This window comes from Lolium perenne, chromosome 3 (genome assembly GCF_019359855.2).
Source record: "Lolium perenne isolate Kyuss_39 chromosome 3, Kyuss_2.0, whole genome shotgun sequence".
NCBI lineage: Eukaryota > Viridiplantae > Streptophyta > Magnoliopsida > Poales > Poaceae > Lolium > Lolium perenne.
In genome coordinates, this window is record NC_067246.2 from 191300608 (window position 1) to 191372696 (window position 72089).

Below are 72089 nucleotides of genomic sequence, written 5' to 3' on the forward strand. Positions count from 1 at the left end.
ATTTGTGGCCTTTGGGATTGTGTGTCCCGCCCATAGATAACACCAGAGCCACATCTAGCTCCTTCTTAGACTTGACGACTCTTGGCTGCTCAGTGACATATACCTTGGTTGGGTATGCGATCAACGCATTTACAAGCTCATTTTGCTCCTCAGCGTCTTTGGCATGCTTTCCAGTGTCTACCTTGGTCGCGGACTAGGCCAGAGTTGCCTTTGGTAGTTGCACATCCACGTCCATGATGTAGTCTTTCTCCTTCTAGTCCTGTTCGTCGAACTTGAAAAATGGAAGGTGATTGGATGGCTAGGAATGTTGCCACACTCGTCTGGTGGGGTGTCATTGCGGCTCGAGCTCACCGGATGAGGGTCATTTGTCTCTAGAAAACATGGAAGTATGTGTGATGGTGAGGCAGATGGCACGACAGATGGAGCTGCCACGGCGTGAACGGGTGGGAGATGTCATCGCGAGGCATGCAAAGTGTAGATGAGAGTCTACGTCGTGGATGTACGCGGAAGTGGAAGATAAGCGCTATTATATATATGCGTGTGCAAGCGGGTAGATAGACGGTCGGGCCTGCACACGAGACACAAGCAATTTTTTTTGAATGACAAAGGGCATTGAATGAACGGGGGAGTGGGGAAAGTGAGTGTCATGGGCGCACAAGTGTTAGAGCCAACAACGTAGGTAACAAATTGGTACATGTGCTTCTAACTGGTACTTATAGTATGTTGCACTTGTAACCTTGTAAGCTGCCTACGGTCCGGTAAAAATGGTTGACTATCCTAAAATATAATAAAATGCAACCGAGGGTTTTAATGACAAATACGGATGTGAAAACATGATTTGTATTTAAGAAAAACCCAATCGATATTGAAGCAACCATTGCACATAAACCATATATACCAGAAAAATATCCATCAACCATGGGAGAAACCTTTACTTCAACTATCTTAACATTTCAATATCTCATTTTCGAAAAACAGAAAAAAAAAGAGTATCCAAACTTAACACTCAAACATATATAGCTGTATATAGTTTATTCTTTGACTGGGAGAGAACAGATAGGCTTAATTAACATGTAGTACTACTTCTGAATGATGTTGAAAGCATTTTGTCTGGGTTGGAGGCTTGAGCATTCCAAACTTGACATCACGAATCCCAGATTGGCCCAAACGCTGGGATGCCGGCCTTCTTGCACCCGCTCACGACGTCCCTGCTCCCCTCCGGGTTGCTGGTCACTATCACAGCCTCCGCGTTCCACCGTCGCGCTGCGCCGACGGCCAGCTCCGCGACGTTCGGCCGCCCCATGGTCGCCGTGTCGTGCACGATCACACGCCCTGCAAGCATCTTGCTGTTGGCCACTATCGCACTCATCTCGTCGCCGTAGTTGGCGTCGATCCCTTTGGCCACCCACACCACAGATACCTCTGCGGAGCTCGGTTGCATCACGAACGACAGAAACACGCATATGCCTGAGCCCGTCGCGACCATGGTCACTCTCTGGTACATGCTGATGAGGTAGGGCAGGCCGGCGAAGTGGACTCTGCGCACCCAGAGGTGGCTGGGCGGGTCGGAGACGAGGCTTCGGGTGAAGTCCCCGACCGCGCCGGCGAGCATGGAGTGCGTGTCCCCGTCGTCGGAGATGATGCCGAAGGCGTGCCACTCGGAGAGCGGGGAGCGGCTGATGCGGCCGAGCAGGCCGGCCTTGACGCCACCCTGGAAAGTTATGATGGACGCGTGGGTGGACGGGGCGGTGATCGTGACCGGCACGCGGCGCACGGAGAGCCACGGGAGGAAAGTGAAGAAGGTGATGGCGGCCGCGAGCCATAGCTCCTGGCGCTTAGCGAGGGTGGCGACGGTGAGCCGGGAGTAAGATCTGGTCGTCGAGTCGTAGCCGGCGGAGAGCACGACGAAGACCCAGAGCAGCGCGAGCGCGGTCCAGCCGGCGAAACGGTGCGTGCGCTCGAACACGTTGTGGTGGAGGTGGCGAACGAGCGGGAACGCGGCCAGGCACGAGAGCGCGAGGAGCGCGAGTATGGCGGACGCCACGCCCACGATCTCGCGGGGCGTCACCTGGTTATCCTCGAGCGCCCGCACGAGCGCGTACACCAGCCACGCCAGCGACGACACGCCGCAGCCGCTGTGGACCCCGCCGAGGGACTGGAGTATGGCCGTGACGCCCGTCTTGACGGCGACAGGCACCCATGGCCGGCCGAGGAGGGCGACCGCGAGCCAGAAGACTGCGCGCAGCACCGCCTCGGAGCGGCACAGCGTGAGCGCGAGGATGTTCCAGATGGCGAAGACGGCGGCGTGACGCTTGGCGTATGGGAATTGGCCTGTCCCGGCGGCAGCGATTCCCGCCGCGTTCAGCGCGACGCAGAGCACGAAGAGGCGCTTGTACACGGTGAATAGGCCCTGGTCCAGCAGTATGACGCCGAGCCGCGAGTGCCCTTTCGCCGCCGCCCTGACAGGCTTAGCCGACGATGCGAGAGACCTCCTGCTCCGGTTCCGCAAGTCGCCTGCCGCCGTTGCAAGAGCCATCTCCTCGTCGTCCTCGATCTCGTCGACCACGAAGGACTCATCGTCGTCACTGTCCTCAAGGTCGCAGAAGTGGTTGCTTGTTGCACTGCTGAGTGCAGAACGGAAGGTCGTGGTGGAGTTTCCGCGGTTGATCGGCGGAGGGAACCAGATCCATCGACCGCCGTTGGGGACGGCCGGGGGCTGCTCAGCAGCACCGGCGGCGTCAAAAGAGAAGGGGCTGACCTGAGAGGGCTTGATCTCGAACGCGACGCCGCGGCAGCTCAAGAACTTGACTGGGGTATGCTTTACTGCCGGACCTTGCTGATCCATGGGGACGATCGGGCAGTAACCTATGCTGCTCTACACGCTTGCAGAGTGTGGCAGTGTACTATTAGCAGTGTAGAACAGTGCTCACAGTTGCATGGGAGTTGGCTGTGTGGACGATGAGCTGCTACGCCTACGTACTTATAGGCACTGGTCTCTTAGCTATATGCATCGACCATGCAGCCATACGAATGACGATTCAGTCTCATCTGGAGTAGAAAATTGGACGCATATGCCGCGACGGCCGCGCAGTCGACGAACAACGCGAGGTCCGTTTGCGCGTGATCCAGCCCCTTGTCACTTGCCGCGTCGCCTTGGAGATGAAAACGAATGAGGCGCATGGAATCGACCAATATCATTCCCGTTTCTTTATTAGTCAGAAAATACTATTAGGTGCAACAAAAAAATTGGACATGGATTATGCATCGGCCTTGTTTGGACCCGGGAGTAATGTAAGCATTAGTTCAGGTTCCAACGGTTAGGACACCCCACGGGCACAACCAACTTTAATTCTGGATCAAACGGGACCTTTAGTTTCGGTTGGAGATACCAATTGGGACAAAAGTCTTTCAACCCTACCCACGATACCAAACGGGGCATTTAGTCCCGGTTGGAGATACCAACTGGGACTGAAGTCTTTCTTATATACATCATCGTCCCTACCCGAACCATTTCCATTTAAGCTTTCTCCTCTGTTCCTCCCCAAGAGTTCTATAAGGTTAGCAGCTTCATTATTTCATCTGTCATTGCTAGTTTAGCTCATTTCATGCTCTAGAAGTAGAGAGATTTGTGGGTTTTAGTGTGGGAGTAATTATGTGGAAGTTTATTTGATATATATGCAATTTGAGCTCAAATTAACTTCTTAGTTTGCATATGTGTAGATGTGGCTTATTTAGTAATTGATCAAAATGAGTATGAAGTAGCAAGTTTTTAAATCAGTGCATAGTTTTTATTTTTGCAGTAATAACATTTATAGCCATATAGTTGTTTTAGCATCATGATTGTGTTTCTATTGTATCTCTAGCTAGCTAGCTATTCGATCGAGACATATTAATTAATTTGGTCACTAGTCTACTTTGGTTTTAATGTGATGAACTTGTATAATTTGGTCACTTCTCTATGCATGTGTTGTGTAATGGTTTTTGGTAAAAATTATATAATGCAGATGAACTGGCAATGGATCTACGATGAACGACACTCTGTCGAGATCATTAATTGCCTACATTATTTTATTGGTGTGAATGAGGCAAACAAGCAGAATGGTTTTATATGTTCTCCATATGGTGATTGTAAGAATAAGAAGGATTACTCCTCAAAAATCCTTCACGCCCACCTGTTTCGGTCCGGTTTCATGTTGGGCTATAATTGTTGGACCAAGCATGAAGAAAGAGGGGTTATAATGGAAAACAATGAAGAAGAAGATGATGACAACAACTATCCTAGGTTCCCTGAATACGGTGATACTTCAATGGGGAAAGCTGAAGAAGAGGCATTAGATGATCCTGCTGATGATCTTCGTCGGACCATTTTTGATACACAGAGAGACTACGAAAGTGAAAAGGGGAAATTGAAGTTGAAGCGCATGTTAGAGGATCACAAAAAATTGTTGTACCCAAATTGCGAAGATGGCAACAAGAAGTTGGGTAGCACACTGAAATTGCTGCAATGGAAGGAAGAGAATGATATGTCTGACAAGGGATTTAGGAAGTTGCTGAAAATGATAAAGAAGATGCTTTCGAAGGATAACAAATTGCCCTCCGGCCAGTAAGTACAAATCAAAGAAGGTTGCCTGCCCTCTACGACTAGAGGTGCATAAGATATATGCATGCCCTGATAACTGAATCCTCTACCGTGGTGAGGAGCACGAGAATTTCAATGCATGCACGGTGTGCGGTGCATTGTGGTATAAGATCAACCGAGATGACCCTAGTGATGTTGAGGACGAGAGCCCCAGGAAGAGGGTTCCTCCCAAGGTGATGTGGTATGCTCCTATAATACCACGGTTAAAAATTTTGTTTAGAAACAAAGAGCATGCTAAGTTGTTGCGATGGCACAAAGAAGACCGTAAGAAAGACGCGATGTTGAGACACCCCGCTGATGGGTCGCGGTGGAGAAAAATTGAGGGAGACTTCCCGAACTTTGCAGATGACGCAAGGAAGTTAAGGTTTGGTCTAAGTACAGATGGCATGAATCTTTTTGGGGAGTAGAGGCACATTCTTAGCACCTGGCATGTGACTCTATGTATCCATAACCTTCCTCCTTGTTGTGCATGAAGCGGAAGTTCATTATGATAACGGTGCTCATCCAAGGTCCGAAGCAACCCGACAACAATATTGATGTGTACCTAAGGCCATTAGTTGAAGAACTTTTGCAGTTGTGGCACGAAAAAGGTCTACGTGTGTGGGATGAGCACAAACAGGAGAAATTTGACCTACGAGCGTTGTTGTTTGTAACCATCAATGATTGGTCTCCTCTTAGTAACCTTTCAGGACATACAAACATCGGATATAATGCATGCAGGCACTGTTTAGGTGAGACTGAAATTATATATTTGCGTAAATATAAGAAGTTTTTGTACCTGGAGTATCGTCGGTTCGTTCATATCAGGCATCCCGTAAGAAGGAAAGGCAAGCATTTCAAAGGTAGGGTAGATCACCGGAGTAAGCCAATCGACTGTATTGGTGATCATGTATTTGGAATCTTTGGAAAGGGTCATGGAAGACAATCTATTCCGAATGACGCTAACGGACACGCGCCCATGTGAAAAAAAATTCTATATTTTGGGAGCTACCCTGTTAAAAGTCCTAGAGGTCCGCTCTGCAGTCGACGTGATGCACTTGACGAAAAATCTTTGTGTGAACTTGCTAGGCTTCATGAGCGTGTATGGAAGACAAAATTCCACCTTAGTGGCTCCGTATATCAAGAAACACATGAATATTGTACGCTCCAAAAACCCATGGCAGTCTGACTCCTAGATTACACATGCGCACATGGCGACTTTCAGTGGTTGGTTGCAAACACATCTCATGAATAACACCAATGTTAGAGATCAGTTGTACTTGTTGGACATGTCACTGATACGTCTCCAACGTATCTATAATTTCTTATGTTCCATGCTAGTTTTATGACAATACCTACATGTTTTATTCATACTTTATATCGTTTTGATGCGTTTTCCGAAACTAACCTATTAACGAGATGCCGAAGTGCCAGTTCCTGTTTTCTGCTGTTTTTGGTTTCAGAAATCCTAGTAAGGAAATATTCTCGGAATTGGACGAAATCAACGCCCACGATCTTATATTTCAAGAAAGCTTCCAGAGCACCGAAGAGGGGCCAGAGGAGAGCCAGGGGGGCCTGATACGTCCAATTTGCATCACTATTTTATATCATAATTTGCTGCTATTCATTGATATATTTCATATTTGGAGATGATACTTATGTTATTTCATCTATTTTGCATATTTCATGATTATTTGGAGATCGCGCACCGGAGCCAGGATTCTGCTGGAAAAAGCACCGTCAGGATGCAATATTTCGGAAGATCAGCAGTTGATGGAAATTATATGAAAAATCCTATTTTTCCAGAAGACGAAGGGAGCCAGAAGGGGGAGCCGAGGGGACCCGAGGTGGGCCCACCTCATAGGCCGGCGCGGCCCAAGGCCTGGCCGCGCCGCCCTGTGAGGAGGGGGCCCACAGCCCCCTCTCGCCTCCTTTTCTTCGCGTACTCCTTCGTCCCGAAGACCTAAGCCACAGAGGATAGTCGCGAAGAGTCACAGCCGCCTCTGCGGGGCGGAGAACACCAGAGAGAAAAGAGCTCTCCGGCAGGCTGAGATCTGCCGGGGAAATTCCCTCCCGGAGGGGGAAATCGACGCCATCGTCACCGTCATCGAGCTGGACATCATCTCCATCATCATCACCATCATCATCATCATCATCACCGCCGTCTCCACCACTGCACACCGTTACCGCTGTAACAATTTGGGTTTGATCTTGATTGTTTGATAGGGTAAACTCTCCCGGTGTTGAATTCTACTTGTTATTGATGCTATTGAGTGAAACCGTTGAACCAAGGTTTATGTTCAGATTGTTATTCATTATCATATCACCTCTGATCATGTTCCATATGATGTCTCGTGAGTAGTTCGTTTAGTTCTTGAGGACATGGGTGAGGTCTAAATGTTAGTAGTGAATCATGGTTGAGTAGTATTCAATGTTATGATATTTAAGTTGTGGTGTTATTCTTCTAGTGGTGTCGTGTGAACGTCGACTACACGACACTTCACCTTTATGGGCCTAGGGGAATGCATCTTGTACTCGTTTGCCAATTGCGGGGTTGCCGGAGTGACAGAAACCTGAGCCCCCGTTGGTATATCGATGCAGGAGGGATCGCAGGATCTCAGAGTTTAAGGTTGTGGTTAGATTTATCTTAATTACTTTCTTGTATTTGCGGATGCTTGCAAGGGGTATAATCACAAGTATGTATTAGTCCTAGGAAGGGCAGTACATTAGCATAGGTTCACCCACACAACACTTCTCAAAACAATGAAGATTAATCGGCTGTATGAAGCGAAAGCACTAGACTAAAATCCCGTGTGTCCTCAAGAACGTTTGGTCACTATAAGTAAACAAACCGGCTTGTCCTTTGTGCTAAAAAGGATTGGGCCACTCGCTGCAATTATTACTCTCGCACTTTACTTACTCGTACTTTATTCATCTGTTACATCAAAACCCCCTGAATACTTGTCTGTGAGCATTTACAGTGAATCCTTCATCGAAACTGCTTGTCAACACCTTCTGCTCCTCGTTGGGATCGACATTCTTACTTATCGAAGATACCACGATACACCCCCTATACTTGTGGGTCATCAAGACTATTTTCTGGCGCCGTTGCCGGGGAGTGAAACGCTATTGGTAAGTGGAATTGGTAAGGAAAACCTTTACTGTTGTGCTGATTTTATTTCTGCCTGCTGCTATAAGTCATTATGGAGAGATCTTCTCTTCAATTTCTATTTGGGAAATCTACTACTACTGCAACGGTAGTGGATGAGGCGCCAGGTAAGGAAGTAATACCATATAAAATACCTATGAAAATTATTGAACGTGTTATGGATAACCGCTATGAAGGGGATGGAACTGTCCATCCTGGTGATCATTTACTGTTTTTACATGAATTATGTGGGTTATTCAAATGTGCAGGTATTGCTATGGATGAAGTTAGAAAGAAACTATTCTCTATATCGCTGTCTGGTAAAGCAGCGCACTGGTATAAATTGCTGAAGAATAGGGATTCTATTGATTGGGAGGACATTGTGCCTTTATTTTATTCCAAATTCTATCCTCCAAGTGAAATTCACAAAGATCGAAACCGCATATATAATTTCTGGCCTCATGATGGAGAAAGCATTGCCCAAGCATGGGGGAGATTGAAGTCTTTAATGCTCAAATGCCCCATTCATGAGCTTCCTGGTAATGTTATTATTGATAATTTCTATGCAAGACTTTCTTTTCAAGACAAGACCTTGCTGGATACTTCTTGTTCTGGATCATTTACACGCAACAAAGAAGAGTTTAAAAGGGACCTTCTTGATCGGATCCAGGAGAATACTGAAGGATGGGAGAACGACAAAGATAGAGAGTCAGGTATAAATTATGATTATAAATGCATTGAAGCTTTTATGGATACTGATAAATTTCGTAATATGAGTGCTACTTATGGTCTTGATTCTCAAGTCGTTGCAAATCTTTATAAAGCTTTTGCCTCTCATTATGAATTGCCTAAGAAGAATTTTGATAAGTATCATGAACCGTACAAAGATAAAATAGATTCATCTATAAACAAATGTGTTGTAATTGAAACTGTTGATCATGTTATTCCTGAAGCTTATATTGAAAAAACTCTTTTCCCTGCTAAAATGAAGGAGTACTCTGTTATAAATAGTGCGGTTCATAAAAGTGAAAAGAAACCTATAGAACCTGAAGAACAAATAAAAGTTGAACCTGCTGTTGCAATTGTTAAAGAACTTGTGACTTAAAATGTGGAGGATGGTCATATTATTTTCTGTGAAGATGCCTCTAATATTGTTTCACATCCTAATAAATCCAAGCAAGCTAGTGTTCCTATGCTATCTGTTAGAATTGGTGATCATTGTTATTATGGTTTATGTGATATTGGTGCAAGTATTAGTGCTATTCCTTATGAGCTTTACACAGAGATTATGCACGAAATTGGTTCTTGTGAACTTGAAGATATTGATGTGGTTATTCGGCTAGCTAATAGAGAAACTATCTCTCCAATTGGTATTGTTCGAGATGTGGAAGTTCTATGTGGTAAGATTAAATATCCTGCTGACTTTTTGGTACTTGGTTCTGCTGCTAGTAAATATTGTCCTATCATTTTTGGTAGACCTTTTCTAAATACTTGTGGAGCTATTATAGATTGTAAGAAAGAGAAAATTTTGACTAAATTTGCTGGTGAATCTTATGAGTTTAACTTCTCTAAATTTACCAAAACTCCTTATAAAGCTGATTTGCCTAATAATGATTTTAAAGTTGAACAATGTGCATCTATTACTCTTGCTCCTAGTAATCCTTTGCAGCAACATTTGGAGAATAGTGAGAGTCAAGTTTTTAGGGAAGAAAGAGATGAGCTTGATGAAATTTTCCTTCGTCAACCTATTCTTAAGCATGATTTACCGGTGGAAGATCTGGGTACAACACCACCACCAAAGGAAGATCCTGTCTTTGATTTAAAACCATTGCCTGATAATCTTAAATATGCTCATATTGATGATAAGAAAATATATCCTGTTATTATTAGTTCTAAGCTTTCAGAGTTTGAAGAAGAAAGGTTATTGGAAATACTGAAGAAACACCGAGGTGCTATTGGCTACACTCTTGATGACTTGAAGGGGATTTCTCCCTCTATTTGCCAACACGCCATTAACATGGAAGATGATGCGAAGCCTGTTGTTGAACCTCGGCGTCGTCTAATTCCTAAGATGAAGGATGTGGTAAGAAATGAGGTATTAAGACTTCTTGAAGCTGGTATTATATATCCTATTGCTGATAGTAGATGGGTTAGTCCTGTGCATTGTGTTCCTAAGAAAGGAGGAATGACTGTTGTACCTAATGATAATGATGAGCTCATCCCTCAAAGAGTAGTTGTAGGGTATAGAATGTGCATTGATTTTCGAAAAGTTAATAAAGTTACTAAGAAAGATCATTACCCTTTACCCTTTATTGATCAAATGCTAGAAAGGTTGTCTAAAAATACTCATTTTTGCTTTCTTGATGGTTATTCTGGGTTTTCACAAATTCTTTGTTAAAACTAAAGATCAAGAGAAAACCACTTTCACTTGTCCCTATGGAACTTATGCTTATAGGCGTATGCCTTTTGGTTTATGTAATGCTCCTGCTACTTTTCAAAGATGCATGTCTGCTATTTTTCATGGCTTTTGCGAGAGTATTGTAGAGGTATTCATGGATGATTTTTCTGTCTATGGGAATTCTTTTGATAATTGCTTGCGAAACCTCGATAAAGTTTCGCAGAGATGTGAAGAAACTAACCTTGTTCTTAATTGGGAGAAATGCCACTTTATGGTTAATGAAGGAATTGTATTGGGACATAAAATTTCCGAGAGAGGTATTGAAGTTGATAGAGCTAAAGTTGAAGCAATTGAGAAGATGCCCTATCCAAGGGATGTTAAAGGTATTCGTAGTGTTCTTGGTCATGCTGGGTTTTATAGGAGATTTATTAAAGATCTCTCCAAGATTTCAAAGCCTCTTACTAATCTTCTTCAAAAAGATGTACCTTTTGTTTTTGATGATGATTGTAAGGAAGCTTTTGAAACTCTAAAGAAAGCATTAACAACTGCTCCTGTAGTTGAACCTCCTGATTGGAATTTGCCTTTTGAAATTATGTGTGATGCTAGTGATTTTGCTGTAGGTGTTGTTCTTGGACAGCGAGTAGATAAAAAATTAAATGTTATTCATTATGCTAGCAAGACTCTTGATGCTGCTCAAAGAAATTATGCTACAACTGAAAAAGAATTGTTAGCTGTAGTCTTTGCTTGTGACAAGTTTAGATCCTATATTGTTGATTCAAAAGTTACAATTCATACTGATCATGCTGCAATTAGATACCTTATGACAAAGAAAGATGCTAAGCCAAGGCTTATTAGATGGGTACTTCTTTTGCAAGAATTTGATTTACATATTGTAGATAGGAAAGGTGCTGATAATCCTGTTGCTGATAATTTGTCTAGATTGGAAAATATTGCTTATGATCCTGTTCCTGTTAATGATAGTTTTCCAAATGAACAATTGGCTGTAATAAAGGTGAGTTCGCGAGACAGTCCTTGGTATGATGATTATGCTAACTTTATTGTTTCCAAGTACTTGCCTCCAACCTTTTCAGCTCAGCAAAGGAGGAAATTCTTTTATGACTTGAGGCATTATTTTTGGGATGACCCACACTTATATAAAGAAGGAGTGGATGGTATTCTGCGAAGATGTGTTCCTGAATATGAACAACAAGAGATATTGAGTAAATGTCATGGTAGTGCTTATGGAGGACATCACGCCGGAGATAGAACTGCACAAAAGGTTCTACAATCAGGTTTTTATTGGCCAACTCTCTTCAAAGATGCAAGGAAGTTTATTTTATCTTGTGATGAATGTCAAAGGGTTGGTAATTGATGGCGTGTATTTCACACGTTCGTTGGGCAACCCCAAGAGGAAGGTATGATGCGCACAGCAGCAAGTTTTCCCTCAGAAAGAAACCAAGGTTTATCGAACCAGGAGGAGCCAAGAAGCACGTTGAAGGTTGATGGCGGCGGGATGTAGTGCGGCGCAACACCAGGGATTCCGGCGCCAACGTGGAACCTGCACAACACAACCAAAGTACTTTGCCCCAACGAAACAGTGAGGTTGTCAATCTCACCGGCTTGCTGTAACAAAGGATTAACCGTATTGTGTGGAAGATGATTGTTTGCGAAAAACGAGTAAATGATGTGCAGTAGATGGGTGTATTTCAGTAAAGAGAATTGGACCGGGGTCCACAGTTCACTAGAGGTGTCTCTCCCATAAGACGAACAGCATGTTGGGTGAACAAATTACAGTTGGGCAATTGACAAATAAAGAGAGCATGACCATGCACATACATATCATGATGAGAATAGTGAGATTTAATTGGGCATTACGACAAAGTACATAGACCGCCATCCAACTGCATCTATGCCTAAAAAGTCCACCTTCAGGTTATCATCCGAACCCCCTCCAGTATTAAGTTGCTAACAACAGACAATTGCATTAAGTATGGTGCGTAATGTAACTAGTGACTACATCCTTGAACATAGCACTAATGTTTTATCCCTAGTGGCAACAGCACAACACAACCTTAGAACTTTCTGTCATTTGTCCCGGTGTCAATGCGAGCATGAACCCACTATCGAGCATAAATACTCCCTCTTGGAGTTACAAGCATCTACTTGGCCAGAGCATCTACTAGTAACGGAGAGCATGCAAGATCATAAACAACACATAGCATAACTTTGATAATCAACATAACAAGTATTCTCTATTCATCGGATCCCAACAAACGCAACATATAGAATTACTGAGATAGATGATCTTGATCATGTTAGGCAGCTCACAAGATCCGACAATGATAGCACAATGGGGAGAAGACAACCATCTAGCTACTGCTATGGACCCATAGTCCAGGGGTAGACTACTCACACATCACACCGGAGGCGACCATGGCGGCGTAGAGTCCTCCGGGAGATGATTCCCCTCTCCGGCAGGGTGCGGAGGCGATCTCTGGATCCCCGAGATGGGATCGGCGGCGGCGGCGGCGTCTGGAAGGTTTTCCGTATCGTGGTTCTCGATGCGGGGGTTTCGTCACGGAGGCTTTAAGTAGGCGGAAGGGTAGGTCAAGAGGCGGCACGGGGCCAGGACCATAGGCCGGCGCGGCCAGGGGTGGGGCCGCGCCGCCTAGGGTTTGGCCACCCCGTGGCCCCTCTTCGTTTCATCTTCGGACTTAAGCTTCGTGGAAAAATAGGCCCACAGGCTTTGATTTCGTCCAATTCCGAGAATATTTCCTTACTAGGATTTCTGAAACCAAAAACAGCAGAAAACAGCAACTGGCACTTCGGCATCTTGTTAATAGGTTAGTTCCAGAAAATGCACGAATATGACATAAAGTGTGCATAAAACATGTAGATGACATCAATAATGTGGCATGGAACATAAGAAATTATCGATACGTCGGAGACGTATCAGCATCCCCAAGCTTAGTTACGCTCGTCCCGAGCGGTAAAACGATAACACGAGATAATTTCTGGAGTGACATGCCATCATAATCTTGATCATACTATTTGTAAAGCATATGTAGTGAATGCAGCGATCAAAACAATGTATATGACATGAGTAAACAAGTGAATCATAAAGCAAAGACTTTTCATGAATAGCACTTCAAGACAAGCATCAATTAAGTCTTGCATAAGAGTTAACTCATAAAGCAATAATTCAAAGTAAAGGCATTGAAGCAACACAAAAGAAGATTAAGTTTCAGCGGTTGCTTTCAACTTGTAACATGTATATCTCATGGATATTGTCAACATAGAGTAATATAATAAATACAATAAGCAAGTATGTAGGAATCAATGCATAGTTCACACAAGTGTTTGCTTCTTGAGGTGGAGAGAAATAGGTGAACTGACTCAACATTGAAAGTAAAAGAATGGTCCTCCATAGAGGAAAAGCATCGATTGCTATATTTGTGCTAGAGCTTTGATTTTGAAAACATGAAACAATTTTGTCAACGGTAGTAATAAAGCATATGCATCATGTAAATTATATCTTATAAGTTGCAAGCCTCATGCATAGTGTACTAATAGTGCCCGCACCTTGTCCTAATTAGCTTGGACTACCGGATCATCACAATGCACTGTTTTAACCAAGTGTCACAAAGGGGTACCTCTATGCCGCCTGTACAAAGGTCTAATGCTGTGTTTGGATGCATAGAATTGAGAATGGAATTGAATTGGACTAGAAATTCCAAATCTAAGACGGAAATGAATTGGCTTCTAATTCAAATTCAGTTGTTTGGATGTGCTTGGAATTTCATGCTGGAATCAAATGGTGGTACCAATTCCAATTCATGTTTGGATGGTAGAAACTATGGAAAGGAATTAGTTCTGTTTTTTTGGTCAACCCAGTCGAGCTAAGGGGTCACCGGTGGAGTGCAGGAAGGGGAAGACTGGCTCGTGAGGGAGCTCGTGGCCGCCGGTGGAGTGCGGGAAGGGGCAGCGGTGGTCGGAGAAGGCTACCTCCCGCCGCCGTGACCCCTACCACCGCTGTTCCCCCTCTAGCCCGGTCGCATGTAGGGTTGGAGGCAGGCTAACAGAGGGAACGGCGACCGTCGGACTGCGAGCATGGGAGGAGGGCGGAGATGGGATAGGAGGCGGGGATGGGGGCTCGGTGAGGAAGACAGGGGAGGGGAAGTTCTTACCGGAGCCGTCGCTGTCGCGTACCACCACCGGGAGGGTTGGGGACGACCCGAGCGAGGCTTCGCTCGCTCTCTCTCGACGAAGCGGTACGCGGAAGCTTTCCACGCGTTTCCGAGCCTGCGACCTCGGAAACTTGCGGGCGGAACTTACACGCGCGGGAGGAGGCCTCGGAATTGGGCCAAGTTTCCAGGCTCTAATTCTTAGGCCAATCCAAACGGTGGAAATGGACTCCAAATTCCAGATTCTATGATTCCAAGGCCAATTCTATGCATCCAAACACAACATAAGGAGAAAGCTCGCATTGGATTTCTCGCTATTGATTATTCTTCAACTTAGACATCCATACCGGGACAACATAGACAACAGATAATGGACTCCTCTTTTATGCATAAGCATATAACAACAATTAATAATTTTCTCATTTGAGATTTGAGGATATATGTCCAAAACTGAAACTTCCACCATGGATCATGGCTTTAGTTAGCGGCCCAATGTTCTTCTCTAACATATGCATGCTTAACCATAGGGTGGTAGATCTCTCTTACTTCAGACAAGACGGACATGCATAGCAACTCACATGAAATTCAACAATGAATAGTTGATGGCGTCCCCAGTAAACATGGTTATCGCACAACAAGCAACTTAATAAGAGATAAAGTGCATAATTACATATTCAATACCACAATAGTTTTTAAGCTATTTGTCCCATGAGCTATATATTGCAAAGGTGAATGATGGAATTTTAAAGGTAGCACTCAAGCAATTTACTTTGGAATGGCGGAAAATACCATGTAGTAGGTAGGTATGGTGGACACAAATGGCATAGTGGTTGGCTCAAGTATTTTGGATGCATGAGAAGTATTCCCTCTCGATACAAGGTTTAGGCTAGCAAGGTTTATTTGAAACAAACACAAGGATGAACCGGTGCAGCAAAACTCACATAAAAGACATATTGAAAACATTATAAGACTCTACACCGTCTTCCTTGTTGTTCAAACTCAATACTAGAAATTATCTAGACCTTAGAGAAACCAAATATGCAAACCAAATTTTAGCATGCTCTATGTATTTCTTCATTAATGGGTGCAAAGCTTATGATGCAAGAGCTTAATCATGAACACAACAATTGCCAAGTATCACATTACCCAAGACATTAATAGCAATTACTACATGTATCATTTTCCAATTCCAACCATATAACAATTTAACGAAGGAGAAACTTCGCCATGAATACTATGAGTAGAAACCAAGGACATACTTGTCCATATGCTACAGCGGAGCGTGTCTCTCTCCCATAAAGTGAATGCTAGGATCCATTTTATTCAAACAAAACAAAAACAAAAACAAACCGACGCTCCAAGAAAAAGCACATAAGATGTGATGGAATAAAAATATAGTTTCAGGGGAGGAACCTGATAATGTTGTCGATGAAGAAGGGGATGCCTTGGGCATCCCCAAGCTTAGACGCTTGAGTCTTCTTGATATATGCAGGGGTGAACCACCGGGTGCATCCCCAAGCTTAGAGCTTTCACTCTCCTTGATCATGTTGCATCATACTCCTCTCTTGATCCTTGAAAACTTCCTCCACACCAAACTCGAAACAACTCATTAGAGGGTTAGTGCACATTATAAATTGACATATTCAGAGGTGACACAATCATTCTTAACACTTCTGGACATTGCATAATGCTACTGGACATTAGTGGATCAAAGAAATTCATCCAACATAGCGAAAGAGGCAATGCGAAATAAAAGGCAGAATCTGTCAAAACAGAACAGTTCGTATTGACGAATTTTAAAATGGCACCAGACTTGCTCAAATGAAAATGCTCAAATTGAATGAAAGTTGCGTACATATCTGAGGATCATGCATGTAAATTGTCTTAATTTTCTGAGTTACCTACAGGGAGGTGGACCCAGATTCGTGACAGCAAAGAAATCTGGAACTGTGCAGTAATCCAAATCTAGTACTTACTTTTCTATCAACGGCTTAACTTGGCACAACAAAACACAAAACTAAGATAAGGAGAGGTTGCTACAGTAGTAAACAACTTCCAAGACACAAAATAAAAACAAAGTACTGTAGGTAAAAACATGGGTTGTCTCCCATAAGCGCTTTTCTTTAACGCCTTTCAGCTAGGCGCAGAAAGTGTGTATCAAGTATTATCAAGAGATGGTACTTCTACAGCGGGGTGTGGGGTTTTCTCAACTAGGCATAGTATATTGGATACATAAGTTTCAGCATCTCCCTTTTGATTAGTCTTAGGCGTGCTATTCTCATCAAACAAATTTTCAGGAACTAGCCAAGCATAGTTATTTTCTAGTGCATCATTCATAGCCAGGAGCTTACATGGTATTGGTGCTTTGATCTCCCCTCTATCATCAATATTATTAGTGAATCTCATTCTATCCATATCCATCTTTTCAAGGAGACTAACAAAATTAGTAGGAGAACCAAGCATATTGAATTTAGCAAACACCTTTCTAGCTTCTCTTGCTAAACCACCAAATTCTCTAAGAAGGGTTTCTAATACAAAATCTTTCTTTTCCCCTTCTTCCATATCGCCAAGTGTGAAGAACATGTGTTGGATTATAGGATTAAGATTAACAAATTTAGTTTCCAACAAGCGAACTAAATGTGCAGCAGCAATTTCATAAGTAGGCGCAAGGTCTACCAAGTGTCTATCTTCAAAATTTTCAATAGTACTAACATGATTGAAAAATTCTTCTATATTATTTCTCCCAACTATAGACCCACGTCCTACCGGTATGTCTTTTGTGGTAAAATTAAAAGGAAACATGATGAAATAAGTAAAGTAAATGCAAGTAACTAATTTTTTTTGTGTTTTTGATATAGCAAACAAGATAGCAAGTAAAGTAAAACTAGCAACTAATTTTTTTGTATTTTGATTTAGTGCAGCAAACAAAGTAGTAAATAAAACTAAGCAAGACAAAAAACAAAGTAAAGAGATTGAGAAGTGGAGACTCCCCTTGCAGCGTGTCTTGATCTCCCCGGCAACGGCGCCAGAAAATATGCTTGATGGCGTGTATTTCACACGTTCGTTGGGCAACCCCAAGAGGAAGGTATGATACGCACAGCAGCAAGTTTTCCCTCAGAAAGAAACCAAGGTTTATCGAACCAGGAGGAGCCAAGAAGCACGTTGAAGGTTGATGGCGGCGGGATGTAGTGCGGCGCAACACCAGGGATTCCGGCGCCAACGTGGAACCTGCACAACACAACCAAAGTACTTTGCCCCAACGAAACAGTGAGGTTGTCAATCTCACCGGCTTGCTGTAACAAAGGATTAACCGTATTGTGTGGAAGATGATTGTTTGCAGAAAACAGTAGAACAGTATTGCAGTAGATTGTATTTCAGTAAAGAGAATTGGACCGGGGTCCACAGTTCACTAGAGGTGTCTCTCCCATAAGACGAACAGCATGTTGGGTGAACAAATTACAGTTGGGCAATTGACAAATAAAGAGAGCATGACCATGCACATACATATCATGATGAGAATAGTGAGATTTAATTGGGCATTACGACAAAGTACATAGACCGCCATCCAACTGCATCTATGCCTAAAAAGTCCACCTTCAGGTTATCATCCGAACCCCCTCCAGTATTAAGTTGCTAACAACAGACAATTGCATTAAGTATGGTGCGTAATGTAACTAGTGACTACATCCTTGAACATAGCACTAATGTTTTATCCCTAGTGGCAACAGCACAACACAACCTTAGAACTTTCTGTCCTTTGTCCCGGTGTCAATGCAGGCATGAACCCACTATCGAGCATAAATACTCCCTCTTGGAGTTACAAGCATCTACTTGGCCAGAGCATCTACTAGTAACGGAGAGCATGCAAGATCATAAACAACACATAGCATAACTTTGATAATCAACATAACAAGTATTCTCTATTCATCGGATCCCAACAAACGCAACATATAGAATTACAGATAGATGATCTTGATCATGTTAGGCAGCTCACAAGATCCGACAATGATAGCACAATGGGGAGAAGACAACCATCTAGCTACTGCTATGGACCCATAGTCCAGGGGTAGACTACTCACACATCACACCGGAGGCGACCATGGCGGCGTAGAGTCCTCCGGGAGATGATTCCCCTCTCCGGCGGGGTGCCGGAGGCGATCTCTGGATCCCCCGAGATGGGATCGGCGGCGGCGGCGTCTGCGGAAGGTTTTCCGTATCGTGGTTCTCGTGCGGGGGTTTCGTCACGGAGGCTTTAAGTAGGCGGAAGGGTAGGTCAAGAGGCGGCACGGGGGGCCCAGACCATAGGCCGGCGCGGCCAGGGGTGGGGCCGCGCCGCCCTAGGGTTTGGCCACCCCGTGGCCCCTCTTCGTTTCATCTTCGGACTTCTGGAAGCTTCGTGGAAAAATAGGCCCCTGGGCTTTGATTTCGTCCAATTCCGAGAATATTTCCTTACTAGGATTTCTGAAACCAAAAACAGCAGAAAACAGCAACTGGCACTTCGGCATCTTGTTAATAGGTTAGTTCCAGAAAATGCACGAATATGACATAAAGTGTGCATAAAACATGTAGATGACATCAATAATGTGGCATGGAACATAAGAAATTATCGATACGTCGGAGACGTATCAGTAATATCTCCAGACGCAATGAAATGCCTATGAATTATACTCTTGTTATTGAACCATTCGATTGTTGGGGATTCGACTTCATGGGTCCTTTCCCTTCTTCAGAAGGTAACACTCATATACTTGTCGCTGTTGATTATGTTACTAAATGGGTAGAAGCTATACCCACAAAAAGTGTTGATGGTGAGACTTCTTTAAAAATGCTTTTAGATATTATTTTTCCTAGATTTGGAGTACCTAGATATATTATGACTGATGGAGGTTCTCATTTTATTCATGGAGGTTTTAGAAAAACTCTTGCTAAGTATGGTATTAATCATAGAATTGCTTCCGCTTATCATCCTCAAACTAGTGGGAAAGTAGAACTATCAAATAGAGAGATTAAGTCTATCTTGCAAAAGACTGTTAATAAAACTAGTAAGAACTGGGCTATTAAATTGAAGGATGCACTATGGGCTTATAGAACTGCTTATAAAAACCCCATGGGAATGTCACCTTATAAAATGGTTTATGGAAAAGCTTGTCATTTACCTTTAGAATTAGAGCACAAAGCTTATTGGGCTGTTAGAGAACTAAACAAAGATCCTAAACTAGCCGGTGATAAGAGGTTGTTGCAATTAAGTTCTCTAGATGAATGGAGAAGTGAAGCTTATGAAAATGCTAAACTCTTTAAAGAGAAAGTTAAGAAATGGCATGATAGAAGAATTATCAAAAGAGAATTTAATGTTGGGGATAAAGTCCTATTGTATCGGTCTCGTCTCAGATTCTTTGCAGGGAAGTTGCTCTCAAAATGGGAAGGACCATATGTCATTGATGAGGTTTATCGATCAGGAGCAATTAAAATTAGCTCTATTCAAGGTAATGCCACACAGGTAGTGAATGGACAAAGACTCAAGCATTATATCGCTGGAGATTCTCATAATGAAGATGTTGATATTATCCAAGTGGTAACTCCGGAAGCTTTCATCAAAAGTCAAGTTGACAGTCCTGCAGAATCCGACTTTGAATAGGTAACAGTTCTGGTAAGAAAAAGTCCGCGATTCACTTTCCGAACAATGTTTTTGCTGTTTTTGGAAAATATGAAAAAATTGCGAGATCGAAACGGAGTGGAGGAGACGCACGAGGGCGTGCCCCCATAGGCCGGCGCGGGCCCCAGCCTGGCCGCGCCGCCCTGTGAGGAGGCCACCTCGTTGCCCCTCTCCGACTCTGGTTCGACCTGGTACTTTCCGTTTGTCATAAAAATTCCTGCTATATAATCCCCCGGACCCCTGAGGTCCGTATATCGTTTTTTTCGACGTGTTTTGTTTCGAGCTGTTTCTGTCAGGATCTATTTTCAATCTAGGAGCACCATGACCTCCGACAACAAGGGCAAAGGGCTTTCGAAGGAAGAAGTGAAAAGGGTGTCGTCAAAACAAGAGCAACAAGCTGTTGGGAGTAAGCAAATCTTGGTGGGATCTGTTGACACTCGACGTTCTTTCTCTCATAACTTGCAGGGACCCTTACCACCTGCTCTTGGCCTCGACTCTTTCCATGTGCTGGAAGAAGCTCTACGGACTACTGATGAGTTTTGTGGTCAATATCGGGCACTAAGAAGAGAAGTGGAGATACTCTAGGAGGAGAATTACCGACTCCGTAGAATACTGGAATATTACTCGATACCCATCACAAGGTCGCCACCGCCAACTTCAGATAACAATGAATCTCTTCGAGTCTTAGTGCAGAATTGCCAAGCTGAGAAGCTGAAGCTGAAGGAGATCTGTAAGAAGCGCGGGAGGAATTCATCACCACCATCGCCAAAGGAGTAATTCATCATCGGTATTGGCATCCCCTTGGTTTGTTCCAAGCTTGGGGGAGTGCCGCGGTATCACATCATCACTACCTTTTACTTTTTACTATCAAGTAGTGTCATATCATGAGTAGGGAAGTTATCATATAAGATGGGTTGCAGTGTGGAAGTATCTCTCCTTTAGTTTGTCTATGTATCCCTTGGGGTGAGTTATCGTTATGAAATATTAATGAGAAGTCTTATCATTTACATATTGCACACCTTATTTTAGTTTGCAATTTCTATTATATGATTGATCTTGATTTTAGTATTGGTACCACTTTGGGAGCATTGAGTAAATCTATTTGGTTTTGGCAAACTTAGCATTGGTCAATAGCAACAACACCTTGAGGTTTAAGTAGAAAAGAGAAATATATATATATTTGTTTCATTGTCTTCCTTTCTTGTTAGCTCATAGCTTATTATTCTGAAGTTAAAATTGTTTGTGCTTACAAGAAAGATGCATGATTGTTTCTATCACATGTATATTCGTTTGTTTCCCTCAACTCTTATGCTTGTTAATCAGCCTTGCTAGCCAAAGACCTGTACTGAGAGGGAATGCTTCTCGTGCATCCAAACTTTAACCCAAACCTAAGCCATTTGTGTCCACTATAACTACCTATTATGTGGTATTTCCTGCCACTCCAAGTAAATACTTCATGTGCTACCTTTAAACAATTCAAAACTTTATTACTCCTTATTTGTGTCAATGTTCTATAGCTCATGAGGAAGTATGTGGTGTTTATCTTTCAATCTTGTTGGGCAACTTTCACCAATGGACTAGTGGCTTCATCCACTTATCCAATAACTTTGCAAAAAGAGCTGGCAATGGGGTTCCCAGTCCCAAGTTAATTAGCTTTCGTAATTTTACAAATAGACACTCCTCAATGGTATGAGATTGATTGGACGGCACCCGAGGATTCGGTTAGCCATGGCTTGAGAAAGCAAAGGTGGGGAGGAGTGTCATCTAAATAAAACTAAAATAAAAAGACACTCCTTCATGGTATGAGATCGTTGGCAGGTACCCGAGGATTCGGTTAGCCATGGTTTGTGAAAGCAAAGGTTGGAAGGAGTGTCAACCAAAAAGAAAACTTTATGGGAGCCGCTCTTTGAGAGTTTGTCTGGCAAGGGGGTTAGAGTACCCGCTACCAGTCGTTGACAACAACAAACACCCCTCAAAACTTTATTTTATTGCTCTCTATATGATTTCAAAACTTGAAAAGCTCTAGCACATGATTTAATCCATGCTTCCCTCTGCGAAGGGCCTATCTTTTACTTTATGTTGAGTCAGTAAACCTATTTCCCTCCATCTCAAGCAAGCATTTGAGTTGTTGCGATCAAACTATTATATTGTGATTTATTTCATCATGTCTTTTACTCTTTCTTGTTTAGTACAAGTTTTATCTAAATGAATATAGCTTTGGAAGTTATCAATGATCATTATGATTGAGTATGCAAAATGAGCCATATAAACTTTAACATGAGAGCGCTGCTCAATAGATAAGTATAATCATTAGCTGTTCTCTGACCAAGAACAAAGTTTGCCATCACCAATTATGATTCCTTATGCACCTTTATTTGTGATTACCTTATACTTATTTCAAGTTGAATTATATGAGGAAGTTGTTCACTAGAATGCCTTGTGTGAATTAATATGATGCTTCTTGTCCGTATTTTATTTATCGACTCATAAACATGTGGTCTTGTATACTGAGCTCAGTTTCGCTTGGGGACAAGCGAAGTCTAAGCTTGGGGGGAGTTGATACGTCCAATTTGCATCACTATTTTATATCATAATTTGCTGCTATTCATTGATATATTTCATATTTGGAGATGATACTTATGTTATTTCATCTATTTTGCATATTTCATGATTATTTGGAGATCGCGCACCGGAGCCAGGATTCTGCTGGAAAAAGCACCGTCAGGATGCAATATTTCGGAAGATCAGCAGTTGATGGAAATTATATGAAAAATCCTATTTTTCCAGAAGACGAAGGGAGCCAGAAGGGGGAGCCGAGGGGACCCGAGGTGGGCCCACCTCATAGGCCGGCGCGGCCCAAGGCCTGGCCGCGCCGCCCTGTGAGGAGGGGGCCCACAGCCCCCTCTCGCCTCCTTTTCTTCGCGTACTCCTTCGTCCCGAAGACCTAAGCCACAGAGGATAGTCGCGAAGAGTCACAGCCGCCTCTGCGGGGCGGAGAACACCAGAGAGAAAAGAGCTCTCCGGCAGGCTGAGATCTGCCGGGGAAATTCCCTCCCGGAGGGGGAAATCGACGCGATCGTCACCGTCATCGAGCTGGACATCATCTCCATCATCATCACCATCATCATCATCATCATCACCGCCGTCTCCACCGCTGCACACCGTTACCGCTGTAACAATTTGGGTTTGATCTTGATTGTTTGATAGGGGAAACTCTCCCGGTGTTGATTTCTACTTGTTATTGATGCTATTGAATGAAACCGTTGAACCAAGGTTTATGTTCAGATTGTTATTCATTATCATATCACCTCTGATCATGTTCCATATGATGTCTCGTGAGTAGTTCGTTTAGTTCTTGAGGACATGGGTGAGGTCTAAATGTTAGTAGTGAATCGTGGTTGAGTAGTATTCAATGTTATGATATTTAAGTTGTGGTGTTATTCTTCTAATGGTGTCGTGTGAACGTCGACTACACGACACTTCACCTTTATGGGCCTAGGGGAATGCATCTTGTACTCGTTTGCCAATTGCGGGGTTGCCGGAGTGACAGAAACCTGAGCCCCCGTTGGTATATCGATGCAGGAGGGATCGCAGGATCTCAGAGTTTAAGGTTGTGGTTAGATTTATCTTAATTACTTTCTTGTATTTGCGGATGCTTGCAAGGGGTATAATCACAAGTATGTATTAGTCCTAGAAGGGCAGTACATTAGCATAGGTTCACCCACACAACACTTATCAAAACAATGAAGATTAATCAGCTGTATGAAGCGAAAGCACTAGACTAAAATCCCGTGTATCCTCAAGAACGTTTGGTCACTATAAGTAAACAAACCGGCTTGTCCTTTGTGCTAAAAAGGATTGGGCCACTCGCTGCAATTATTACTCTCGCACTTTACTTACTCGTACTTTATTCATCTGTTACATCAAAACCCCCTGAATACTTGTCTGTGAGCATTTACAGTGAATCCTTCATCGAAACTGCTTGTCAACACCTTCTGCTCCTCGTTGGGATCGACATTCTTACTTATCGAAGATACTACGATACACCCCCTATACTTGTGGGTCATCAGGGCCCCACCCCACATGGCGGCGCGGCCAAGGGGGGGCGCGCCCCCCTACTGTGAGGGGGCCCCGTGGCCCTTCCGACTCCGACTCTTCGCCTATATAAGCCTCCCTGACCTAAATCTTCGATACGAATAAGCCACGATACAGGAAAAGTTCCAGAGCCGCCGCCATCGCGAAGCCAAGATTCGGGGGACAGAAGTCTCTGTTCCAGCACGCCGCCGGGACGGGGAAGTGCCCCCGGAAGGCATCTCCATCGACACCACCGCCATCTCCATCGCCATCGCTGTCTCCTATGATGAGGAGGGAGTAGTTCTCTCCCGAGGCTAAGGGCTCTACCGGTAGCTATGTGGTTAATCTCTCTCTCATGTACCTCAATACAATGATCTCATGAACTGCCTTGCATGATTGAGATCCATATGATGAGCTTTGTATCACTATTGATCTATGTGCTACTCTAGTGATGTTATTAAAGTAGTATATTCCTCCTTCATGATGTAAAGGTGACATTGTGTGCATCATGTAGTACTTGGCGTAGGTTATGATTGTAAGCTCTTGTAGATTATGGAGTTAACTATTACTATGATAGTATTGATGTGATCTATTCCCCCTTTCATAGCTTAAAGGTGACAGTGTGTATGCTATGTTAGTACTCGGTCTAAATTGCAACGGTCTATTATGCTCTAGAGGTTACTTAAATATGAACACCGAATGTTGTGGCGCTTGTTAACTCCGGCTTGAGGGAGCTCTTGTAGCCCTACACAATGAATGGTGTTTGTTATCCAACAAGAGAGTGTATGTAGCACAAAGGAAGAGAAGTTATTTATTTATGTGATCATTGTTGAGAGTGTCCACTAGTGAAAGTAGGATCCCTAGGCCTTGTTTCCGAATAGAAAAGTTACACCACAGAGAATTGCCTCCCACGCCAGCAAGCTATTTTCTGGCACCGTTTCCAACAAGTTCTGCTACATGTTTACTTGCTGCCATATTTATTTCAGATTGCTATTACCACTCATATTCATCCATATTACTTGTATTTCACTATCTCTTCGCCGAACTAGTGCACCTATACATCTGACAAGTGTATTAGGTGTGTTGGGGACACAAGAGACTTCTTGTATCTTAATTGCAGGGTTGCTTGAGAGGGATATCTCTGACCTCTACCTCCCTGAGTTCGATAAACCTTGGGTGATTCACTTAAGGGAAACTTGCTAGTGTTCTACAAACCTCTGCTCTTGGAGGCCCAACACTGTCTAGAAGAATAGAAGCACACGTAGACATCAGTCACCATCTCCAACTATATTAACTTTCCAAGAGTACGAAATAAATGAGAATACACTTTACACGATCACTCAAGATTAAAAGTGCACCAACCAAAACTATAGTGTCCACATTGTTGCAACAAACAACAATGGGCAAAATGACACATATTATGGTTACATAGAGGAGATATGAGAACTTGACTATGAACCTTCTTTTAAGGTCCCTTTGTTTCGGTGCAAATGGGTCAAGCTGACAGGAGGAGGGGTAAAGGTATACCAGCAATACAAAATGACAACAGTGGGTCGCAATAATCTTGGGTATAGAGATGAACCATTCGTCCTAGCCAATGATGTGGCTCAGGTTTTCTGTGTGAAGGAGGATATGTCTACCAAACAAAAAAAAGCAAACAGATACATCATACAATGATCCAAATCACCACATAGTTCTTTCAGAAAAAAGAAATATCGTGGGAGTGGAGAAAAAGACAGACATGTGAGAAGATTATAATAAGTAAGATAAATTTTGCCCTTCACAGTGAACACCGACCCACGCATCCTGTTAAATAATTTAGATGCTCCATGGTTACAACGCAATCATAGGCAACGGACATATGCGAAGAATTTTTTTATACCCCAACACTAAATGGGGATGTTGGTGATGTGTAATAATGTATTGAACCTTTTATGTAACTGTGTTCTGAAAAATCTGAAGAAAACCTTTATAATGTTTTTTTTGGTTCTGGTTCTATAAGACAAAGGACTCTATTTGCAACCAAGTGAAACAAGAAGGATTATAAATCGTATTATTTATTTTATAAATTTACTAATTATTTAATCTTCTTGGAATTTTGGATAATAAAAGACTTAATTAAATAATTTTATTTTATTTTTAATTAAAAATTTCATATTATATTATTAATGGATCTAGATTATTTTCTGGACATTTTGATATATTATTTATATTTTTCTGATTTGAAATAAACTTTCTATGAATTTGTAAAGTTTGTCACATTTAGCAAACATCATTAAGATGCAAAATACAAGATCAATATCATTAGATACATGATGAAATGTACTTTCATATGGTATCTATATCATATTTGTCCATAAATTCTTCTAAAAGTTAGCCCATTTAGAAAACAAATAGAATTTAGAAAAAGAACAGAATTTAGAAAGAAATAAAAGATAATATATAATAAATTAAATTGTAAAAAGAAAAATGAGAAACAAATAGAATTTTAGTGAAATAAAATTGCTAGAGATAGAATTAGTATTCCCAAAGCCCATTTAGTCTCGGGTACCAATGCCAACCGGGACTAAAGGTGGGCCTCCCGCGCGCATTTTCATGGGCGACCGAAAAAATCTTTAGTCTCGGGCAGTACCACGAACCAGGACTAAAGCCAGACCTTTAGTCCCGGTTGCAACCACCAACCGGGACTAAATGAAATTTAGTTCCAGTTCATGGTACCGCCCGAGACTAAAGAGGTATCGATACATAAGCCACGACTCTTGGCCCCCTCCCCCGATCGACATCGCCGCCTCTCCCTCGCTCTCTGCCCGTGCCCGATGACCAAATCCTAACCGCCTCGCTCCACCACCCCAGGCCTCCCCTAGCTCCGACGCAAATCCTGGAAGCTCCGCCTCGCTGTCTCGAGCCTCCTCGATAACTCGCGCGTGTCAGGAAGGCCATGGTCGACGGAATCAAGCCGTTCTTCCCCCGTGACCGGCTAAGCTTCCATCGACTACCACGTCGTCGTCTGACTTCCCCCGTCCTCTCCGAGACGTCCTTCGCGTTGAGGGTTGATACGTCTCAAACGTATCTATAATTTCTTATGTTCCATGCTTGTTTTATGACAATACCTACATGTTTTGTTCACACTTTATATCGTTTTGATGCGTTTTCCGGAACTAACCTATTGACGAGATGCCGACGTGCCAGTTCCTGTTTTCTGCTGTTTTTGGTTTCAGAAATCCTAGTAAGGAAATATTCTCGGAATTGGGCGAAATCAACGCCCAGGGTCCTATTTTCACACGAAGCTTCCAGAAGACCGGAGGAGATACGAAGTGGGGCCACGAGGTGGCGCCACACTAAGGCGGCGCGGCCAGGCTAGGGCCCGCGCCGCCCTGTTGTGTGGGCCCCTCGTGACTCCACCGACCTTGCCCTTCCGCCTACTTAAAGCCTCCGTCGCGAAAACCCTATACAGAAAAACCACGGTACGAGAAACCTTCCAGAGCCGCCGCCATCGTGAAGCCAAGATCTGGGGGACAGGAGTCTCTGTTCCGGCACGCCGCCGGGACGGGGAAGTGCCCCCGGAAGGCTTCTCCATCAACACCACCGCCATCTTCATCAACGCTGCTGTCTCCCATGAGGAGGGAGTAGTTCTCCATCGAGGCTCGGGGCTGTACCGGTAGCTATGTGGTTCATCTCTCTCCTATGTACTTCAATACAATAATCTCATGAGCTGCCTTACATGATTGAGATTCGTATGATGATGCTTGTAATCTAGATGTCATTATGCTAGTCAAGTGGATTTTACTTATGTGATCTCCGGAGACTCCTTGTCCCACGTGTGTAAAGGTGACAGTGTGTGCACCGTGTGGGTCCCTTAGGCTATATTTCACAGAATACTTATTCACTGTTATGAATGGCATAGTGAAGTGCTTATTTATATACCTTTATGATTGCAATGTGTTTTGTACCACAATTTATCTGTGTGCTACTCTAGTGATGTTATTAAAGTAGTTTATTCCTCCTGCACGGTGTAATGGTGACAGTGTGTGCATCGTGTAGTACTTGGCGTAGGCTATGATTGTGATCTCTTGTAGATTATGAAGTTAACTATTGCTATGATAGTATTGATGTGATCTATTCCTCCTTTCGTAGTGTGAAGGTGACAGTGTGCATGCTACGTTAGTACTTGGTTTGGTTATGTTGATCTGTTATGCACTCTAAGGTTATTTAAATATGAACATTGAATATTGTGGAGCTTGTTAACTCCGGCATTGAGGGTTCGTGTAATCCTACACAGTTAGTGGTGTTCATCATCCAACAAGAGGGTGTAGAGTCTAGCATCTATCTATTTATTCTGTTATGTGATCAATGTTGAGAGTGTCCACTAGTGAAAGTATGATCCCTAGGCCTTGTTCCTAAATACTGCTATCGCTGCTTGTTTACTGTTTTACTGCATCTTTACTTCCTGCAATATTACTACCATCAACTGCACGCCAGCAAGCACTTTTCTGGCGCCGTTACTACTGCTCATATTCATTCATACCACTTGTATTTTACTATCTCTTCGCCGAACTAGTGCACCTATTAGGTGTGTTGGGGACACAAGAGACTTCTTGCTTTGTGGTTGCAGGGTTGCTTGAGAGGGATATCTTTGACCTCTTCCTCCCTGAGTTCGATAAACCTTGGGTGATCCACTTAAGGGAAACTTGCTACTGTTCTACAAACCTCTACTCTTGGAGGCCCAACACTGTCTACAAGAATAGAAGCACCCATAGACATCAAGGGTGAGCTCACCGTCCTTCCTCCCCTCTCAGCGCTCTCTCTCCCTCTCTCTGTAGCGCCGAGTCGACGAGTATCTGCTGCCGCCACTCGGCTTTGTCGCTGGCAATGTTCCAGCAACCACTAAAGAGTAGCACCGCCACCAATAGGTCGCCCGTGAAGCGGCGCGTCTGCGCTCTCCTGGGTCGAGGTCGTGGTTGACATGGCTGTGCTGAAGTCAGCATGACGTTGGCCTCCTTTTCTTTTTTTCTGGAAAATCATTTCAAATTAGTTAGTAAGGTCAATATAGTTATAATTATTTGTCAAGTTAGTTAGGTCAATTTAATTAGGTAAATTTAGTTAGATCAATATATATAGTTAGAATTATTTGTCATGTATATGGATGCCTTATTTAAAGTAGTATATGGATGCCCTATTTGTCATGTATATGGATGCCTTATTTAGTTAGATCAATTAGTTAGTTAGGTCAATTTACTTACGTCAATTTGGTTAGATCAATTTATGGATGCCTTATTTAAAATGGTGGCAGATTCATGTATATGGATGCTTGGGATGGTTATGATTGTTATGGTGATCGAACTGAGCAAAGATTCATGTATGTGCTTCTTTATATGCTTGGTGGCAGAAATTTTGTTTGAAGAAAGTGGTCATACATTTCTATTGTTGGCGTGATATTATTTTCATGTATCAAATGTGAGGAATGCATCATATTTTATCTTTCTTCTGGATTATAAATAGAAATTTGGTCATAAATATAAATAGAAATATGCAATCTTGATACTAAATTGGTTTATCTTTTTTTCTGGATTAGTTAAGCTATGGACCGTGGCAGAGACGATGAAGAAGAGGCACTGTTAAATATTATAGCCAGTGGAGAATATGACGGCTCAAAATTTATGAACGACTTCGGTGAGGGAATGGAGCTAGACCAAGAGACGAATGGGAAACAAACAATCATGACAAAGAAAATGTTGGACCCTTAACAAAGTCCGGCAAGGTATATTAATTAACCTCTAGTTACTAGATGCATTAATTGATTTGTATATATATATATTATTTAATCTTTCTTATTTTAGCTCTCTGGATTGAAGGAAACGAGGCCCGACCAAAAAGTTGGGCGATCATCAAAGGTTCAAGATCGACGAAGTCACTGAAGATGGCGAACCGATTTCTCCCAAAGAGAACGTACATTTATTTGTAAATCAATGCAGATTTATTGTTACAGAGAACATCCCGATCACCGCTCGAGAATGGAATAAGCCAAAGGTAGATGGAGTTAGTTATATATCGACCAAAGATCCAAAGATTTGTTTTGGGATATGCTTTTGTCACATTTCAACCTACCATCAGAGTGCAAAGAGGAAACAATACTTAGGTCAAAAATCAAGGAGTGGGATCTTAAGAAGGTGGCGACACAATTCCATACCTTCAGGAAAATATTATACAATGAATATATAAAGAAAGGAACTCCAGATTTCACTATACCAGTAGAGAAGATAAAAAAATCACTGGGACGCTTTTGTGGAGTACAATTCATCGTATGAATCTCTGCTAAGGTCAGAAAAAAGGAAAATTCTGCGAAAAAAATCACCATGTTATGGGGACATGTGTCTACAAGAGTGCCATGCCTAAGTGGAATCAAACTAAGGCCACCTTAATTTCTAAATGGGTCACTCCAGGAACAGTGGGTTGGCCAGAACGGTCAAATCACTGGTTTTACGGGCATGGAGGATCGTTGACCACACACAAGGCAGTGTATTATTGTAAATAAACAAATTGAAAAACCTATCGAAGACCTTGTTAATACAATAACCGAAGTTTGAGCGGGAACATTCCAGAGAGAGAGAGAGAGAGAGAGAGAGAGAGAGAGACGAACTGACACGCGCCCTCGGGAATCCTGGTCATTCTTATGATTACCATTTACATGAGTTGCATATCCTAAAACTTTATTTTATGCTCTCTTATATTATCAAAGTGCTAGCATGTATATTCCCTGCTTACTTTCTGTTACTCAAGTGTCCACATATACAAGAAGAAAAAAATAAAAAGAAAGAATCTTCTTTTGGACCAAATAGTATTACTTGCACTTACATGTTTAGATGTCCTTAGTACTTTCATTTGTCTTTATACAAAATGCCTTATTGTTGAGCATGGATGTAGTGCATAAGAAATATTAATTTATATCTCATATTCTTGTTCATATTCCATAAAGAATAAACCATTTAACTTTGTGTGGAAATGATCATTACTTGTTATACCCAACATAGCATCAAACTCCAAAGTTCATGTTCAGTTTTATCACCTTCATACTCGAGGACTGATGCATGTAAAATGCAGCCATGAACTTTGCAATTTATTGTGTTAAAATCATTATTATCTTGCAAATTTATTATATTTATTGATATTAACCTACTAATAGTTGCAAAAGTGCACAATTTTTTTGTTTTACACTGTTGTGTAGGAAACACACAAATATGAAAGGAAACTGCTCATTATGGTACAATTCGGAGTTTCCTGGAATTTGTCCCTACGGAACAGTTTTCAAAGATTGCCAAGAAGACCCCAGAAGACGGCGTCAAATAGAAAAAGTCAAAACATGAAAGTTGTTGATATTTTCTTCCAATCGGTTTAGACATAAAATTCGTCCCGAACGGACCTTGAAAGCCCAAACTAAACCCAATTACTGCGGAGTACAGGAGCGGGACTCCAAAAGTTGGTGACGTGATTGACTCAAAATCTTTCCATACTTGAGGGATTCGTTCAAGCCATGACTTGATGGGTTCATAAAGGACAGAGGTTAAGTCCTAGGAACATTCTAGAGGTGCTCAAGAGCCTTAGATCAAAGGGGCATCCATCACATGGCCTAGATTGCATCTCCGCCTCTATATATTGAGGGGAAACCCTACTTTTGGAGGTAGGCACCAATTGTCACGAAAATCAACCCCTCTTGGCAGCCGCCAAGAAGGGGCATGAGCTCCTCTGCACCAACACCATCTCCAAGGAAAAAAATAAGGGGCAAGGGGCCTCCTCCCCCTAGGGCAGCCACCGCCCTCCACGAAGGGGTGCTACTACCGGCGCCGCCTCCTCTCCTCGTGTGGCCACCTCTCCCCCTTGGGGAGGCACCTCTTCATCAAGACCTATACCAACATCCTCCATCTCCCTATTGTAATCTCTTGGAAAACATGATGTGTGATGCAATCTATTGTTTTCCCATAATGTATTGTGTCTCTATGTTTATCTTTGAGTAGTGATTTTTTATGGAAATTGTGAAATAGTTTGTTGATGATTGCATACAAGTACATGTTCTCTTCTATGATGATGTTACGGACTAATATATGAGCGTACACATAACTGTGCCCCAAATATTAAATATGCATGCTATATTAAGCTATGATTAATTAACGGGGAATGTAATTATGGGGACCTTGAAACTTACAGAGGTGGTTGGACTTTATGTCTTAATAACTCTCTTGTTTGCTCGGAAATAGTCTTGAGATCAATCATTAGGGGTGTATTTGGACATTTATGTGGTTGCACCTATTTATAGCTCCTCTCTAGAAGAAACAATAAAAATAATATCCATGTGCTTCACTAATTTTGACAACCAAATAAATGAAATAACGATTTCCTAAACAGTTGCTCCGTTTATTTACTTCCTTTTACTTTATTTGTTTTTATCTTCATAGTCTTTACTTTACTTGCAACAGTTTACTTCCTTTATTTACTTTTGGCACTTTACCGTTATCTAGTTAATAGTAACAAGTACATTACACATTCTACTTCACTGCTTTGCATAAAGGGCCATATAAGTGGGTTATAGGGGCTTTAGAGAATATATAGTTTACTTTCAACTCCTCGAGGGTTCAACACTCAAATACTTATCGAATTGTACTATGTAGATTCCTTGCAGTTGGGGATTATCACCACCTCATAAGCTATGGCTTTGAGCTAAAGTAGGCCACCCCGGTCATGCCTTCCTTTCGGGTTTGGTTCAAGTGGGTGCAGAAGTTGCACCATACCTGCTTTGCACTGCAATGATAACAACTCTGGCATGACCTAGCTTCCTCTGGTGGCAACCACGCCATTAAGGCCGACCACCTGAGTCAACACCTCTCGCATCATATTAGTTAGAAGATAACTCGGAACAAATTGCTCCTAAGAAATCCACCGACCATGCGTCGGATTCAGAATCTTCACGTCCTTCCCATCCTTGTCCTTTTTGTTGAGTTCTTCTGGTGGTGTCGCAACCAATCCTTTGAGGAAGCCAAGCAGTTGAGCTCTCTTCACTGTCGGCAACACATGAGCTTGTGAGATCAAGAAAATGTTTCAAGTCAGCTTCTCCGAGACTGAGAGCCAAGGCCATGTACAAGGAATATGATGCGCGGAAAGAACCTATGAAGATCGACCATGCCATGTAGGTTTTTTAGATACGATCTTGGAAGAAGTGTCACCATGATACCATATGGGATGTGTTAACACTAATCAGGAAGACATACAATGTGCTACATGTTCGGTATACTATAACAGAGCGGAATACAAGTAGGAGTAGTATATGTATACAGATATGAAAAGATATAACCATTAATTTTATGGACTAATAAATAAGTGTAAGGAATCTTTCGAGGATATCTGTGTTTTAATAAAAGCAATCTGTATCACTAAGAGATGCATAATTTATTTCAAGATTAGTTGGGGGTCGCAATCTGATTTGGCAATTTTGCATTTCAGACAATGCAATCATACAAACCAGGGTTTAAGGATGATGACGATTGACAAATATATATAGCATCAACTAATGTCCACTAATGCAAACCCCTAAAGTGTCATAATGGAATGGTGCGCTTTTGTACATTATATTCTTGATGATGCAAAAGTCATCCTAATCACAGTCAACGTTATCCTTGAGATATATACTTTTAGGGAAAAGACTGACCCTTGGAATCTAGACTTAGGAGGTGAAAGACTTGCCTCCATATCGTTACCACCACAACCTCAAACGATATGGGAATCTCATCAATGCAGTAATAATATTTAAGGGACTGGACTTCGGAGGAAAAAAGACTTGACCTTGAAATCTAGACTCAGGAGGCGAAAGACTAACCCCATTTTATGGAGAGAATACACAAGTAGTCAAAGCTCTTGTTCAAAAAAAAAGTCAAAGCACAACAACAACCTCAAACATGATGGCCATTTCATAAGTGGAGTAAGAAGATTAATGGGACTTCGTGTGTTTACATAATCATGGTACATCTTAAGGTAGCACTAGCACCGCTTGCTGGGTGCGCCATGTACTAGGCCATATTGCACAACTAGTATTGGCTTACAATAATCCCATTTAACTGAGAAAAAATATAATTTTCTCCCTCGCAAAAATGGGGATGAGGTTATGAAATCTAAACAAATTCAAGGGCAGAGAGATCTCACCTCTATATATTAGAGTGTTACGCCATGAGTAATATTACTCCCTCCGGTCCTAAATATTTGTGGCAGATTCAAAGAATTGAGACACATTTTTTTCGATAAGGGAAATATATTAATATCATAAAGATATCAATTACACCTAGTCTCTGCAACAACGCACTGCCCTAATGGCAACACGTATGCACACAGCTAAAAAAGAAAGAAGAATTACGAAAAGGAAAAGTCCTGCTATAGTGATCTATTCCTTGTAGCAGCTGACCAAACACCACCAAGATAACACCAGAAATCTATCTTCTCCAAAAGCGACGCCTTAAAGAAAGGAACGGTGCACAAATGCCGTCGTCGCACTGATCATAGATCATAGGTTTTCACCCTGGAGATGGTCCGCTCTTTCAAAAACAATGCCTTCAACAAGATCATTGCGAGGTACAACCAATTAAGGTCAGACTTAGGGTTTTCACCCTAAAGATTAGACACTGAATTTATTCCGTGTTGTCGCCCCCACTTGCCGATGCCACTAATCCAAGTCACAAATCACCAAGTCAATCCCTCATCTCCACCAGGACTCGAACCATCATTACTTGTCTACAGATCTCGGCTTCTATGCCATTCTCCACTACTGACATCACCATGGTACTAAAGACATGTTCCACAATGGCAACAGACTGCAGAGCTTCGCATCGCTCCCTCTGAAACCAAACGGTCGGAAAAACATGGTTGCCCGCGACCGAATCCCATCCGATCCGGCAATCTCCAGGCATGAGTCGCCCAGTGGAGTTCGCCGGCGGAGCCTTCCAGAACACGACACCTTATCCAGATCAATGAAGACATGCATCAAACAGATCTTCTTCTTGGCTTGAAAGAGACCCTAGGATCGCCTCCTTTATTGAAAACCGAGCCAGTAGCCCACACGCCACCAGCCGGTAACCTTCAGGATCCGCCGCTCCCAAGGGAAATAACAGAACAAGCAAAGACGATGCCTTCAACAAGGTAACGACTCCAAACGACGCCGTCATCGTCCGCCAAGACCGAAATCGAGGCGCGGTTTCACCGGCTGCCACGTCACCCCAAGTTCTTCGGCGAACCACCTCCGATGGAGAAGGGTGTCACCACCACCATGCCGCGCACAGTTTCCCTTGGCGTCCTCGTATCGCGAGCATAGCCTGGGAGACCTGTGCGAGCGGCCAGCAAGGGACACGAAACAACAGCATTCCTGCAGCCCGACTATGCCCATTGGGCCAAGATCCGGGCCTGGAGCCGCCGCCCGCTGCCATCCACCGCCGGCCGTCGAGCTCCTCCGGCCGCCGCCAGCCACGACACCGCCATCGACATCGGCCAGGTGCAGGCGCCGCCGCCAGCATGAGATCGTGCCCCCGCGCCGGGTCGCCGTTGAGGTAACCGCCGCCTCCGCCACGCCACCAAAGCTTTGTCCGGCGACGCCCAGGGCGGCAGCGGCGGCAGGGGAGGTCGAGGAGGGGGTCGAGGAAGGGGAGGATGGCGGCCGCCCGGCGCGGCGCTACCGCGCGGGTGCGGGAGGTTGCAGGTTGCGGGTGCGGGAGTTAGGTTGCAGCATTGAGACACATTATAGCCTACGTTTTGCCTAACTCTGATAAATGTTTAGGGCTGTAAGGAGTAATATTGTCCATGGCGTAATACGTTAAACTGAAGTGTCACAACTAGAGATGCATGGTGGTCATCATTAGGGTATCCTCTACCCAAAAGAAACCCAACTTTGACAACAACATATCATTTTTTTTTAGAATGAACTAAAGAGGTAGAGGAAACCCTAATAGTGAGGCACTTGCATCTCTAGTTACAACTCACACGACACACCTTGTATGTGATTGTCATTTCACATTCAAAAGTAGTGCGAGCCAAAAGATTTACACAAGCCTTCATGTTAGTACTGAATTTAGGATTTATCTATCGATCATAATTTGTCAGCTAAAGGATTGAGGCACCAATGCACCATCCATTATTATTTGTCAGCCACAATATATACGGATTCAGAACAATAAGATGCAAGTTGAACGCATCGATCCGTTGCAGAACGGGAAAAAATCTAAACGCCGCAAGGATCCAGATCCAGCACACCTCCTTCGACCGCCTCCACGCGTTTTTACCAGGACCAGCTCCGTCAACTCGATGCAGCTGCTGCAACTGGATGCAGAGAGTCAAGCTAGAATCAGGCCTGCTAGTTGGGAGCCACAAAGAGCGAACCCCAGCCATAGCTGCAGCATAAACAGACAAGTGCATGATTCTCCCTGGTCAGTGCAAGTTGGATTGAATTCGTCCCTCTCGACGGCTGGACCTAGCTCTCAGCGGATCACACGACACGAACGATGCTATAGGACAAACAAAACAAGAATGCTACACGACACAAAGAACGCTACAAAACAAACGAAAGAATGCTACTGGACGATGTAGTTTCCTTTTTTTGAATTTACTGGACAATGTAGTAGTCGTGATTTTATCTCGCACTCCTTCGAAAATGAACAGATCATCCCACCGACGACAACCTCGCAGCTAATTATCTCACCGCTACAGAAATTGAGGAGTACGTAGAAGATGTAGAAATAATAAGCCGAGTACAAAATGTTATGTGATACATGATGCAAATTATCAGTAGTTCAGTAACTCCTGTGAAATAAGGGCATCTCCAGACGTCGAAATGTCCGTTTGCGTCGCGCGGCGGACGCGAGACAGACCGTTTTTGTCCGCGCGTCCGTTTGCACCTAGGGGTGGCTCCAGCGGGCCGACGCATTTCCGCGTTTGCATTAATTTATGAAGTTTCCAAACAACAAAATAAGGAAATCAACGAAGTCATAGTTATTACATTTAAATTTTTAAAAGTCTGATTCATATTAATTGACTTCAATATGGATGTATCTAGACACATTTTAGTTCTAGATACATCCATATTAGAGTCAAACCGGAGGGAGTAGTATTTCTCTAGGCATGATCTTCATGGCCAACCAATGTCCACTGATGCTTAATCAGATCCGTTTGCAGCTGTTTAGAGACGTTCTCGTTAGTGACTTCTACATTCCTATGTAGATAGTCCTGCCAAGATGAAACTCCAGGAAGTGACGCAACCAGCTCACCTTGGAATTCCCAGTGGTTCTCATTGCGGCCATCAGGACGCTCGTTCTCAACGATCATGTTGTGCATGATCACGCAGCATGTTATCACCTCATGCATGGTCTTCAGTGACCATGTTCTTGCCGGGTGACGGACAATTGCCCACCGAGCTTGGAGCACACCAAATCCGCGCTCCACATCTTTCCTGCAAGCCTCTTGCATCTTGGCAAACCTCCTCGTCTTCTCGGAGTTTGGATTACGGACAGTCTTCACCAATGTGGCCCAGTTAGGGTAGATGCCATCAGCAAGATAATATGGTTTGTCATATGCATTTTCATTGATCTCATAGCTCACCCGGGGAGCTTTGTCTTGCATGAGCCGGTTGAAAACCGGTGATCGGTGCAACACATTGATGTAATTGTTGGAACCCGCCATGCCAAAGAATGAATGCCAAAACCATAAATCTTGAGATATGAAATCTTCAAAAATGACAGTTTTTCCCTCCTCATGCCCGTTGTACGCACCCTGCCATCCAAATGGACAGTTTTTTCACTCCCACTGCAAGCAATCTATGCTGCCAATCATTCCTGGGAACCCTCTAGACTCGTTGATAGACAGGAGCTGCCTTGTATCCTCAACAGTTGGCTCCCTACAGTAATACTCTCCGAACACGGCAATCACGGCTCGGCAAAACCTGTACATGGCCTCAAGGCAGGTGCTCTCACCCATTCGAAGATACTCATCGAATATATCCGCAGCCATTCCATATGAGAGCATGCGAATAGCCGTGGAGCATTTTTGGTAGGAGGTGAAGCCTAGCGCACCTGTTGCATCTGGCCTGCATTGGAAGTAGGGTTCGTAGTTTCTGACGCCCCGTAGAATGACCAAGAACAGGTCCCTTGACATCCTGTACCGGCGCCGGAACAATTTTTCCGGGAACACCGGATTGGTGAGGTGGAAGTAGTCCTTGTGGAGGCGGGCCTGCCCTTCCACTCTGTTGCGCGGCAGGTTTTTAGAGTGCCCCTTCACAGAGCCCCGGTGCTCCGGCCCCGTGTTTGAGGTGAACTCGTGGATCATGGAGGCCGCAGTAGTTGCCAATGTCTGCGTCGACTGATCGGACTCCTCGTCGGAAGAGGAGTCGACGACCTCCGCGCGGAATTTGTCCAACATCTGCCACATGTCCATCTGCGTGGGTACAAACTGCGGATCAATGGCCGCGCACAATAGCGCCGAAAATACGAGTAAGAAACCTACCGACGCAATTGACCGAACAGGTCGTGGGCGGCGCGGAAGGGCGGCGCAACCGGGAGCGTTTGGCCGAAAACAGCCGGCAGGTACGCGGCGGAGCCAAGCCCGAGTACGATCCTGCTCTCCCGCGCGGCGAGAACGGAGCCGACGGCGACTACTGCGGCGTTGCGGCGGGACGGCGGCGGGTGGGGTTGGGGTGGTGGCGTCGCACTAGGGCAGCAAAGAAGGGGAAAAAGAAACAAATCGAAGCGGTCGATTTCGTTGTCCCTGACTTGCGGAACCGGGTAAGAAATGGAGGACGCTTCGCGCAACCGCCGAGCGTCCGCGAAGACGCAAACCTGGCGCATATTTGGGCCAGGTTTGCGTCTCCGCGGACGGCCCGGTCACTTTGCGTCGCCCCGCTGGAGCAGGCCCCAGACGCATTTCCGGTCACGGCGGACGAAAACGATTGCTCAGCGTCCGTTTGCGTCCCGCTAGAGATGCCCTAAAGCCTAGGAATCAGGCATCCTAGGACTGCCCTCTAATTTGGGTCGCTATTGTCGATGATGATGCAAGTTGAGTATAAAATATTATGTGATACATGATGCAAATTATCAGTAGTTCGGTAACTCTTCTGAATTAAAGCCTCGGAATCAGGCATCCTAGGACTGCCCTCTAATTGGGGGTCAGCTATTGTCGATGATGATGCACTTTCTTTTGTGGGTGATGACGATGCACCTGTAGCTAAGATCTTATGAGACTAGAAATTGACACGCTATTATTGTCAATCAGGACAATACTACAGCTTTGCCGATCCTCAGTTGGCTCCTAGAGTGTTACATTGCGTCGTGATTCATGTGTGCTATGAGTTGAAAAATGAGATGCAACTGAAATTATTCAAGTTACATATGAGTTGCAACTGAGATTTTACAACTTGCACATATATTGCAACTAAGAAATACCAGAAACCGTTGGATTGCTTTGTAATTCATGCTAGTCATGACTTACAACAAGGGCTGGGAAAATACCCCGAACCGTTGGATTGTTTCACGATTTGTGCTAGTCACAAGTTGTAATCTAGGTTGCAACTGAAATTCAATGTCATCACAAGTAGTAGTGGAACAAAAATTAGTCACTCCCTGTTGATAATTAGTCATTAACTCCATGTACTTGGACAAGCTAGTGGCAATTTACATATCACAGCACGGATCCAGATCTAGCACACCTTCTGCTTGGACCGCCTCCACGCGTTTTACCGCGACCAAGACCAGCTCTATCCACACTGTATTTGCTCAAATGGGTGCAACCGGATGCAGAGACTGAAGCTTGAATTTCTGAGGCCTGCTCCTTCCAGCACAATCACATAATTCGGTTAGCAGGCACAAAGACAAAGCCCAAGTCATAGCTGCAGCAGGAACAGACAAGTACATGATGCTCCCCGCTCAAGGCAAATTTGACTGAATGCGTCCTCGTACCTAGCTAGACAGGCGCAAGGACAACCTCTCAGCCAATCACACGACACCAAGAATCCTAAAGGAAAGGAGGATGCAGCCAACATTCTCCACTTGCCCACACCTTAGAGCATCCCCACTCGTTGGCGCTCCCCACGCCCAAATCCGGCGAAATTTTCGTCCGGATTGGATCAATTTTTGGCATGGGGGGCAGTATATTTCCAGTAGTGTGCTCCCCAAGCGGCGTTTCTCGGGGAAAAAGAGGATGGCCCGGGGAGTCCGGACGAAAGAGGAGACACGTGGGCGTGGGCGGTTGGTTTTGCTCCATCCGGAGTCCCCGAGCGCTCCCCGGGGGGCCGGGGATGGCGTGGGATCGCCGGATGAATTTAGGCCCAAATCCGGACGAAATCGAGGAACCGGGGGCGCGACTGGGCCGGATTTCGCCGTCCGGATGTAAAAAACGGCTCGTGGGGGGCTTCTCGGGGAGACGAGTGGAGATGCTCTTAGAGCACACAGTGAAAATGTACAGGCCAGTTCATGTGAATTATAACTATGATGCTAACAACAACATCGCCATCCATGGTAACTATGATGACAGTTACATGATTATTGCTTAGGAAAATCTCCCAGTCTTCTGTTCTAAGACATGATTCCTTAAACTGACATTAGTAACCGACGTAGACTGCGGCGTTGACAATATAGCAGTCGTCATTTTTATCTCCCATTGCTTCGATGCATGTTCCGCTCGAACAGATCATCCCACCTTCAACAACCTCGCAGCTAGTGATCTCGCCGCTACAAACAATGAGAAAAATGGTATAAGATTGGGGAGGATAAGATGTTATGTGATACACCAAGATGCAAATTATCAGTAAGTAACTCCAGTAAATTAAAGCCTAGGAATAAGACATCCTAGGAGAACCCTCTAACTTCCAGTCAGCTATTATCTGTGATGATGCACTATTTTTTTATGGGCGATGATGATGCATTTATTGCCAAGATTTGATGAGACAATCTTACAAGCTGTTGGCAATCAGGGTTATGATACCTAGTCATCAACCCCATGTATCTGCACGAGCTAGCAATTTACATATCACATAACGCTAACCGTTTTACAGAATTTGTTACATGTGAAATATATAGGGATTTTAAATACAGTACAAGAATTTTATCAAAGATACCATACTTTGAAACTGACTACCAATAGATGAATTTTGTTCCTTCTGTTTTGGACTAATGAAGTGTATTATCATTTTCAGCTGCTCTACTTACAATTTTCAGAAGCGATGCAATCCAATGACTTCGACCTTGTAAGCCGGTTGAGTGACAGGTGCTGAACTAATTTGCAAGGAGCACATGACAATAGATTAATGCAGCAAAATGCTTCATCTACTTCGGCAACTACGGCCAAAGAAGCAAAGTGGCATGGGGTTTAAGGACATGATGTTATTTAACCAGGCCCTACTTGCTTGTGAAGCCTGGCGCCTCATTCAGTTCCCGGACTCCCTCTGTGAGCATTTTGTACGGACGAAAATACTACCCATAGGTAACCTTATCGATGCAGTTTTTCCAGAAAATCTGTCATCGACTTGGCATGCGATAGAATATGGGCTAAGACTTCTAAAGACAGGAGTGTTATGGTGAATAGATAAATGGTGTGCATGTGCAGATATTGTATGATCCATGGATACCTCAGGATCGACTAATGAAGCATGTATCACCGGAGCGATGCTGCCATATACAGTGGGCATCAGAGCTGCTAAATTCAGATGGGTCACGAAACAAATAGCTTCTGCACCAGCACTTTCTGCTGATGGATATAGAGGCTAATATTGGAAACCCAACCCAGATTTCCATCGCACGGCAATATGGCATAATGCTCATGGGGACGAATGTACATGATCATGGCTATGAATTATACTCCAGCCAGCAGTCCAAGCTGCATGTACAAGTACCATGGGACCCTGGTGATATCAACCTTAGCACCTTGCATTCAAGATCCGTTCAGTCCATCAGAGAGAATCTGGGGAGGCCATGGGATCCGGGTATTGTCGCAGTCGGACATCCATGAGTGGTCTGTGTTGGACGATCTCAGTGTCGAAGTTGGAGCTACCATGTGTGACTTGACCAAGCCATTGCTTGGGGGCAAGCAATGTTTTTTGGGGGCGGCAATGTCATGACCCTACTGGGAACGTACCATGACCAGATTGGAGAATTGGCTGTTGGTGGACTTGGGCCATGGGCCAGCGAGAGTGGACCTTAGATTTGGCTTGGTAGCTATAAGGGAGCAGCAGCAACTACGAAGGATCATCGAACAGAAACAAACTGAATCTGTCTTGGCTTCTCCTTCCTCTGCACTTCTGCTGCTCTCCTCTGAATCTCCTTCTTCCTCAAGGTGTTGTTGCTCTCCACAAGCAGTTTGTATCTACCTCACGTCCCGGCAATCACCAGCGGCAACGGGGATCATTGCAAAATGAATGTGGGTGGAAGCTACTTTCAAGAACGGGAGGAGCGGGTGCGGGCATGGTCCTGCGTGACCATAACGATGATGTTACTGTTTAACTGCACCACAGCCCTGGTGGCGGAGCTGGCAGCGCGTGATGGAGGAATAAAGCTCGCACTGAACTGGCCATCCGAGCCTATTGACCTGGAAAACAGACTGCTCTGAGACGGCACAAATTGTTGGAGCTGCATCTCGCAACCCCATCTTCTTCTACCTCTGAACTCTCACTATCTCTCTTGTTTCTCTCAACACAACACACCCGTACACACACTAGCCAAGGAAGGAGACAAGGCTTTGCCAAAGATACTTCCCTGGTTTCCAACCGTGACTACATTTTCTCTTCTTTCTCATTTAACAAACATGCAGATTACAGTGTCCTATTTATAGACTGACACACGCACGGCCGGGTGCCACACCGGCCACTAACTCCACGATGCACGCACACGCACAACACTAACAGCTAGCCTAATCTTCTCCTAGAATCTCTCTAGGCTCCACTTGACCCGGCCACACACATGCACGTTTATGTTGCAGCTAACAAACTACTTGGATGACCACATCGATTCACTCAGCTAACACTTGTGCAGTGCGTTGTCTTCAGCTCTTGCTCCACACCTTTGGGTATCGGCATCTCGCCATACCGCTGCCTCACGCAACGCCATCTCGGCATCTCGCCTTGTACGCCTCCGGCTGAATACTCGCCTGCTCCGTACGTATCACACGTACGTCTTGCTGGCTCTAAGAACTGACTACGACGATCACACCTAACTATATGCATACGAAATAAACATGCTGATACATGAATCAAGATTAGTGCTAACACAAATGATTGAGACGAGCGAAGCTGACAGGTTAGCTCTAGTGTACAAAGTACTTCGTACGAATTATCAGACAGAATCTTGGAGAAAGAGATATCAGAGTAAGTAGGATTGATCGATCTCAGAACGAAGTTAACCATGCTTTGGCGAACCTGGACGTTCTGCAAAAAGAACTCAGTTCTGGATCAGGAGCTACCAGAAGGAGGTGCTCCAATTTGTTAAAAAAACGAATGTAATCCTGTTATCTCTTGTTTCCCCACAAAAAAAAGATTGCTTTGTCAGCTTTGTATCTAGCATTGGTAGACTTAACTGTAGTCTACTGGATAATTTGACACATTGTGTTACATTCAATGATAGATTTCAGGGGCCAACTAAAAAAATCATTGCACACATTTTATGTCCGAATAGATGTGGAACCCAATAAATTTAAATGGAATGCTCGCCCACTGATTACTTAATTGGAGAGCATTGCCAACTGTTTACTTTATCTGAGAGTATATGTTTATAATACCTAAGGCATGCATAATCTTGATACAAGACATATACCGCTTTCTACATATGCAATTGATATTGGACTTCTCTACTTTTCAATTGATTGGGAACTTGTATGAATTCTCTTCTATATGTGGAATGGCTACGCTACAGACAACTTTTATTTTCGAGATTGTTTTAATCATTTTTCCCTTAGCAGTTTTCCAGTATATATTACAATCAGTGGGTGATGAGAAAAGTATACATAGCACCTACCATGGTCATTATGTTTTTACATTTCTCTTACTAACAAAGGAATTTTGTTCGTCCTGTCAGAATTAATATACATGCATACTATTTCTTAGCTGTCTCCCGGTACACCAACACATCATTATCTATCCTAGTAGGCAACATGGCCAACAGTATCTTTCTATTCATTTTCATTTTTCTTTTTGACAGATGGTTCAACTTAAACTAGCATACAAAATGTATCATGAAGTCTATGAAATAGTAACTGTGTCCAATAGGGCAATGTGTCAATAAAAAAATATCGCCTCCGATTAATTATGAGCTGATCTCTTTTGTCAAGGGATATTCAGCTTCACATGCACCACGTGTCATGTGCAAGGAATCCTTTGCTATCGTGTACACCAAAATTTATTACAAAGATCTAGGGCTCTTGTTCATTGTATTATAAAACCAACAGTCAGATGATCTCCTTTTGGGAACTTCTAATTATTTTCTCTAAAGTTATTGTCGAGCCTCCAATTAGTAAATATGAGATATTTTCAAGTGACTGCTAGATAATTAGTCCGTGCAATGGACTATAGCCTTACAGGAAGTGTGAGTACTATGTAATCTCCAAGATTCCACTCTTCCAAGTTCATCTCCCCAACAAGACATGCAAGTCATATGATTGCTCTCCAGGATACATACCCACATAAGCTGCTTTCGTGTTGTTGACTGTTATCTTAGCTGACATTGCATAATGCAACTACTCAACATTGCTGAACAACTAATGAGTCACTAGTCTCGTTTCATTCCAATGGCAGGTTCTATTTGCTGGCCTCAACAAAAAGATTCACATCTGAAATGCATTGTTGTGTTGAGCATTCCAAATCCTCCCTCCTGGTGCAATCCTGACTACACACGTACACATACTTCTGTCGTGCCGTGCTGCTTGATAAACATTTGGCAGCTTTGCCATAGGCAGTGTGATAGCACTTTTGAATTACTACCTTCACCAGAATTTAGATACACATGCTCTGTAGTAGGGAATATATATAGCTTATTCTGATGATTGAGTCAGTAACCTACGCGCCATTGAAAACTTTTCTTGTGATAAAATAAGAATCCATCACAGTGTATCATTGCACTTTACTAATTCATCCCATGGACGATTAACTTTGAAGATTTAATAGGACCAAAGATAAGGCAGAGAGAATGCTCACTAGGGGAAGACGGCCTTAATTCTCTGGAAGTCCAACAGATGCTGCACCGGCCTTGGCACGCCGAGCTTGATCTGCAGCTTCATCTGCTCACTGTTCACCCCTGGTATCGACCCTGCAGACGCAACAGGCTCAGTTGGGGACCAGCTCATGACCCAAGTGAAGTAAGCTCCCTGCGTGCCCGCAAGATGCTCGGCGAAATGGCAGCGAGAATCAGGTAAGCGATTGGGCTACCTCGGCGGAAGGCGGGGATGGAGTTTGAGGAGATGGCGTCCTTGCAGGCGCGCACGGCGGCGGCGGTGATGTCCTGGCCGTGCTGGTCGTACCCGACGCCCATCTCGACGAACAGCAGCTTCATTGCCTCCTCCGCCCCTTCTTGTGGGACATCGCGCGTCTGAGGCTGGGCTCCCGCCATGGAGGAGGAGGGGAGGGCTCCTGCTGCTCCGACGATTGGTCTCCTGGTCTTGGTGGATCGGGTTGGAAGGTGGAGGCCGGAGCGAGCCGGCGGAGGGGAGATGAATCCGGGCGGTGGTGGTCGTGGTTTTGTCAGGCAAGGTATGCTGCTGGCGTATGGCGCTGCCGATGCCATCGTCTGCTGTCTGATTTGGATTTGGTGGGTGATCATCGCAAAGCTGTGCACTGAACACTGAATGCACCATCGTGGTTTTTTTTTTATAAAATACCACCTCCGTTAGGCAACCAAAGCATTTTATATTTTAGAACAGATGAATAAATATTTCTGAATTAGATGTCACAAATTTGTCTAGATTCACATGTGTCTACATAGTAAAAACGTATCTAGATACATCTGCAACAAGTAATTCAAGACAAATAGAATATATTTATATCTATGTAGTCTTTGTAACAACTCAAAATCAAACACCTATTCGTCAAGGATGTACACTGCAAAATCATGAAAATAAAAAATGAAAAATGAAAACCAAGATGCAAGTCAAGCAACAGTCAACATCAGCATCAAGCATTGCCCTGCAACAGATGTGTAGTTGCTTATTCGACGGTAGGGATCCTCACTGAGGGAAGAAGAAGTACGGGGCCATTGGGCGGAGAGTCCTCGGGATGGTGGTATGCGATTTACCCTACTTCGAAACATCTGCTCGATGACAGGACCTACTATTGCAGTATTGCTTGTCTAGAATTATCTGGGCGCTTTCGTGTTGTTACAATGAGTTGTGGTTGTGCCTCTATGCCTCCAGGGATCCGGCTTATAAAGGCACCATGATCTAGGGTTTACACGGAGAGTTCTAGTTGGAATACAAGATGCCTAACTACAGAATATTACATTGCCGTGCACGTCAAGGATCCGCCTTTTCTTATACGCCGTACTGGATCCGGCTACCCCTGATGGGCCAGGCCGGATCCGACTTCCAGAGTAGGTCGGTGGATCCGGCTCCTTGCTCCTGGGCTGGACTTCCTCCATCTTGATCAACAACAACTGGGGCGCCTGATGGGCCATATGCCACCATCACCATCTATGGGCCACCCGGGCTTACCGGATCTAGCCAATGTCGATGGTACACCCATGAAGTATACCCACAATAGTAGCCCCCAGAGTTCTCCGAGGTTCACTTCCCTTTTCGTCTTGCTCGAGTCATCTCCATGTCTCACAAACCTCCCGGAAACTTGAAGAACTCTGACTCCATGAAACTTCCTTTTCCAGCTTACAAGCCAGAAAAATCCTTCAATCTGCGGGACTTCATCCATCGACCTCAATGTTACAACGAGTCTCCGGGTTACTACCCTGCAGAGATAATGGCTTGAAACTCTTACCCGGATCCTCGAAGGGTTCTAACGGTTCCGCCAATCTTGGCGTCATTTTCGGATAATTCGAACGGTAACTTGATGCTTAGCCATTTTTACCGCTAGGGTTTTCGACACGTGTCCATCATCCAATGGCGCGACGCTTGTTTCCGACCACAAGATGCAGAGCACGAATCTCATCCCGCGCCTATAAATATCATCACCGCACACTCATAATCACCATTCTCCCCCTGATTCACCTCTCCCCCGAGCGCCGCCACTGAGCTTCGTCTGCCGCCGTGCCGGAGACTGCCGGAGCTTCGCCGGAGTTTGCGCCACCGCACCGTGTTCTTCGGTGTTCTTAACTTCAGCGAGCCACCGCAGCAAAACCTCACCGCTGGCAGCTCCGACCACCGCATCGTCCATCTCCGGTAAGTATTTGAGCCTCGAGCTTTTCATCAGTGTTGGTAGGGATGACTAGTGAGTAGTGGTGGCTCCGGCTAAGTTTAATTTCCTTCAATGTAGATGTCTTCTTCTACTCCGCCTCCCTCACAGTCGAAGCCGATCACGGCTACGCCCATATCTTCCGCCCTCCACCATTCGTCCCAGTCCGGATGGATCCAGCTCAAGGATCCGGCAAATCCATCGAAGGAGCCAGCTCTAATCCAGCGGAACTAGCCGGAAAGGAGAAAATGGAAAAGAAGGAGGAGGAGGTAGCCGCCAAAAAATCCAAAGCTCAATCTCGCGAAGGCGAAGTCAAAGGGCAATGGTGGCCCTGCACCACCATCGAGAACGAGATCCGCAGCTTTGAGGCGGAGGGATTCCTGCAACCCGGATCCTGGAGGGTGGTTCCGGGTGCTCTAAGCCCGGCGCCCGAAGCCGGAGAATGGGTGCTGACGAGGGCCCTGGTGGAGCGTGGATTCTCACTGCCTCCGAGAGATTTCTTCTCGGAAATCCTCGAGGCTTACAAGCTTCAACCCCACAACATCTCACCAAACAGCGTCCTCGCCATCACCAACCACGTCGCCCTCTGTGAGGGTCATCTCCGGGTAAAACCTGACTTGGCCCTCTTTCAATTCTTTTTCTCCGTCAAGAAGGAGACCGTCCCGCAGACTTCCTCGCTTGCCACCTGCGGGAGCATCACTTTCAAGATCCGCCCCGGCCGCGTCTATCCTCACACGGATCATCATGAGTCCGTGAGGTACTGGTCTGGGGGGTTCTTCTACGTGAAGGACGTCGCAGATCCGGCCAACACCAAGACTATGCCGGTGTTCAAGGATGGACCCGCCAGCGAGCCCCCCGCCTGGACTGCTTGCCCGCACATCTCCGAGTCACCAGCGTTGGTGAGGATGGTTAGGCGTATCTACAAGATGACGGAGACCGGGCTGTCGGGGAAGGACCTGGCGCTATCTTGGTCATCAAGCGGATCCAACCCCTCCAGCACCGAGAACGCCTGATGTACGAGTACAGCAGCCGCGATGACACCATGCGCGCCACCAAGGACAACCTTTCTTCTAACGCCCTAGACAAGCGGCTCCGGGTTATGATCAAGATTCCGCGTGACGTTCACTCTCACTCGTGTCAGTTTGACATATACACGAAGGGCGCTGGACCTGCGGTAAGTTTTTTCGACTTATCATCATTTCCCTTATATGCCTGCAAATTTTCCTAAGGACTTTATCTTGTACTTATAGCTCGACTCCCTCGAGGAGAAGGATCTTGGGACCTTGACCCGGATCCCGCACAACGGTACATCGAACCCGGAAGCCATGTCCGATGCGGAAATTCCTGAAGGTGCTCCTCCCGCTAAACGGAAGAGAGCCGCAGCCTCCGGGTCGGCGTCCAAGCGCACGCGTGAAGCCCCCAGCGCCGCGGCCACCAAGCAACTTGAGAAGGAAAAAACAACAACTCAAGGAGATCGACACCGGCAAAAGCGCACAGGGAGGCATCGAGAAGTTCTTCAACAAGCCTGGTTAATAACTTAATTTCCTACCAACTCCTTTCCAAATTACCTCAAAATCTGCTAAGCACCCTCCTATCATGCAGCAAAATTGCCGGAAATAAGCCCCAGAAGAAGAAACTCAAGCCTTCGCCTGCCCCCATGGCAATCACTCCAGAAGTAGAAATTCCACCAAAGCCCTCCTCCTCAGCAGTTTTGGATCCGAAGAACGTCATCAACCTTGACGATCTTCCGACACCAACTGCGGATTCTGGTAAGGGCGCTTCCTCCTCCGAACCTCCGCCTGAAGAACCTGAAGCAACCTCGGCTGAAGCTACGGCTAATGATGCCGCAAAGAAATTGACGCTAAGCGGTGCTCATGGTACGCCCGCAACGCACCCACACTTTTTTCCGGTTCTTCGTAGAGCTCCCCTACACCAGCGCCACATGGAAGTGACACACTTAATGAATGAAGTGTGGGGCGAGCCGGATCCAGAGCAACAAGAGTTGGCCACTTTGGAGGATAATCTTCGCGTCTTCTTTGTCAAGCACAAAGCCGTGCGCCAGGTAACACTAGCCTCCAAGCATTGGTTTATATATTTTCGAGCAAATTTTTAAGCCGATGCTTCAACTGTATTATTTTGGTTGGATCTTGGCAGAAATTTGAAATTTCCTAGCACAAGAATTTTTTTAACTTCGAGTCCAGTCCCCCAGATTTTAAGTTTCCGGCTAATCAATCCGACAACCTGCTTCACAGCGAAGACATGAACAAACTGGTACAGGAGCAGCAGATGGAGATTCAGCGGCTGAACAAGAAGGAGGCGGAGGACCGACAGGCGATCATACTCCTCGAGACTCGTTTGAAGAACAACGAGGGTATGTTTCCGCCTTAATAGAGGTTCCTCAACGTGCTCTTATTATGTGAACATACTTTTTTACTTTGAACTTGCTTTCCGCCTTACAGAACTGCTTGCCAAGCGCCCCTCCATCGATGAAATCTCCGCCAAGCTTGAAGTTTTGGAGTCCGACATGAGTCTCTCCAGCAATCCCTTAAGGAGTCTCATGAAAATGAGACTAGACTCAAAAAGGAGCTAGAGGAGAAGCACGCAAAGGAGATGACGGAGATGGCTGAGAAGCTCAAGAACAGCAACAACAGAGTGTAAACTCTGGCGTCCAAGCTCAAGGCTCCTGAGGCGGAGGCGGCGGACGTTGAAAACTGATCTTTCGACTTCACGTCTCCGGCATGTATATTTTACTATTCTCTTCCCAACCCGGAATCTGACGACATAATACTTTGTGTATATCAGCGTTGCTGGGATTTGAATGGAAGAAGGATACCGGTATCTCCCGAGTTGAAGCATATGAAGAAGACGGAATCTCCATCGAAGACCTAATTGAGTCTTGCCGGAACATTGCTCGCAAGCTGTCCCTGAAGAAGGCCCGCACCGCAGTCATTGATATGATGACAAAACTGATGAAAATGGTGTCGGAGCTGATCGGGGACTGGCAGGAATCATCTGCTCGCGGAGCTGCCACCACTGCCTTGGCCATGTGCAAGGCACATTTCCCAGTAATGGACTTTGCCACGATCGCACACGGAGTCCCAAAAGCTACAAACGTGAAGCAAGTCCTCGCGGAAACCCAAGGGTTTGACACGTTTTTTGCTGAGCGAGTGGATCACTCGTCATGGTACAAGAAGCATCACATTCCGGCTGGTTTTACCGATGATGAGGAACAAGACGAAGTAGAAGGCTCCGGGTCCAGCGCGCATCAATCAGGCGAAGAATCAGGCGACGGTTCCGCCAAGGACAACACCTACCAAGCCTCTGATGACAAGCCGGAATCTTCAGAGTGATTCCTGGAAAAACATTAAGCTGCATCATTTTTGTCCCTTCGAGGGTTTGTAATAAAACTTAAGTATTTGAAGTAGTTAGGATGAAACAAATGCATGTCGTGGGCGGAAGAAACTTATCCTGCTATCTGCTTCATTTATATATGCAAGTTCCGTTGTATGAAAGTAAGTGCTAGTTTTTAAGTTTTCCGGCTTACTTATTTGACCTTCCACAAGCCGGAAGACCTTTAGCTGGAAACGCTCGCCGACGGCGACGAAGCCCAATAGCAATCCGTCAATAACCGCGGGAACAAGTCCCCAGCCAAGGTGCCGGAAGTCGCTACCAGGAATCCATAAGTTCGCAACGAAAGACTCATCCACCAGAAAACTGAAGCTCACGTCCTAATGGACGATTTTTGAAAATCACAACTTTCATAAACGCCTAGGCGGAAACATCTAGCTCTGCGGTTTTAGTCGGAAAACATACACGATCCAGAAATGAACAATTAAAGGAGGTAAAAAAACTCAAGGAGTGAACTAGATACTTTATTTCATTGATTATGTATCATAACTATTACAAAGTATGTAATGCGAAAATTGCTAAGTGTGGAAAGGACGTAGTTGTGCTATATTCCAAGGACGGTATGTTTCATCGTATACGTCACCCGGATCCTCCCTCTTGCGTTTCCAATACCAATTGGCAGGTCTATCCTTTAACTCGCGGATATCAACGAGGTAGTAAGATCCGTTGTGCAGCACTTTGCTGACGACAAAAGGTCCTTCCTGTGGAGATTGCAACTTATGCTCTTTCACCTGCCGAAGGCGGAGGACCAAGTCACCTTCGTTAAACGAGCGGTTCCGAACTCGACGGCTATGGTAGTGTTGGAGTTTCTGCTGGTAGATGGTGGAACGTTGGTCAGCTAGGTTCCGAGCTTCTTCGAGCAAGTCAACAGATATATGTCGAGCCTCGTCAGCAGTTTCTTCATTGTAGGCGGAAACTCGCGGGGAATCATGGATGATGTCGGAGGGTAACACAGCTTTAGATCCATATACTAGGAATAAAGGGGTAAATCCAGTTGACCTGTTAGGGGTAGTTAGTAGACTCCACAGAACAAAATCTAACTCCTCAGCCCAAGCTCTGGCTGCTCGCTGCAGCGGTTCTTCAAGGCGAGGTTTGACTCCGGATAGTATGAGGTCATTGGCTCGCTCGACATGCCCATTGGATTGTGGATGAGCCATAGAAGCGAGGTCAAGTCGGATCCCTACGTCATTGTAATAATCCTTCAGTTCTCCTTGCGCGAAGTTTGTGCCGTTGTCTGTGATGATGTTGTGTGGGATGTCGTATCTCACTACGAGGCTACAAACAAATTTTAGTGTCGTAGAACCATTGGCTTTTCTCACTGGCTTTGCCTCGCTCCACTTACTGAACTTGTCAATAGCGACCAAGAGGTACTCAAACCGCCAGGAGATGATTTCTTCAATTTTCCGACCATGTCAAGCCCCAAACCGCAAACGGCCAAGTGATAGGGATGGTCTTCAGCTCCTGAACCAGAGAATTTGGTTGTGTAGCATAGTACTGCCAACCACGACAGGTTTTGACTATCTTTTCAGCATCTTCTTTAGTTGTTAGCCAGAAAAACCTTGCCGGAAAGCTTTTGCAACGAGGGACCTGGGAGCGGCGTGATGCCCGCAATCGCCTTGGTGGATCTCTCTGAGAATTTCGATGCCATCTTGATTTGAGACGCATTTCAGAAAAATCCCGTTTGCACTTTGTTTGTAGAGCTGTCCATCAACTATCGTATAGGACCTTGCTCGTCTGACGACCTGTCGCGCGAGGACTTCATCCTCCGGCAACTTCTGGTCGATAAGGTAGTCCAGGAAAGGCCTAGTCCAAGCCGGAGTGATTACCATCACCTTCTTAGCCGGAGATGTTGCCACATCTGGGTTTTCCGGGTTAGCGCCCTTTACTGAGGGTGTCCGTAGGTGCTCAAGGAAAATTCCACGCGGAATGGGTTTCCTGCCGGATCCGAGCTTGGACAGCAAATCTGCCGTTGTGTTGTCGTCTCGCCTAACGTACTTGAATTCATATCCGAGGAAGCACTTGGCGATTTTGTCAACTTTGTCTCTGTAAGCCGCCTTAATGGAGTTTCTGGCGTTCCAGGTTCCGGCTACTTGTTGTGCCACTAGGTCGGAATCTCTGCAACATATGATGTTCTTGATCCCAATTTATTTAGCGATGTGCAAACCGTGTAGTACAACATCATATTCCTCCATGTTATTTGTAGCTTCGAAGTGAATCTGTAGAACGTACTGCAGTTCTTCTCCGGTAGGTGACTTCAGGGTAACTCCAGCCCCGAGCCTTGATGCTGCTTGGATCCGTCAAAGTGCATGACCCAAGCTTCAGGTTCCGGCACAGGTGTGCCCTCCGGCGCCTCATTCCAATCGACGAAAAAATCCACCAAAATCCGAGATGTGATTGAAGTTCTGGCTTTGTAGTTGATGTCGAAGGCGGAAAGCTCTATTCCCCACTTCGCTACGCACCCTGTTGCGTCGGAGTTGTTGATGATGGTTGACAATGGAGCTTTGCTCACAACTGTCATGGGATGCTCCTGGAAGTAGTGTCTCAGCTTCCGGCTACCTAGGAACACTCCGTAGGCTAGCTTCTGGAAGTGAGGGTATCTCTGCTTGGATTCCGTCAGGACCTCGCTAATGTATAAGACTGGTCTTTGGACTCCATACTCATGTCCTTCTTGCTTTTGCTCCACCATGATGACGAGAATGATGACCTTGTTGGAAGCACCCAGGTAGAGGAGCATAGGCTCTGACTCTTCCGGAGCCGCCAAGATAGGTGGGGAGGAGAGTATGTCCTTCAACCCCTAAAGTGATGCGTCTACTGCGTCGTTCCAGACAAATTTGTCTATTTTCTTCAGCAGTTTGTACAAAGGTAGTGCCTTCTTGCCAAGACGGCTAACAAATCTACTAATTGCAGCAATGCAACCAGTTAATTGTTGCACATCTTTGATAAAAGTTGACCTTTTGATGTTTAGGATAGCCTTGATTTTTTTCTAGGTTTATTTCAATGCCTCTGTGAGTCACAATGAAGCCAAGGAGTTTTCCAGCTGGTACGCCAAAGACGCACTTCAGAGGATTCAACATCATCTTGTACCGTCGGAGATTTTCGAATGTTTCCTTCATGTCACTGATCAAGTCGGATCCTTTCCGGGTCATGACCGCGATATCGTCGACGTAAGCGTGCACGTTCCGGCCAATTTAGTACCGCTGCATCGCTGCATCGTACGTTGGTATGTGGCACCTGTATTTTTTAAACCAAAAGGCATGATGACCTAGCAGTAAGTGCCAAAGGGTGTGATGAACGAGGTCGCCTTTTGGTCAGACTTCTTCATCCGGATCTGATGATACCCGGAATATGCGTCAAGAAAACACAGAAGTTCCGCCCCTACCGTCGAATCAATGACTTGGTCAATGTGGCAAGGGGAACGGATCCTTCGGACAATGCTTATTCAAGCCGGAGTAATCGATGCACATTCTTAATATTTCAGAATTCGTTTTGGGTACAAGGACAGGGTTTGCGACCCAATCAGTATAGATAACTTTTACTATAAATCCTGCCTCTAGTAACTTTGCTAATTCCATCCCTATGGAGCGGTGCTTCTTATCTCCAAAGCTTCGCATAGCTTGCTTCACCGGTTTTGCACTCGGATATATAGTGAGGTAGTGCTCGGCGAATTCCCTTGGTACTCCGTACATGTCAGAAGGATGCCATGCGAAGATATCCATGTTAGCTCGCAGGAACTCGATGAGCGCGTCTACCTATTTGGGGTCTAGGCCAGCTCCGACAAACACTTGCTTGGTAGCGTCGCCTTCCTTGAGGTCAACCTTCTTGGTGTCTATCGTGGCCTTGAACAAGGTCTTCTGGTCGGAGATCTGCTTCTTGGTGGTATGCATCTTATTCGGATCCACCGCGGCCCTGTAGCCTTGCAGCTCCTCTTCAGATAGTACAGATTTTGCAAAGGCGGCTTCGCCCTCCTCGCAGTCTCGAGCTTTCTTGTAGTCTCCGGATACGGTAATCATGTCGTTAGGACCCGGAATCTTGAGCTTATTGTAGATGTAACACGCCCTTGCGTGAAACTTGTGGTAGGTGGACCTGCTGAAAATGACATGGTAGGAGCTCTTGAAGGGTACAAACTCGAACGTGATCATCTCTTCGCGGAAATTGTTGACATCGCCGAAGGGCACGGGAAGTTTGATGCTGCCCATAGAGTTTTCCTTTTTACCCGGAACCACACCATGTAACTCCGTGGTGTTGTGCTTGAGTTGTTCCTTGGTAAGGCTCATCTTCTCTAGAGTCTCCAGGTACATGATGTTCAGGCTGGCTCCGCCGTCCATGAGGCACTTGGATAAGTCATACCCGTCGATGCGGGGACTAACAACCAAAGCGTAGCACTCTTTAGGAATGACAGTCGGATGATCTTCCTATCGAAGGTGCACGGCTTTTCGACCACTTGACATATTGTGGCACAGCCGGAAGCGTGGCATTCAGGATCCGAAGGGTTGATTTCTTGGCCCGGACCGTAGGGGTTCCGAGGAAGGTGTGGTATGCAACAGCGCTCTTTTTTACGAAAGGGTTGGATTTGTTAGTTGCGGAACCTTCTTTGGGGTCCGGCAAAGCTTCACCCTCTTCCATCGCCGCGGAACTGTCCTCGTCATTCTCCTTGTTCTTGCCCTTGCCTCCTTTGTCGTGAGGGCGGTGCTTCCGAGCGTGCTTGTATCCTGCTTCCGGGTCGGTTTTGAGATCGTTGACCCACTTGCAGTTGTGATTGGTGTGAGAGGACTTGCCAGTAGCCGGATCAATATGGGCTAAACATGGCATATCCCTGTATTCTTCGTAGGTTTGGGGAGCGCGGAACCTAGAGACGGTGAACTCGTCAGCGCACTCCTGGCCCCTGCCGGCTCCGCCACCACGGCCGCGGCCTCTTCCGCCTCCTTGACCGCCGCGTTGGAACGTCATGACAACCATGTTGGATCCGCCACTCTTTTGATCCTCAGGGGTGTTCTTCCGCTTGTTATTGTTACTGTTGCCATCACGGTTCTTCTTTTGCTGATGCAGGAGTATGGCTGTGGCCGAGAGTTCTCCACCTGCATCGTCGGTGGTGGCGGTGTGAGTGTTGGCGATAGAAATCATATCATCCAAGGTCAACTTTTGCACATTGACGAGGCAAGTTAACTTGTGCCGGAGCAGCCCTCCCCCGCTGTAGGCCACCTATGAAGGCTAGCATTGTTGTGTGGTTATCCACGTTTTCGCACTCGTTTCTTGTTGCTGACCACCGAGTGAGGAAAGCTCGTGAGGTTTCGTTTTTCTTCTGGATGCAGGTCTGTAGGTCACTGGTCGTGGAGGGTCTTTTGTAGGTGCCCCTGAAGTGTCCCTCGAAGGAAACCTTCAGGTCAAACCAGCAAAAGATAGAATTCTCCTCGAGGTCGTTGAGCCAAGTACGGGCTGGACCAACAAGTTACAATTGGAGCATGCGGCAAGCCATGTTGGGGGTCCCTCCGGCAACGCTGACTGCATTGAAGTAGTCATCGATCCAGGTATTGGGTCTTTCACTGCCATCATAGTGCTTCAGATTTCCGGGTAGCTTGAGCTTCAAGCCTTTTGGCGTTGGCTCCTCTCGAATCCTCCTGGCAAAGCACTTTGGGCCTATGTACCCAGTCCTGTATTCGTTGAGACGTTCCTGTGCGTTGCGTGAACCCTTGCGGGCGGGGGATTTTGAGCGGGAACGAGATCTCCGGCCTCCGCCTTCGCCTCCACCTCCTCAAGTGGGTGGTGGGGAGGGAGATCTGCGAGGGGGCCGATGAGACTTTTTGCTTCCGCCGTCTGATTCTCCGCGTCCTTCATGATGCTGACTCCAGCTACGGTGGCTGCCTTCGCCATGATGGCGGTTTCCTTCCTCGTTCCGGCTTCTGCTAGGCTTAGGCTCACGTTCTTCGTTCCGGATCCTACGGGGCAAAGGCGCGCGCTCCTTGTTCCGGCTCCTCTGAGGCTCAACGTTGTCGCGGATATTGATTCCACCAGGCCCATGGGGTCTGGCGTTTCTGGCTGGCTCCGTCGGCGAGGTGGCGGAGGAGGACGTGGATTCCGGGGCGGAGGCGATGGGTTTCGGTACTTTTCCTTGCCAGCATACATCAGATCCTTTCTCGTGTTCTTCTCCGTCGGAGGAGTTTCTGAGGGTATAGGGATCGGATCTGGATGTTCCTTGGTTTTTTTTTCTGCGCTCCGTAGATCCGGTGCGCGATTGCTCATCGCGACGTTCCCTTGCTGAGGTGTTCTTCTGCGCGGTGGATACGCATAGCTCCGGGTTGGATTCCATCCTGCGCAAAGTATCCGCGTTACTTTGTTGCTTCATTGCTGAAGCGACGAGTGTGCGGAGATGATTGATGTCGATTTCTTCATCATTCTTAGCCAGGAGCTCCGCAGCCTTCTTCATGTTATCCTTTGGGGTTGCGAGCGGCTGATGATTGGTGGGGCTGTCGAAATTGATCCTCCGGGGGTGAATAGCTTCCTGACGGATCCTTTCTGCCTCCCTGTTAGCATCACTGACTATCATCTCCCACCGATCCTTGAGCGCTCTGCCCTTTGATAACCCACAAGTATAGGGGATCGCAACAGTCTTCGAGGGAAGTAAAACCCAAATTTATTGATTCGACACAAGGGGAGGTAAAGAATACTTATAAGCCTTAACAACTGAGTTGTCAATTCAGCTGCACCTGGAAAAGCACTAGTAACAGGGGTGATGTGAAAGCAGCAGCAATATGAGAGCAGTAATGTGATAACAAGCGGTAGAAGTAATATGAGAGCAATGGCACCAGAAAATAGTTGATACTACTTCCAATGACATATAGGACCGAGTATATGATGATGAGAGATGGACCGGGGTTCCCAGCTATCTACACTAGTGGTAACTCTCCAATAACAAGTGTTGGGTGAACAAATTACAGTTGGGCAATTGATAGGATTGAAATAGCATTAAGACAGAACATCAAGATTATTAATCATGTAGGCATGTTTTCCATATATAGTCATACGTGCTTGCAATGAGAAACTTGCATAACATCTTTTGTCCTACCAGCCGGTGGCAGCCGGGCCTCTAGGGAATCTACTGGAAATTAAGGTACTCCTTTTAATAGAGCCCCGGAGCAAAGCATTAACACTCCATGAAAACATGTGATCCTCATATCTAAGCCTTCCCCTCCAGTTATCCCGATTCTTTGTCACTGGGGCCTCGGGTTCCGGACATAGACATGTGCAAACAACTTGTAGATACAATCTAAGCAATAAGTATAGAGCTTAAATCTAAGATCATGCCACTCGGGCCCTAGTGACAAGCATTAAACACAACAAGATTGCAGCAACAATAACTTCACAAACTTTATAGATAGACTAATCATAATGTAACAATCCATCGGATCCCAACAAACACAACACCGATTACATCAGATGAATCTCAATCATGTAAGACAGCTCATGAGATCATTGTATTGAAGTACATGGGGGAGAGAGTACCAACTAGCTACAGCTAGAACCCATAGTCCATGGGGGAACTACTCACGGAGCATGATGGAGGCGGTAGCGTTGATGGAGATGGCTTCCGGGGGCACTTCCCCGTCCCGGCGGCGTGCCGGAACAGAGATTCTGTCCCCCGAAATGGAGTTTCGCGATGGCGGCGGCGCCCCTGGAGTCTATCTGGAGTTTCGTCAATTGGTATCGTGTTTTTAGGTCGAAAGGGGTCTTATAGGCGAAGAGGCGGCGCAGGGAGGTGTCTGAGGGCCCACACAGTAGGGGGGCGCGCGCCCCCTCTGGCCGCGCCACCACCATGTGTGGAGGCCCTGGGCCTCCCCTCTGGTGCCTCTCCGGTGTTCTGGAAGCTTCGTGGGAATATAAGATCGTGGGCCTTTATTTCGTCCAATTTCGAGAATATTGCCCGAACAGCCTTTCTGGAACCAAAAACAACAGAAAACAGGAACTGGCACTGTGGCATCTTGTTAATAGGTTAGTTCCAGAAAACGCATAAAAACATTATAAAGTGTGAGCAAAACATGTAGGTGTTGTCATAAAACAAGCATGGAACATCAGAAATTATAGATACGTTGGAGACGTATCAGCATCCCCAAGCTTAGTTCCTACTCGCCCTCGAGTATGTAAACGATAACAAATATAATTTCTGAAGTGACATGCTATCATAATCTTGATCAATACTATTGTAAAGCACATGAGATGAATGCAGCGATTCGAAGCAATGGTGAAGACAATGAGTAAACAACTGAATCATATAGCAAAGACTTTTCATGAATAATACTTTCAAGACAAGCATCAATAAGACTTGCATAACAGTTAACTCATAAGCAATAAATTCTTAGTAGAAAGCTTTGAAACAACACAAAGGAAGATATAAGTTTCAGCGGTTGCTTTCAACTTCAACATGTTTATCTCATGGATAATTGTCAACATAAAGTAATATAACAAGTGCAACAGGTAAACATGTAAGAATCAATGCACACAGTTTACACAAGTGTTTGCTTCTAAGATAGAAAGAAGTAGGTAAACTGACTCAACATAAAGTAAAAGAAAGGCCCTTCACAGAGGGAAGCAGGGATTAAATCATGTGCTAGAGCTTTTCAAGTTTTGAAATCATATAGAGAGCATAAAAGTAAAGTTTTGAGAGGTGTTTGTTGTTGTCAACGAATGGTAGCGGGTACTCTAACTACCTCATCAACCAGACTTTCAAGAGCGGCTCCCATGAAGGACGTTATCTCTACCAGCAAGGTAGATCATCCCTCTTTTCTTTTGTTTACACATGTACTTTAGTTTTATTATTGATGACACTCCTCCCAACCTTTTGCTTACACAAGCCATGGCTAACCGAATCCTCGGGTGCCTTCCAACATTTCGCATACCATGAAGGAGTGTCTATTTGCAAAATTAAGTTGCTTACTGATGAATCAGGGCAAAACATATGAAGAGAATTATTAGTGAAATTTAATTAATTGGGGCTGGGCACCCCGTTGCCAGCTCTTTTTGCAAAATTATTGGATAAGCGGATGTATATGCCACTAGTCCATTGGTGAAAGTCTGTCAGAAGTAAATGACAAGATCGAAAGATAAAACACCACATACTTCCTCATGAGCTATAAAACATTGACACAAATAAGAGATAATAGCTTTTGAATTGTTTAAAGGTAGCACATGAAGTATTTACTTGGAATGGCAGGAAATACCACATAGTAGGTAGATATGGTGGACACAAATGGCATAGATTTTGGCTCAAGGTTTTGGATGCACGAGAAGCATTTCCTCTCAGTACAAGGCTTTGGCTAGCAAGGTTGTTTGAAACAAACACAAGTATGAACCGGTACAGCAAAACTTACATATGAACAAATTGCAAGCATTATAAGACTCTACACTGTCTTCCTTGTTGCTCAAACACTTTTACCAGAAAATATCTAGACCTTAGAGAGACCAATCATGCAAACCAAATTTCAACAAGCTCTATGGTATTTCTCCACTAATAGGTTTAAACTACATGGTGCATGAGCTTAAACATGATCTACTTGAGAGCTCAAAACAATTGCCAAGTATCAAATTATTCAAGACAATATGAAGCATTTTCTGTTTCCAACCAAATAACAACAAGTGATGCGGTTTTCAACTCCGCCATGAACATTAAAATAAAGCTAAGAACACCCGTGTTCATATGAAAAAGCGGAGCGTGTCTCTCTCCAACACAAGGATTGCTAGGATCCGAATTTATTCAAACATATAAAAAAAGCACACAGACGCTCCAAGTAAAGCACATATAATGTGACTGAATAAAAATATAGTTTCACTAGAAGTGACCTGATAAGTTGATGAAGAAGGGGATGCCTTGGGCATCCCCAAGCTTAGACGCTTGAGTCTTCTTGAAATATGCAGGGATGAACCACGGGGGCATCCCCAAGCTTAGACTTTTCACTCTTCTTGATCATATATCATCCTCCTCTCTTGACCCTTGAAAACTTCTGCCACACCAAACTTCTCATAAACTTCATTAGAGGGGTTAGTACTCAAAAAACTTTAATCCACTTTGGTCCTGTAGTGACACATTGCAAGAACTCAATAAAACATTAGCTACAGCTCTCCACGTCTAGAAAGCCTTACTTAAAGTCCACAAGAGACAATGCAAAAAACAGAGACAGAATCTGTCAAAACAGAACAGCCAGTAAAGACGAATTTTTAAGAGGTACTTCCGTTGCTCAAATCAGAAAACTCAAAACTAATGAAAGTTGCGTACATATATGAAGAACACGCATGTAAATTGGCAGATTTTTCTGAGTTTCCTACAGAGAGACCTACTCAAATTCGTGACAGATAGAAATTTGTTTCTGCGCAGAAATCCAAATCTAGCATCAACCTTCTATTAGAGACTTTACTTGGCACAACAATGCAATAAAATAAAGATAAGGAGAGGTTGCTACAGTAGTAACAACTTCCAAGACACAACAAAACAGTAGCAAAATAAACACATGGGTTATCTCCCAAGAAGTGCTTTCTTTATAGCCATTAAGATGGGCTCAGTAATTTCAATGATGCACTCGCAAGAAATAAGAGTTGAAGCAAAAGAGAGCATAAAAAGCAAGTTCAAAACACATTTAAGTCTAACCCACTTCCTATGCATAGGAATCTTGTATACAAATAAATTCATGAAGAACCAAGTGACAAGCGTAAGAAGATAAAATACGAGCAACTTCAAAAGTTTCAGCATATAGAGAGGTGTTTTAGTACCATGCAAATTTCTACAACCATATTTTCCTCTCTCATAATAATTTTCAGTAGCTTCATGGATAAACTCAACAATATAACTATCACATGCAGCATACTTTTCATGATCCATAAACACATATTTTTTATCAAGCTTAAAAATAATAGGGTCAGAACTTTCAAAACCACTTTTATCAATACTATAACAAGATGATTGATCAATCTCAAAAGATATGGGACTCCTAGATAAAGTCAAGACCTTTCCAATCCCATTTTCATTAGTAGTACAATTAATATTATCAAGTAACATAGGACCATCATCTAGAGCCTTATCATAAACATTTTCTAAGCAAAACTCTTTAGTACCATGCATTTCGATATCAGGCACAAACAAAGCATTATCATAAGATTTATCAAAATAGCATGGATTATCATAGATAACAGGAGCATAATTATTCTCACAAGTTTTACTCATAGGGAATATTTCAAGAGAATCCACAAGAACATAACATTCATCCTCCTTTGGTAAGCATGGAGGACAATCAAATAGTGTAAGAGATAGAGAGTTACTCTCATTAGAAGGTTGGCATGGGTAGCTAATCCATTCTTCCTCCTTTTGTTCATCACTCTCCTCCTCTTTTTCATCCAATGAGCTTTCAGGTTCATCGATTTCTTCTTTCACAGGTTCCTGCAAATTGTGAGTGCATTCTTGTGCATTAATGAGTCTCTCTTTATAATCAATGATATAAGGATTATCAATGTAACTTTCTATGCAAAAATTAAGGATAGAGGAGACATAATCTTTAAGATCCTTACAAACAACACAAGTTTCATAATTTTTAGACATGAAGGATTCGATCTCAGAAGCTCCCACAAATAAGACAAATTGTTCTACCTCTATGAACCCAAAATGAATATAGCTATTCCAATTATATTTCTTAATTAAAACTTCCTCACTAAAGCCACATTGAAATTTAAGATGTTTAGTATCCTGTTTAGAGCAACAGTTTATATCATGGCGTTTAAGCAAGATTTTAGCAATTGTATTCAATTTTTCTATCACAGCACTCATAACTTTACCCTTTCTTGATTCTCTATAATTGTTATATAATTCTATAAGCTCCAGATAGGTTGTGGGTTCTCCCATAACAACAGTTTTTAATTTTTCGGTTTTTCAAATTTTTATGGATTTTCGGGTATATGAGGAAAATAAAACAAGGCAAAAACAAACTAGACAAAAGTAAACTAAGCAAAATAATACTAGACAGAAATAAACTAAGCACAAATAAACTAGACAAAAGTAAACTAAGCAAAACAAAATAAAATAAAACAGAGAGAGAGGTGGAGTGTACTCCCCAGGTGAACTTATGAGTAGAGCTATGCCTCCCTGGCAACGGCGCCAGAAAATAGTCTTGATAACCCACAAGTATAGGGGATCGCAACAGTCTTTGAGGGAAGTAAAACCCAAATTTATTGATTCGACACAAGGGGAGGTAAAGAATACTTATAAGCCTTAACAACTGAGTTGTCAATTCAGCTGCACCTGGAAAAGCACTAGTAACAGTGGTGATGTGAAAGCAGCAGTAATATGAGAGCAGTAGTAATAGTAACACAGCAACAGTAGCAGTAATATGAGAGCAATGGCACCAGAAAATAGTTGATACTACTTCCAATGACATATAGGACCGAGTATATGATGATGAGAGATGGACCGGGGTTCCCAGCTGTCTACACTAGTGGTAACTCTCCAATAACAAGTGTTGGGTGAACAAATTACAGTTGGGCAATTGATAGGATTGAAATAGCATTAAGACAAAACATCAAGATTATTAATCATGTAGGCATGTTTTCCATATATAGTCATACGTGCTCGCAATGAGAAACTTGCATAACATCTTTTGTCCTACCAGCCGGTGGCAGCCGGGCCTCTAGGGAATTAAGGTACTCCTTTTAATAGAGCACCGAAGCAAAGCATTAACACTCCGTGAAAACATGTGATCCTCATATCTAAGCCTTCCCCTCCAGTTATCCCAGTTGCTGTCACTCTGGGGCCTCGGGTTCCGGACATAGACATGTGCAAACAACTTGTAGATACAATCTAAGCAATAAGTATAGAGCTTAAATCTAAGATCATGCCACTCGGGCCCTAGTGACAAGCATTAAACACAACAAGATTGCAGCAACAATAACTTCACAAACTTTATAGATAGACTAATCATAATGTAACAATCCATCGGATCCCAACAAACACAACACCGATTACATCAGATGAATCTCAATCATGTAAGGCAGCTCATGAGATCATTGTATTGAAGTACATGGGGGAGAGAGGTCCAACTAGCTATAGCTAGAACCCGTAGTCCATGGGGGAACTACTCACGGAGCATGATGGAGGCGGTAGCGTTGATGGAGGTGGCTTCCGGGGGCACTTCCCCGTCCCGGCGGCGTGCCGGAACAGAGATTCTGTCCCCCGAAACGGAGTTTCGCGATGGCGGCGGCGCCCCTGGAGTCTTTCTGGAGTTTCGTCAATTGGTATCGCGTTTTTAGGTCGAAAGGGTCTTATAGGCGAAGAGGCGGCGCAGGGAGGTGCCTGGGGGGCCCACACAGTAGGGGGCGCGCCCCCCCTCTGGCCGCGCCGCCACCATGTGTGGAGGCCCTGGGCCTCCCCTCTGGTGCCTCTCCGGTGTTCTGGAAGCTTCGTGGGAATATAAGATCGTGGGCCTTGATTTCGTCCAATTCAGAGAATATTGCCCGAACAGCCTTTCTGGAACCAAAAACAACAGAAAACAGGAACTGGCACTGTGGCATCTTGTTAATAGGTTAGTTCCGGAAAACGCATAAAAACATTATAAAGTGTGAGCAAAACATGTAGGTATTGTCATAAAACAAGCATGGAACATCAGAAATTATAGATACGTTGGAGACGTATCACCCTTCTGCAGGTACTTTGAGGTCCTGCGCTCTTGATCCCCGACCAATTCCATCAGCTCCTCTGCGTCTACCCTTTCCTCGAGCATTACTGCTGCGGTATTGGCAAACTTTTCGGCTTCAGCCAGCAGTTCTCTTCTTTTGGCTTCTAGAGCTTCCGGATCTGCGGCCTCTTCAGGTGTTATTGGCTTGGTTAGGATTTCCGAGTGCGCGATGCCACCCTGGCCTGCTGCCCTGGCGAGCTCTTCTATTGACATCCCTTCCCCGAAGTAGAGGCCATGACCTTGTCCGGGCTCCGGCGTGGTGCGAGAGCGAACCCGACGCGGAGCATCCGATTTTGACGGGCCCGGAATTCCGGAGTTGGGCGGAGTTATTTCTAAGTCAGCACCTTGATCCAACCCAGTTACGGTTGCAAGGACCTGCTTTGGCGAAGCGGATTCTACCTCAGCTTTCTCCTCGTCCTCCAACTCCTTCATCATACGGTTGTACTCTGCTGAGTCCATGTAAGATGCGTCGCCGGATAGTGGGCTTAGATTCTCGACTATCGATTCTTCTTTGTCTCCGGCACCCTCTTGCTGATCTGGAGCATTGTTGTCCCCGGTAGCCTCAACCTGCATGGGTCTAGCTCCATCCTGAGGAGGGGCGGTTCATGCGGTATGTGTGAGGAAGTGCACGAGGTGGCACCTTTACTTCTCTAACACCTGGGAGATCCAGGCGGATCTGCATTGGTCTTCCATAATAGTTTCCTGCTCAGGGGCGGATTGGGTAGGCTTCGAATTTTTCAGATGTAAGGCGGAATCTTCCTTAGGAAGTTCCTGCGACTCAGATCGGATCTTCGCGACTACGTCCTGCTCAGCGGTGGCCGCGTCAGCGTTACTTACCAGAGCGTTTCCGTTGGAACCGACGGTCTCGCCGATGAAGATGTGAATGCCGCCTATTGGGACGATGGAGAGCTTGACAGGTCGGTCTTAGCAGGAATCCAGCACTCGTCCTGAGGGACGATCGGAAAGTTCCCGGTGTAACAGTAAACATCAAAAAATGATCATGAAAACACCTATTCGTCAAGGATGTGCACTATATGATCATGAAAATAAAAAATGAAAACCAAGATCCAAGTCAAGCATCATGCAACATCAGCATCAAGCATTGCCCTGCAACACATGTGTCGTTGCCTATTCGACGGTACTCCAGAGGAGGGATCCTCATGGAGGGAAGAAGAAGTAGGGGGCCATCGTGCGGAGAGTCCTCGGGACGGTGGTACGCGATTTACCCAGCTTCGGAACACCTGCTCGATGACAGGGCCTACTGCTGCTTGTCTGGAATTATCTGGGCGCTTTCGCGTTGTTACAATGTGTTGTGGTTGTACCTCTAGGGCTCCCGGGATCCGGCTTATAAAGGCGCCAGGATCTGGGGTTTACACGGAGAGTCCTAGCCGGAATACAAGATGCCTATCTACGGAATATTACATTGACATGCACATCAAGGATCCGCCTTTCCTTATACGCCGTACTGGATCCAGCTACCCCTGATGGGTCAGGCCGGATCCGACTTCCAGAGTAGGTCGGTGGATCCGGCTCCTTGCTCCTGGGCTGGACTTCCTCCATCTTGATCAACAGCAACTGGACCGCCCGATGGGCCATATGCCACCATCACCATATATGGGTCACCTGGGCTTGCCGGATCTAGCCACTATCGATGGTACACCCATGAAGTATACCCACAACAACATGGGTTATAGAAACCTGCTTTAAACATGACATCTCGTGTCCAAGAAAAGTTTTGGTAGGCATTATATTTAAGTTACACTGAAATTGAGAGGGTTTGTATAGTATCTTAGGATTGTCCCTTCTAAAACGGGATTAGTAAACAAATTGTTGGGATTTTTTTCCGCATCCCCCTCAATCTCTTAGATAAATTTCACATACACCGGGTATAAACACAGCCTAAGCGAGAATATGAACTTATTGTGGATTCCAACATTTAACTCTAACTTAAATCATGTATAAGAGACACATAAGAAAAAGAAAAGGAACAACCAAATGCATCAAAAGACCGGTTTGAGCTATGAAAGCATCTCCCCTAGGATGAAAAACTATGCCTTGTCATGGTCCCAATGGCGATTTCCCGTCTAACGCGGACCAATAAATTGTCGGCACTTCTGGACCCACCCGGCCCATAGGGGGCCTTGTGGGCACATTGGTATGACAGCCTTGGCATAGGCACACAGCCGAATTCAACATATTTCACTTGTACTTTTCTTCCCTCTCATTTGATTTCTCGTTAATGTTGATCATGCATGTCACTCTCCCCCATTTCACGTTGTCGTCGTCGACGCATCCCCCTCTTCGCTGTCACCCAAGGCGCAGAAGGCGATGAAAGGGACGATGCAAAGGGGAAGACGCCCTACTGTTGCCTGCCAAAACCCACCGGCGAGCAGCGACGAGCAACACGAAGAGCCGGGAGGCTCCCAGAACTGCTGGTGGGCCCTGGTCCCTCGGGCGACGGCCCGCAAAATCCGGCACACGTCCTGGCTATTGCGAGGGCGTGCCACCTGACCTATACCTGGTCAGGAAGATGATGGATTGCTTCAATTAGTTTCCTGCATGGCAGACACGTAAACATTAAATCTGAGCCTCGATCGGCTCTCAGGCTACCCTGTGAATCGGCTCAAGGAGCCGATTGACCCATGGTTCGTATTGGATCTACGATAACATGGGGATCCTGCTTTATCAATACCAAGTTAAATTGATCTACGACAGTCTAGGGCTTTCACCGCATAATTGGAGCGTCCTACGCGTAGTTGAGCCCGGCAGATACGAAAGATAACAGAAAACTAGTCCTAGAAGAGGCCTAAAAACCAACACAGAGTCGATTCCCGGAACAACCCCTCTTGGATCGGCAAACCATACCTTACGCACTACTGGATCGTTCAACCAGTTTGCAAGGCCTAACCATGCAGATATCAAACTAATCCTTGGAGAACAAGGAACAACCATAACAGATCAAATCTACTAAATAAAGACCAAGCAAGATGCTTCCCTTACACCTAAGATAGGTGCAAAGGCAGCTAGATATTTAGGGGCAGCATAACTAAGTAAACATATCAGAAAAGTATCGAGGTTAGCCCCAAAACATCTATGATAACGGTATTACTCGCCATCAACAAGGCTTCAGTACGAGCAACACCAAACAACGAATAAACTGATACTGCCCAGATCGCAAGATGCGATCTGGGCAGCATGACGCTTACCCGGAAGAAACCCTCGAAACAAGGGGTGGCGATGCGCCTAGATTGTGTTTGTTGTGAACGTGATCGTCCTCCTTTCTCAATAACCCTAGGTACATATTTATAGTCCGTAGACTTTCTATCTTTGGAATAAACCTAACTGTGTACGAACCAAACTCTATCTCTTAATTCTAAACTGAAACGTGATCTACCATAATGTACAGATATACGGGCAATCTAGCCCAAACTCTCGCACGAGGCTGATTCAGAAACACTTTATGTGCATATCCTCTAAGACCATCTCAATCACGGCCCATCTCCTCATTTGGCTAAAATTCGTGATAACACATGCCCCCCAGGTTTTGGCAATAATAATTCCAAAACCACTCTGTTTTCCTTCATCGGGTTACGCGTTGCAGAGCAGAACCGCTACAGTGCCCTTCCATCATGATGCCTTGCCTTCTCAACTTCCCCGTACTGCACGACTTGACAGTTTTGGCACCACATCCTCGAAAACTGCCACAGCATTGAATCATCTTCCACTGTATCCCCTTTATTTAACCTCATCCGAGCAGTTCGCCTCCTCATCGTCTTGTTCTGCATTAGCAATCGAAACTCCCCTCCTCTGCAACCATGGACTCCTCCTCTACCTCCTGCTCTTCGGGTCTCTCCTCCCAATCCTCCTCCTCCCGTGAGCCGACGCCGGAGTACGACCCGATAGCGGCGTACGAGGCCCGCGCCCCACTGTGGTGGGACGAGGCGGATTGGGATTTCGCCGTCAGGTCAGAGGATGACGAATCCTTGACCGACGGGGAGGACAACTTCCAGTTCCTCGTCGACGGGGAGCTGGAGGAAGAGAGCGACGACGACGCTTTCTCCTGGGGCGAGGACATCTCCTCCGACGAAGAGGATGAATCGGAGGACGACACCTCCTCCGATGAATACCCGCCGGCGAAGCGCTTCCGCGCCGGGTCGGAGGACGACGACGACGACGAAGAAGAAGAAGAAGAAGCCCCTGCCGATGGCTTCAGCAGCAGCGACGAAGACATCGCTGGCAGCAACGCCGATGGCGGCGAGGACGGCGACGACGAGGGCAGCGATGGCAGCGACGGCGCCGGCCCGTAGATTACGGACTACTAGAATAGGGCTAGTAGTAGTACATTGGGTAGCAGATCTCCCTTTTGTGAGCAATCGGCTCTTATTGTAAAAAACCCCTTTTAATCAATGAAGAATGCTTCTATGTCTGATTTTTCCGATTGTGAAAGTAGGTCAACGCACAAAGAGCCGATGGCAACGCATCGGTCTTTTACCATAAAACGCCAGTAAGGCCAGACTCAGTTACCTATTTAGACAGGTCCAAGCGGACATTCCCCAAATTCAAATGGTAACCTGTGACCCTCGTCTAAAGGACCAAACTCAGATCTCCAATTGCCCATCGAACAGATTCAACTCGCGGCAACGCGAATCCCAGATCCCCAACCGCGCAGATTCATCTCCGCCAGCGAATCAGATGGCGGAATCGTCCAACGCCAACGCAACGGTCTCTGGCCTGAAGGTAATCTTTAACTGCCCCTCGCCATCTGAGCATAGTGTTAGAACTAATAGCAAACATCTGAATTAATGCCCTACTCCACCATTAATTTTAGGTATCAGACATTATGTTGCCGCATCCTTCTCTTCCAAACTCTCTTTGTCTTGGCCCCCGTACTGTCGAGAGTCCTGCCCATCTGATTTCTTGCGAGGCCCATAGGATCCCCTTCGTGAACCAGAATTTAGATCTAACTTCTTGGGCCGACTGCTTACGAGCCTGGCCTAACCCTCCTGAAGATTGGGTTTCCTGGTATAGTAGAGTATCCAAAACTTACCAATCCAAATGGGAAACCACAGGAATAGCCGATGCTCTGTCCTTATCATTGTCTCCCCTTGAGAAGCATGAAAATCTTCTAAAAACCATCGGCTACTTCTGGTCTGATGCTCTGAACTGCTTTATGTTTGGCCACGGCCCCATGACACCAACTCTGCTAGACGTGGTAATGATCACTGGCCTAGACGTTACATCCCCCAGCCCCTCTGCTTTTATGCTGCCAAGGGTCCCTTTCAAGCTCTCTTCCAAAACAGAGTGCACAAACTGGGGTGTGATACGTCCCCGACGTATCCATAATTTCTGTCGTTCCATGCCTGTTTTATGACAATACTTACATGTTTTGCTTGCACTTTATGATGATTTCATGCATTTTCCGGAACTAACCTATTAACAAGATGCCACAGTGCCAGTTCCTGTTTTCTACTGTTTTTGGTTCCAGAAAGGCTGTTCGGGCAATATTCTCGGAATTGGACGAAATCAACGCCAAACCTCCTATTTTTCCCGGAAGGCTCCAGAACACCGAAGAAGAGTCGGAGAGGGGCCAGGGGGCCACCACACCACAAGGCGGCGCGGGCCAGACCCTGGCCGCGCCGGCCTAGGGTGAGGCGCCCCCAGGTGCCCTCCTGCGCCACCTCTTCGCCTATAAAATCCCTTTCGACCTAAAAACACCGCACCAATTGACGAAACTCCAGAAAGACTCCAGGGGCGCCGCCGCCATCGCGAAACTCCAATTCGGGGGACAGAAGTCTCTGTTCCGGCACCCTGCCGGGACGGGGAAGTGCCCCCGGAAGCCATCTCCATCGACGCCACCGCCTCCATCATGCTCCGTGAGTAGTTCCCCCATGGACTACGGGTTCTAGCAGTAGCTATGTCGGTATTCTCTCCTCCATGTACTTCAATACAATGGTCTCATGAGCTGCCTTACATGATTGAGATTCATCTGATGTAATCGGTGTTGTGTTTGTTGGGATCCGATGGATGATACATTATGATTAGTCTATCTATAAAGTTTGTGAAGTTATTGTTGCTGCAATCTTGTTATGCTTAATGCTTGTCACTAGGGCCCGAGTGGCATGATCTTAGATTTGAGCTCTATACTTACTGCTTAGATTGTATCTACAAGTTGTATGCACATGTCACTGTCCGGAACCAAAGGCCCCGAAGTGACAGAAATCGGGACAACCGGAGGGGATGGTAGTGATGTGAGGATCACATGTTTTCATGGAGTGTTAATGCTTTGCTCTGGTACTCTATTAAAAGGAGTACCTTAATATCCAGTAGTTTCCCTTGAGGCCCGGCTGCCACCGGCTGGTAGGACAAAAGATGTTGTGCAAGTTTCTCATTGCGAGCACGTACGACTATATATGGAAAACATGCCTACATAATTAATAAGCCTGATGTTCTATCTTAATGCTTTGATTCCTATCAATTGCCCAACTGTAATTTGTTCACCCAACACTTGTTACTTGTTATTGGAGAGTTGCCACTAGTGTAGATCGCTGGGAACCCCGGTCCATCTGTCATCATAATATACTTGTTCTCTATGTCATTGGAAGTAGTATCAACTATTTTCCGGTGCCATTGCTCTCATATTGCTATTACTGCTGCTGTGTTACTGTTACTACTGCTCTCATATTACTGTTACTTTCACATCACCCCTGTTGCTAGTGCTTTTCCAGGTGCAGCTGAATTGACAACTCAGTTGTTAAGGCTTATAAGTATTCTTTACCTCCCCTTGTGTCGAATCAATAAATTTGGGTTTTACTTCCCTCGAAGACTATTGCGATCCCCTATACTTGTGGGTCATCAAGACTATTTTCTGGCGCCGTTGCCGGGGAGGCATAGCTCTACTCATAAGTTCACCTGGGGAGTACACTCTACCTCTCTCTCTGTTTTATTTTATTTTGTTTTGCTTAGTTTACTTTTGTCTAGTTTATTTGTGCTTAGTTTATTTCTGTCTAGTATTAGTTTGCGTAGTTTACTTTTGCTTAGTTTATTTTTGTCTTGTTTTACTTTTCCTCATATACCCAAAAATCCATAAAAATTTGAAAAACCAAAAAATTAAAAACTGCTGTTATGGGAGAACCAACAACCTACTTGGAGCTTATGGAATGTTATAATTGTTATAGAGAATCAAGAACTGGGAAAATAATGAGTGCTATGATGGAAAAATTAAATACAATTGCTAGAATCTTGCTTAGACGCCATGACATAAACTGTTGCTCTCAACAGGATACTAAACATCTTAAATTTCAATGTGGCTTTAGTGAGGAATATTTTATTAAGAGCTATAATCGGAATTGCTATATTCATTATGGGTTCGAAGAGGTAGAACAATTTGTCTTATTTATGGGAGCCTCCGAGATAGAATCCTTCATGGTTGAGAATTATGAAACTTGTGCTATTTGTAAGGACCTTAAAGATTATGTCTCTACTATCCTTAATTCTTGCATAGAATGCTACAGTAGGAATCCTTA

General features: G+C 45.0%; 2 protein-coding genes across 2 annotated transcripts; both read right to left on the reverse strand.

Moving 5' to 3' along the window:
• Window positions 1-997: 997 nt before the first annotated feature.
• LOC127338467 (adenylate-forming reductase 06235-like) lies at window positions 998-2919 on the reverse strand. The gene has a single exon (XM_051364566.2). The coding sequence runs from the start codon at window positions 2843-2845 to the stop codon at window positions 1145-1147; it is 1701 nt and encodes a 566-aa protein (XP_051220526.1). The 5' UTR covers window positions 2846-2919; the 3' UTR covers window positions 998-1144.
• Window positions 2920-39682: 36763 nt separating this feature from the next.
• Window positions 39683-45898, reverse strand: LOC127342924 (uncharacterized). The gene is made up of 3 exons (XM_051368944.2): window positions 45491-45898; window positions 45260-45371; window positions 39683-40811 (listed from the first exon to the last, which is right to left on the reverse strand). The coding sequence occupies exons 1-3, from the start codon at window positions 45879-45881 to the stop codon at window positions 40682-40684; spliced, it is 633 nt and encodes a 210-aa protein (XP_051224904.1). The 5' UTR covers window positions 45882-45898; the 3' UTR covers window positions 39683-40681.
• Between the last annotated feature and the right edge of the window lie 26191 nt (window positions 45899-72089).

What these genes read in the sequence shown, in the direction of transcription:
- LOC127338467 (XM_051364566.2), bottom strand. Translation starts at nt 2,845, where the DNA reads ATGGATCAGCAAGGTCCGGCAGTAAAGCATACCCCAGTCAAGTTCTTG.
- LOC127342924 (XM_051368944.2), bottom strand. Translation starts at nt 45,881, where the DNA reads ATGATCACCCACCAAATCCAAATCAGACAGCAGACGATGGCATCGGCA. An exon ending in CATCCCCGCCTTCCGCCGAG is followed by an intron (nt 45,372 to 45,490) that starts GTAGCCCAATCG and finishes TTGCGTCTGCAG; the next exon opens with GGTCGATACCAGGGGTGAAC. An exon ending in ATTAAGGCCGTCTTCCCCTA is followed by an intron (nt 40,812 to 45,259) that starts GTGAGCATTCTC and finishes CATTGTTTGTAG; the next exon opens with CGGCGAGATCACTAGCTGCG.